At 35.3% G+C, this 72089-nt stretch overlaps 7 protein-coding genes across 7 annotated transcripts in view; 3 read left to right on the forward strand and 4 right to left on the reverse strand.

The window, feature by feature from the left end:
* LOC148554818 (uncharacterized) overlaps positions 1-358 on the forward strand; it is a 1940-nt gene extending 1582 nt beyond the window's left edge. The window contains exon 3 of the mRNA XM_088490512.1: positions 1-358. This exon is cut by the window's left edge and continues 212 nt beyond it. Coding sequence (XP_088346638.1) covers positions 1-358 — 358 coding nt within the window.
* A 3546-nt stretch (positions 359-3904) lies between these two features.
* On the reverse strand, positions 3905-5675 carry LOC148554819 (uncharacterized). The gene is made up of 3 exons (XM_088489764.1): positions 4916-5675; positions 4434-4843; positions 3905-4366 (listed from the first exon to the last, which is right to left on the reverse strand). The coding sequence occupies exons 1-3, from the start codon at positions 5673-5675 to the stop codon at positions 3905-3907; spliced, it is 1632 nt and encodes a 543-aa protein (XP_088345890.1).
* A 20950-nt stretch (positions 5676-26625) lies between these two features.
* Positions 26626-28005, reverse strand: LOC107646621 (uncharacterized). Its single transcript, XM_016350797.1, has one exon. It carries the CDS (start codon positions 28003-28005, stop codon positions 26626-26628), a length of 1380 nt encoding a protein of 459 aa, XP_016206283.1.
* A 45-nt stretch (positions 28006-28050) lies between these two features.
* Positions 28051-29382, reverse strand: LOC148554820 (uncharacterized). The gene is made up of 2 exons (XM_088490513.1): positions 28540-29382; positions 28051-28374 (listed from the first exon to the last, which is right to left on the reverse strand). The coding sequence occupies exons 1-2, from the start codon at positions 29380-29382 to the stop codon at positions 28051-28053; spliced, it is 1167 nt and encodes a 388-aa protein (XP_088346639.1).
* A 28891-nt stretch (positions 29383-58273) lies between these two features.
* On the forward strand, positions 58274-60366 carry LOC107646104 (uncharacterized). Its single transcript, XM_016350299.3, has 2 exons — positions 58274-59040; positions 60055-60366. Exons 1-2 carry the CDS (start codon positions 58413-58415, stop codon positions 60231-60233), a joined length of 807 nt encoding a protein of 268 aa, XP_016205785.1. The 5' UTR covers positions 58274-58412; the 3' UTR covers positions 60234-60366.
* Positions 60367-61760: 1394 nt separating this feature from the next.
* LOC107646623 (serine/arginine repetitive matrix protein) lies at positions 61761-63771 on the forward strand. The gene is made up of 2 exons (XM_021104197.2): positions 61761-61961; positions 62001-63771. The coding sequence occupies exon 2, from the start codon at positions 62336-62338 to the stop codon at positions 63491-63493; it is 1158 nt and encodes a 385-aa protein (XP_020959856.2). The 5' UTR covers positions 61761-61961; positions 62001-62335; the 3' UTR covers positions 63494-63771.
* Positions 63772-66527: 2756 nt separating this feature from the next.
* On the reverse strand, positions 66528-67398 carry LOC148554821 (uncharacterized). The gene is made up of 2 exons (XM_088489904.1): positions 66820-67398; positions 66528-66725 (listed from the first exon to the last, which is right to left on the reverse strand). The coding sequence occupies exons 1-2, from the start codon at positions 67396-67398 to the stop codon at positions 66528-66530; spliced, it is 777 nt and encodes a 258-aa protein (XP_088346030.1).
* Positions 67399-72089: the final 4691 nt, after the last annotated feature.

Consider the following 72089-nt stretch of genomic DNA (forward strand, 5'->3'; position numbering starts at 1 on the left):
TGATATTCAATATTTAGTAGTGGATTGTTTCAGCCCATATAACCTTATTCTTGGCCGACCTTTTTTGAATAAATTCGGCGCCATTGTATCTACAGTTCATCTCTGTGTGAAGTTCCCAGTGCAGGGCGATCAGGTCGCAACAATCCATGGAGACCATAAGGAGGCGCGACACTGTTACAACATCAGTTTAAAATTCCAAAACCGTGCAACACAACAAGTCAACAATGTCGACCTCAACCAGAAGGAAGGCATACTGGCCGACCTCGACCCAAGAGCTGATTTCCTCGAGCGTCGAAACCATCGGACGACTTACAAAAAGTATATTTCAACAATGACCCTAACAAATTTACATATGTAGGTACATCAATCAACACGGCTGAGTTACAGGCCATAACATCCTTCCTACAAGAAAACGCCGAGCTTTTTGCCTGGAAACCTGCTGACATGCCCGGCATTGACCCACAAGTCATCAGTCATAAACTAGCAATAAACTCCTCAGTCCGACCAATCCAACAGAGGAAACAAAAACTCGGCGAAGAAAAAAGGAAAGCATCACTGGAGGAAACACAAAAGCTCATCAACGCCGAATTTATCAAAGAAATCAGATTCACTACCTGGCTAGCCAATGTGGTAATGGTAAGGAAACAAAACGGTAAGTGGCGCATGTGCGTCGATTTCACTGATTTAAACAAAGCATGTCCAAAGGATTCTTACCCTCTACCGTCCATAGACTCTTTAGTAGACAACGCATCGGGCTACGCTACTTTAAGTTTTATGGACACGTATTCGGGGTATAATCAAATACTCATGCACCCCTCCGACCAAGATAAAACGGCTTTCATCACTGATTTCGGCAATTATTGTTATAAAGTTATGCCATTTGGATTGAAGAACGCAGGTGCAACTTACCAACGTCTTATGGATAAAGTGTTCGCCAAACAAATCGGCAGGAATATCGAAGTTTATGTCGACGACATGGTCGCCAAGACAAAAATCGGAGATAACCACATCTCAGACCTAACAGAAATATTCGGCCAAATCCGCAGATACAACATGCGCCTCAACCCCGAGAAATGTGCCTTCGCCGTCCAAGGGGGTAAGTTCTTAGGCTTCATGCTGACGAGCAGGGGAATAGAGGCAAACCCAGACAAATGCCGAGCAGTGCTAGACATGGCCAGCCCCAAAACAGTAAAAGAAGTTCAGCGCCTCACAGGACGCCTTGCCGCATTTTCCAGATTTGTTCCCTGTTTAGCTTCAACTTCTGTTCCTTTTTTCCAAACAATAAAAAAGAAAAGTAAATTCGAGTGGAACGACGATTGTGAGAGGGCCTTTTCAAAATTAAAAACAACACTCTCACAACCGCCGATTCTACAAAAACCCCTACAAGGGGAGGATTTATTTCTATATTTATCGGTAACTGATTGGGCAATAAGCTCAGCCCTTGTTACAGAAAGAAGCAAAGTTCAGCATCCAGTGTACTTTGTTAGCAAAACTCTACAGCATGCCGAACTTAATTATCCAAGGATTGAAAAGCTCGCGTTGGCACTCATATTCTCGGCGCGACGTCTCCGACCTTATTTCCAGAGCCACATTATCCATGTCAGAACAGATCACCCACTAAGACAAGTGCTGTACAAACCAGAAGTTGCAGGACGACTAATTAAATGGGCAGTCGAACTGTCTGAATTCGACATCAGATACCAATCCAGAGGACCAATCAAGTCACAATTCCTGGCAGATTTCATTGCCGAACTTACCATACCATCCGAAGAAGATCATGCAAAACAATGGATTTTATTTGTCGACGGCTCATCAAATCAAGAAGGTTGTGGTGCAGGAATTCGTCTTGAAGCCGACGACGGATTCATATTGGAACACTCAATACACTTAGCCTTCAAAGCAAGCAACAACCAATCCGAGTATGAAGCACTACTCGCCGGACTCAGACTTTGCTCAGATCTTCAAATATCGACGATCAAGGTATATTGTGACTCTTTGTTAGTCGTACAGCAGGTAAATGACCTCTTCCAGGTAAAGGACCCTCTACTTTCTAAATACCTACTACTAGTAAAGAAACTTTCAAAGAAATTTATCAAATTTGAAATAGAACATATTCCTCGAGAACAAAACCAGAGAGCAGATCTCTTATCTAAGCTCGGCAGTACTCAGTCTACGCTAACCACACTACACCAGTTCACAATAACATCACCCACTGTTACTCTGATAAACGTATTAAGTGTTTCACAGGAAACAGATTGGAGGACGGACTTTATACACTATTTAGAAACAGGTGTTATGCCAGAAGGGGTCGAAAACAGTAAAAAATTTCGGCGGCAAGCATCCTTCTTCACAATCCTAAATGGAGAACTGTATCGACGAGGTTATACCCGGCCACTATTCAAATGTCTCAACAAGTCCGAAGCAGAAACAGCTTTAGCCGAGGCACACGAGGGAATCTGCGGGACACACACAGGAGCTCGGAGCCTAGCATCAAAGGTCCTCCGGGCTGGGTTTTTCTGGCCGACTTTAACACACGACAGCAAACAGAAAATAAGGACATGCAACAATTGCCAAAGACATGCACCCCTGATACACATACCTGCCGAACAGTTACATCACGCAGACATCAGTTGGCCATTCAACCAATGGGGTCTAGATATACTCCGGCCGTTCCCTACGGCACCGGGCCAGGTAAAATATCTTATTGTCGGAATTGATTATTTCTCCAAATGGGTGGAGGCCCAACCTTTAGCAAGAATAACATCACAACAAACAATCACATTTGTTTGGAAGCACATTATTTGCCGTTTCGGCATACCTCAGCATATTACAACTGACAATGGTCGCCAGTTTGCCGATCAAAAATTTCAAGCTTTTTTGCAGAATCTAAAAATAAAACAACACTTCGCCTCTGTGGAACATCCCCAAACGAACGGCCAAGCTGAAGCAGCAAATAAAGTCATCTTACATGCACTAAAGAAGAAACTAGACGAGGCCAAAGGACTCTGGGCCGAATTAATACCTGAAGTACTTTGGGGATACAACACCACCCCACAAACATCAACAAAAGAGACACCATTCAGATTGGTATATGGCTCAGAGGCCATGATACCCCTGGAGATCTCCCAGAACTCTATCCGAACTTACATCAACAATCAGGACGAGACTCGGAAATCCGAGCTCGACGTGATCGAAGAAATAAGAGACATAGCCACATTGAGGCAACGCGTAGCGCAGCAAGCCATAGCTCGACAATACAACAAAGCGGTGAGAAACAAAAACTTCGTCACAGAAGATCTAGTTCTCCGCAAAACCGAAACTGCTCGGAAACCACCAACACATGGAAAGCTCGCAGCCAATTGGGATGGTCCATACCGAGTATCCCAAGCACTCGGCCAAGGAGCATACAAATTAGAAACACTAGATGGTAACCTCTTACCTAGTACATGGAATGTATCCTCTTTAAAGAAATTTTATAGTTAAAAAGACAGGGACAGGCTTGTACTCTTTTTCCTACTGCCAAGATTTTATCCCAAAGGGTTTTGCTTGAAGAGGTTTTAACGAGGCTAGCCTACCTACACCTTTGTATGAAACAATTCCGAATATACAAGGGACGAACATATGTCCTATCCTTTCTATCAAATCGATCTTATCAAACTATCAATCCAGCTCGGACAAATGCCAATACTCGTCCAAGCTCCAAACGGCAATTATCAAATTAAACGCCAATAAACTCGGAGATATATCCGAACAAATGCAAACAGCTTTTTACAAAAAGCACCAAATTTTCAAACAAGTCAATTTTAAAAGGCTCAAAAATAGGAGCCATACTATTATCCGCTTACAAAAAACAGTCAGATTAAATGAACAAAAAACAAATTCACAAAGGTCTTTTCATAACAACCTAAACATTATCGGCCCCATCTTCCGCATCCCCATCATCCTCAATCAACTGACCATCTCGAACTATCTTCCCAGGGTCCATGCCAGAAAGATCGGCATCCGGAACCAAAAACTTCACTTGCAACCTTGCCCTTTCAAAACCTTCAACAAACGAGTCCAAAATCTCATCCACCTTTTTCTCCTCCATATCCTTAAGCTGAGCAGTCACCTCAATCAACCGACTTTGCACGTTCACCAGATCGCTTTCCTTCTTCTTCAAATCCTCAACATCCTTAGCATAACTTTCCTTAGTCTCCTTCAGCAACTTCTCGGTCTCAGTCAAACGAGCTTGAAGCTCAGCAGCAAGACTCTTACACTTAACCAACTCTTCCTTCAAAACAGATACCTCACCTTTCTCAGCAGCCACTCCCTTATGTTTCAATTCCTGACTTCGACCCAGACTTGCAAGGCGCAACCCAACAACCTGGAGGGCAAAACAAACTCATAAGAAAACAAAAGGAAAAATAAGGAAAACATCAGTAACTTGTTACCTGCATATATTGCCCAACAGCCACATCCCCGACCTCCTTGGCAAGAGTTACATCGGCCGACGATTGGCAATACTCATCCACAAGAGCCATGTAAGGATATTCCTTTCCCCACACCGAAAACGCCTCACTTTCCTCAGAAATCTCGTGCAGCCTTTTTTGATTCCCCATAAAAGCCTGTAACTCTTCAAGAGGAACCCCAAACTCTTTCTCATCAGAATCATCTGATAATTCCACAAGCTCGGACTTCTTCCTTTTCTTCGCGATAACTTTCCTCCGCCCTTGTCGAGGCTGCGAAACCTCGCCAGTACCAACAACCTTCTCAGCATTAGATGACGACACCTCTTTCTCCAAATTTTTATTCTTAAACCGCGTCCTTAGCGATGCAGCAGAAACGCCAGGATACTTCCCACCTGGAGAAAACATATCGTGTTAAAATTTTTCAATAAGAAACACAAACACTAACATAAACCCTAGAAACTCACCTAGATACTCTACAACAGCAACCTTATCCTCTTCCCACTTCAGCAACTTATACATCGATATCAAATTTTTTCGATCAACATTCTCCACCAAAAATTCTATCAGACACTCATTCCTCAGCGATATAACCTCCGGACCGAGTATATTTTGCGGCTCCGAGCACCAAAAGAGGGGAAATTTCTCAGCAAGGTTTTCATCAATAAAAAACGGAAAATCCTCTTCTGAACTCTTAACTTTAAAATACATCTCCTTGAAGTCTTTAAAAGAAGATTTGTACAGTTTAAAAATCCCAAATCCCGGAGTGCTATTGAAATTTACCCAACCTCCTTTCCAAACACCTTTAGCTTGAAATAAGGAAAAGAACAAATCCACAGACGGCACTTCCTCCAGAAACTCCATCAAAACCTCAAAAGATCGAAGGAAAGCCCATCCATTTGGATGAAGCTGTGAGGGAGCACAGTTGAGTTGCTTCAGAACTTGACACTCAAACTCCGTAAAAAGAAGCCTAACCCGCAACTCTTCAAGCACACAGCTATGCATGTAAAAGAACTCAAACCCCCACTCTCGGTGATAAACCCTATCATCCACACTACATGGTAACAACTCCACCTTGACTCCGGAACCTACCCTCACTATTTTATTCACATCCACCTCCCTCACCGCCGCTTCATCAGAAAAAAGTGAAACCCGTGATTTAACATCTTCCCCTACCCAATCATACGACCAATCCACCCTATCCTTCTTCTCTTTCCCAAACCCCATTAGATCGAAAAGCAGTAGAAGAAGAAATGAAAAAAGGAAAAACACAGGAGAAAGCACAGAAATGGATCAGAAATAGAAAAAGAGACTCATACCTCTCTTACTCATTCTTCAAAAGAAAGCAAGCATATAACAAACAGCCAACAAAACACCCAGGAAAATCTGAAGAGATTCGAAGAATTAAAGGAACAAAACGTTCCAAATAATCACCCCCCCACTCCCAAAGCCACATCAAACAGTGAGCCAAACATTGGGAAACCGCAAAAATTAAATGCAACCATTATTCCTTCTCTTTCATCAGGAAATAACGGACACGACTCCCCACGTACCCACATTTCAAACCACTAAAACCATCTTTTAATGAAGTAAGTTGATCTGGGGGCTCATCCACTAACCCACACAAACCGAGTTATAACTCATCAAAAAAGTAAAGCTCAACCTGCTTCATTAAAATCCTCTTCAGGCTAAGCTTGGGGGCTGTGATATGGTCACCATTAATACAAATCATCATAACTCGCCTTTACCGTTATTATTCGGCCCTTATGAATTATAACTCGGCAAAATTAATGACATTATAACTGACGTCTCAAACGGCATGAATAAAGTCGGTTACAAAACCAATTATCAAGAACGGTCAAATAATCATCTAGAATATAACAGACGATTAAATATCTATAAAAGCAAGGTAAAGTATCTTTTCTCAGACACTCTAAATTAACACCATAACTGACTTAAGCATTGGAGTGCCTTTGCAGGTACACTCCACCCCTTTTTGTATTACTCACACCCTCACATCTACAAGGAGAAAGGAGAATTCGGACTCTGAGGAGTGGACGTCCAATCTTGCAGCGTATAGCTCGGCTGACCTTGAGGAGTTGAAGCCGACCTATTTCCCAGGCAAGATCAGTAGACATTAAAGTCTCCCAATAACTATAATCGAATTTTTCATCTAATTTGGGACCGGATCATACAACATTGAAAGTGTTTGTCATATTGACTCTATGAATAAACAACTATGTGAGAATTCTTCCATACTTCACAAACTCTCAAACACTTGGCACTAGATTAAACTAGTTCTGATACCAAATTTAAGTATAATACCCACAATTAATGGCTCCAAAATCACTAACTCACATATAAATGACACTGCTATATCTTTCATCACTAAAACTCATTAACAATCATAAAAATATAAGAGAAAATTTTTTAAACAAACAATAAGCATTTTGATTCATGACAAAATTATTAAAGTACATGGGTTTTAAGCCTTTATACAGACAAAATATGATAACATACTTAATTACTAAAAAAGGTTATTATTGGCTATTAACAACTAAGTATGAGTTGTAATAAAAATGATAAATTTTGTAAAAAGTTTAAGCCACTGTTATTGACTACTTTTAGCATGTAATCAAATTTTTCAACTCATATTTACCTTTATATTCTAAATACTTCGAGCATGTTGTAAGTAATTTGTAGCATTTTTGAAATTTTTCGAATTTTTTAGAAAATATCATATGAGCTGTAAAATTTTAAATCTTTTAACAACTTGGCAATATATGAAATCTTCTAGTTTCTTGTACTTTTATCCAATTTAATCGGTTTAATTACTCTGTTGGTCCCTATAGTTTCACAAAGTTTTTAATTAGGTCTCTGTACTTTTTTTTCTTTTAATTAAATTCTTGCACCAAAATTTTTTTTAATTGGGTCTCTACACTTTTTTTTATTTGGATCCCTGTACCAATTTTTTTTATTTTTAGTTTGGCCCCTATAAAATTAAGCCAATTACTATCAAAAGGGACCTAATTGAAAAAAAAAATTTGGTGCAGAGACTCAATTAAAAGAAAAAAAAGTATAAAGACCTAATTGAAAATTTCGCGAAACTGTAGGAACCCACATAATAATTAAACCAATTTAATAATTTGTTTATCTCATAATTATTCATGATGATTCTAATATAAAGATAGATATAAGTTAATTTATTTTATCCGATATTTATATAAATTAGAGGGTAAATTGAACCACTCTAGTTATCTTCAAAGTTCAAACTCTTCTCATGCATGACACCGAGCCATCAATTAACTAATCAATAATTCTACTTGCAATGTACGTTATGACCAAGTTGATTTGAGCTCGCATCATCAACTTTTCATCTTCTTGCTAACCATGATGACGTTTCTTAATTTGAATATCTCTTTCGTTTGCCTTTCCGAGTGATGATTCCAAACCCCATTAAAGCTTGGTGCTTGACTTTCAAAATCCACTTTTACGTTTCTTTTTTTCCCCTAAAAGACATGATAAGAAGGAAACGATAGCTGTTGCATATTCTTTTACATTGTTAGATGATCCTATCATTATATTATAATTTAGTTGTAATTTGTAAATGAGGAACAGTTCGGAGAAATGACTATTTAAAACAACAATGGCTTACTTGGTAAATCACCATAAAAATAATTCGAAATGCTGAAAGAAAGTATGTTTTTAATTCCATAATATTATACCTGAAAAATACATTTATATCGACTTGTCGGTTAATCTTTTACAAGTACTCACAGGTGTTCTTGTTATTCAAGTATCCTCATCCACTAAAAAAAGCAAGTTCGACCTCGATTAGGACGTGTTATACAATAAAAAAAAAAATTCATCCAAACAAGAACATTTGAATTTAGGAGACATTTTGTAAAATAATATCCATTTTATTTTCTAATTTTGTTTAAAAAGTGTCAAGATGAAGCTTAAGCGCTAAGAATATAATGACGACAAACAATTGAAAATATGATATATGGTCTAATTGACTGGTGGACTCGTGGCACATGTTCTAAGAATACTATATTTACTAGATAGAATAGAAAAGTAATCTGCGTTTTAAAATATAAATGACATTACTTAATGAATTGGTGGCCATGAAGAATTGATCATGCCCTGCTTTTGTGATGAGAAGGAAGCAAGTGTTGAGAAAAGCAGATAACAATACATCAACAACTGCTAAAACTAGTCAGTTATATACTCAGAATTAAAGCAAATAACATCTAGTTATTAGTTATTATTCATTATGTACAATAAAAATGAGTTGTTGTTAGGGGTTTGCATGGTCCGGCCCGGTTCAAAGATTTGGTCCGGCTCCGAATATTTTAAAGGCTAATTTGGTGTAATTTCATCGGGTTTAGGGTCGGGTAAGGGTCTCAAAAATAGACCCTGTCATTATTTCGGGTCGGGTCTGGGCCATGGCTCGGGTCACCCGAATTCGGTCCGGTGGCCCGGTCACCATATACAATTAATATTTTGTGTTATTAGTAATAGATGATGGCTATTCTTATGTGGAATTTAAGTATTGTAAACCTTAATATTTTGTGTTATTAGTCATTATAAGACTATAAGTTAGTGTTTTATGTTTAAAATATATAAAATTAACTAGACTAATGCATAATATTGTGTTATTTGTATTGATTTAAATATTTGGTGTTATTAGAGAATATTAGTATTGATTGTGGTTATGTTTTAATTTTAGAGAAGTGTTGGTTCTTGTTATATTTTTCTAAGTGAATTTTACCATGTCAAATAATGGTTGGAGTCTTGAAAATTTGGATATTTTCACATGCTAGCTTACAAGAAGGTAATATTAACGGCCTGGTTTTCACCCAATTTTTGTTCGGTATAATCGTGGCCCGAAAGTGTGTAGGTTTCATCAAGTGTAGAATTGGGTTCGGATCTAACAAATAGGCTCAGTATATATTTCTGGTTGGATTTGGATTACATCAAACCTGGTTATACCTGTCCCATAAACACCTCTAATTGTTGTAGTTCATCTTGAGTAACGGATCTTATATTAAAAATAATTAATAAAAAAAATATATATATAAAAAAATACAAATATAATTCCTCCATAAAATAAGAAGCTAATGTGAGGAAGGGAACACCATCTTAATTTTGTTGCTTCTCTACCTCCACGACTTGCAATTGCTTGCTGGAATTGAACCAAATAATTGGCTGTTATCTGCTCAACAGAGATCCTTTTATTTGTCCTTCATCTCTCTCTCTCTCTTTAACAACTGTTTTTTGGAAGTGCTTGTTTGTCAGATACCATGTCACATGTTTCATGCTTCTACTTTTTATAATCGTGTGTGTATATTTATCTTACATAATATTCCGGACGAGAAATCGGATCTGCTACTTACTTTAATATTTATTATTCTTTGACTGTTGCCTTCGTATTCTTGAATACATTATTGATGGACTTGAAGGAGTGTGACACAATCATATATATATGAGAATTACTCAGGTGATGTCATCTTTACATAAATATAATATTGTAAATCGTTAAATAATTTTATATGTTTGATTAAATATATTTAATTAAATCATCTAACTATTTACAATACTATTTTTATGTAAAGATGTCATTGTAGAAATATCCACCTATAAATATATATAGTGTGTAGTGTAGTGCTGGTTCTAATAACTAAAGTTTTCCAATTATTAGCGGGAAACACAAGTTTATCATGAAAATGCAACATTGAGCACATTATAAATTTATAATTATATTATGGTTAATTAACATATAATAATAATTAGGGGTCAGATAAATTTGAACTTGTTAGGAGGGCAGGCAGCTAAGAAAATTGCAACCCAACTGACAGCAGAGCGTACTATGTATGTTGCAACAGCCAATAGCCTGCCCATCTAATAAGGTTCGTCGTATCTCAGTTTTGTTCAGATATAATCTGACCCACGTTCATGTATGGATGCGTTGCTTTCTCTTTTGTTACAAGATGTGGAAATTCAATTATTCAACAAGGTTATCCAACCTGCCAGTAAATTAGGGGCAAATTCTTCAACCCGCCTTTGTTATAGGAAAGAACGACGTCATCATATTTTATGAATTTTATTCTCTGTGATACTAATACTAGGATTATCACTTTATTTGCTGGACAATATACTAATGAGGACTCTGAATTGAGGACATTTGTAAATTGTAATAGCACAATGAATTATATAAACAGAAAAATTGAAGGGCAACCATTTTAATTTATATTGGTAAATTTTTATCTTTATTTTTATCTTTATAGTAATACAAATGAGGAGCATGACGTTCATTTGAGTTTAAAAATTTATTTACTTAAGTGTCAAGAAACTTTGAGAATTATATTTATAAATTATAAATTATTATTTGCTTAGATTGTTACTTTTTAATTTTAAATTATTTGTTTAGGTTATTTTATTTAGGTTGTTATTTTTTAAATTTTAGGTTGTTTTGTTTAGGTAGTTATTTTTTAAATTTTAAGTTATTTGTTTAGGTTGTTATTTTTAAAATTTTAAATTATTTACATATTGAATCCCGCTAGGAAGCCAATGGAGTATTTGTACAATGTGTACAATGGGTTATTTATTTGACCTAATATGAGTTAAAAAATGAACATCCAGAGTAAAATACTACTAATTTCTCAAACACAATACACTCGTACTATTCAGAATAACCATCCAGGTACTAGGAATAATAAACATCTGATATCCTACTGAATCGAACATCTATATACCCCATTATACACATTGTATAAATACTCTATTGGCTCCCTATACTTCCTCTTACAGATTACTATTTTAAATCATAAATTATTATTTATTTAAATTACTTTTTAATTTTAAGTTATTTGTTCATAAATTAAAATTTTTGAAAAAATTCATTTAAATTTATTAAACTAAATAAAGATAGTATTTAATTATTTAAATTTTGCTAAGAGATATTTTTAAATTTTAGGTTGTTTTGCTTAAATAGTTATTTTTAAATTTTAAGTTATTTGTTTAAATTACTCTTTTAAATCATAAATTATTATTTACTTAAATTATTATTTTTTTAATTTTAAGTTATTTGCTCACAAATTAAAATTTTTAAAAAAATTAATTTAAATTTATTAAATTAAATAAAAATATTATTTAATTATTTAAATTTTGCTAAGAGAAATTTTATTTATAAATTAAGTAATAACTTTTGTCGAATAAGATCTCTACTATGTTAATACGCCTTAGTTATAGTTAAGAAGGTACCTTTTTTAAAAATTTGTTGATTCTTTTTATTTGAATGTTATGTTTAAGACTTTGAATATTTGTGTTTCTTAGAATTTGTATTTTAAATATATTTATATATTTATTTTATCTGCAATTTTAATTTAAATTTAAATTAAACTCAATCAAGTTTAGAGAATTCTAACTATGGTCAACTATAAAAGTATAAGTTATGAGACATGTATAGCACAACAATTTAAAGTACATCAATACTTTTCTTTACATATATCCAAAATCTAAAATTTTCTACTTTTTTTAATGGCTGGTATTTACAAAATTAAAGAAACCAATCCTACAATACAGTTGATAATTTGTGTGTACGTATAGGAGTGATAATGTTATGAACACTACTAAACTACAAAAATTCTCCATTACCATACTCACTTGAGATGGTTTGGCTCGCTAAAGACGTGAGTTTCCTACCAATTTCTTAAATAATATTAAGCTTCTATTATTCATATTTTAAATTTGTTTGTTTATCCCCATTTAATTATTCTTTGAATTTTGTTTATCAATTTTTGGGAATAAAAATACACGCCTCAATTAAGAAGGCTCTTGTGTCTCAATTCGTAAATTTGTTAAGAGACGAAATATTTTATCAAATAAGATATTTTGGTGTTGGACTCAATGTAGGTAACTTCATGACTACACATCATGAGTATGTGGTTAATTTAAACCAACGTACCGATATGCACATACTTCTAGAAATCGTCAAGTATTCCACGATATGGATTTAATTTTGTGAGTTTTGATACTCTCAATGCTCTTGGGTTCGATTACACCTATTTGGTTGGTAAGTTTATTGTTTTAGAAAAATATAATTCATTGATAAATTTATTTATTTTATTGATAATTTCGATTGTATTTTTTTTTAACAAACTTATTAACAATAAATTTTTTTTATTTTAATTCATTCTAGATGTTATTGGATATTTTAGTGGAATTAGGAGCAAGAAGACTCTTGAAAAGAATGACAAGTTTACCAAATACAATGTTATTGGGGTAATCATATATTTATTTGTTTTTATAAATCTAAAAATTTTGATATTGATTTCATTGTAAATTTATATATTTAAATTTATTTCAAAAATTTATTCTCATCTTTTTAAATTATTATTTCAACTTATTTTGTTATGAATATTTTTATAATATTAAACTTTTTTTTTGTTTGAAAGATTTTAATTTGTTATCGGTGAACAGATTTTTTTTCTATATTTTTATGTAAAATATTATCATTGGCATGTTAATATTAAAATATAAATAACAATCATAATTTATAATTTTTTTATAATTTTTAGAAACTCTTAATATTTTTTAAATAAAGATTTCTATTATTATGTTAAAATTTTTTTTACTAGAATTGGACATGAGAACTTATTTATCTAATAAAATAAAATATTTTGTGATTAAAATATATTTATAACTAAACTTTTCAACTAAAAATATTTAAAAAAATAATTTAGAGTATTATGACAATTCTCTCGGTAAAATGCTTAACAGATTTTTTAAATAAATAAAATAAATAAAATATTTTCTTATTTTTAAAAAATATATATTTTTATATTATATTAGACATTTTATATGCGTATTTTTATCTTTATCTTTATAATAATACAAATGGAGAGCTCTTATTTGTTTAAGGGTCATCACTAGAAATTTTTAAAATTTTATTTATAAATTATAACTTATTATTTGCTTAAGTTGTTACCTTTTAAATTTTTAAATACACTTTCTCTTTATCTTTATCTTTATAGTAGCACAAATGGGGAGCTCATATGCTGACATGGTGCTCATACGTTGAATTTGGGAATTTATTTATTTAGGTGTCGTGTAACACCCTACCACACAGAGCCTTATGCTTAAGTCATAAAATAGAGGTGGCGAGGTATTACGACCTCTAAAAACAAAATTTAGTACATATAGTATTGCAAGAATTTTTGTAACTAGGAGCCTTTGAAGAAAAAGGAGTAAATCAAAACCGTTAAATCAAAACGCGCAACACTCCGATCGAGAACGTAAACGAAACAGATAAAGAGTAAGCTGACGCTAGGAGACATACAAAAGAGTGCCAAAATACATATACCAAGACTCGGGATTTGGCCTGCGAAGATAACCGGCCCGAGCATGTAAGTAAATATATACATATATAGGAGGTAATCCCAAAAGAACCCAAAAGGAAAAATACAAAACTTGTTTCTCCAAAATAACCTCTAAGAGGAGTTAATATAAAATACATATACAGTGTAGAATATAAGTATCTAAACAAGTATATAATGTCCAAAATAAAATCCCAAGATACAAGGATCTCCGCCAAAAGGAAGTCTCCAGCATGCCTCAGCGAGGAGCCTCACGTCCTGCATCTGAAAACCACAAAATCCGCATGGGTGAGAACTGGAGGTTCTCAGCATGGTAACAGTGCCCAAATATCTAACATGTAATGTCCTGAAAAAGGCGAAGGCAATCCTAGAGCTCCCACTTGCATAATCAAGGCATATAAACAATTCTAATCCATAAGAATCAAAAACAGGTAACTAACTAAGAGTCTCCATTCTAACTACAAATCCCATTCCAATTCCTGCAAACATCCCAACCGCTAGGGGTGTTCAAATCCAAACCGATCCAAATTAAACCGCTCATATAATCCAATCCAAACCAAAAACCGATTAAAAATCGCACTAATTTGGATTTGATTGGATTCTATTTTTTGCAAACCGCTGAATCGGATCGGATTTCGGATCTACTTTTTATAACCGATCCAATCCAATCTAAACCGCACAATGTGTTATAATATTATTATTTTATTATTATATTTACAATTATACTTATAACATGTTCAATTGTTTATACATTTTTATATTATTCATGTATTATTATTATTTAATAAATATTTTATGTTCAAAATATTATTTATTTATTTATTTTAACTAACCTATAATTTTATTTCTATTGTTATGTTATCGTTGGCTTTTTAATATATTGTTGAGACTTGTTATGACATTGTTGATTATTTAAAATTTGATGTTGAGACTTGTTATATGTATTAAATTTTTTTAATTTATAAAACCGCAAATCCAATCCAATCCAAACCGCTTGAAATTGGATCAGATCGGATCGGATTTTTTTTAAAGCATCCAATCCAAACCGCACCGCAAGTAAAAGTAGTGTTCGGATCGGATGAGTTTTTTACTCAAAATCGATCCAAACCGCACCGCGAACACCCCTACCAACCGCCAACAGTAATTGAGATGCAAACACAAGTATATCAAACAAAGAAATGCATAAGTAGAAAGCAGACAAGACAATTAGGCAATTAGCAAGTAATGATGTAGTCAATTAGGCAATCCATACAAGTCACATATAATGCATATGATGCATGCCTGTCCTAGTGGCTGATGAGTCTCATCTGTCGGTTATAAAGTCAACCCGACAAGTCCTGATAGCTAGCCATTGGACTGTCCCTTTGTCGTGCATCCCCAACTCGAGTTATACTCAACATAAATCATAATTTCATATATATACAACACCCTCACTGGTGTATATTTACGGGGGCAAGCTCATCTGAAACTTTCACAGTGTCCGACTACACTTACGACATAGGGTCAGCAGAGGAGTATCGAGTCTCCACCTGCAGCACGTGGTGGCTAGCCACTGCTTTCACACAGAAAAACTCGTATCTCAGATAGGTAGAGTGCAAACAATCACAATAATCAACCATTCATCATATATGCATTTAATCACAGCCATACATTAATATTCATCTCAGCCATCTGGCTTACAAATCATAGTTCATAATCAGCCTTAATCATTACCACACACAGCCATTCGACTCATTTCATACTCAGCCATTCGGCTCATCTTATATACAATACTCCACCATCCTCCTCAAAAACTTATATCATCATCTTTCATCATAACTCATCATAACATCCACAAGTTACCATCTCCCCTAGCTTACTCTCATTTGCTAGGCATTTTACATCAATTTAAGATTTAGGGGATAAAATTGTGGGTTTATAAGTGTGAAATAACATCTCAGAAGGTTACAAGCTCGTTGGGAATATGAAAGACTTAAAAAATAGCTTTAGAAAAGAATTAAGTCGCGTGCGTACGCACAGGGATGTGCATGCGCACGCCCAGAAGCATTTTTAAACGTGTGCGTACGCACAGGCTTGTGCGTACGCAGAGAAAGCGAAATCTCCAGGGTTGTGTGCACGCACAAGGTGTGCCAGCGCCACCAACAGCAAGCCATTCACAACGTGTACATGCGCACAGATCTGTGCGTACGCACAGCTCGGAAGACTTCCTTGGACATGCGCACGCATAGAGCGCGCTAGCGCTCCCAGCAGCATCCCCGTTCCTGCGTGTGCGTACGTACAGGGCTGCGCTGTGCGTGCGCACAGGCTCAACATTTCGCGGGTTGTGCGTGCGCATAGGGCTGTGCGTGTGCACACAAACCAGAAATCACAAATTCTGCAAAAGTTACAGAATTTAGATTTTTGGCCCAAATTTCGAACGATCATATCTCCTTCCAAAAAATTCAGATTTCAACCAAATATGAACCACTTTAAAGCTTATGAAATTATCTTTCTTTTGATATAAAAATCATCAAATTCCGAAAACAATTGCTCAAGATATGATCCGTTGAAGTTCATCAAAATTTCATTTTTTACCAAAACTTATAAACTCTCCATTTTTAAAACATACACTTACCAATCCATACCAAATCAACCCAAAACTCAACCATTCCAATCATCAATGATTTCCAAACCGCTTTCAATCATTAACCCACCAATTCCACCATATTTAGCCAATTCTCAATTTAACAAGTCTCATATCATAATCAACATTTCACATCTCAACCTCCAAACAAACATTCAATTTATCCATCACCATATACATACACATATATACTCACAAATCAATTTCATACATCAAATTATGTTCATCAACAAGAGTCTCAACTCCATCATCCATCCAACATATTAATCCATATCACATACAACATTACGTGATTCACCAACCAATACAACCACTCATAATCATTTTCACCATCATTCATACATTTATAACTCAATCCAAATTAGCCAACAAACACATCAACAATTCCAAAGCCCTATCCTAGGGTCACTAGCCTACGTTTTCACACCACATTACATTTTAGATATAGAAAATCGAAACCATACCTTGGTCGATTCCCGTTCCACCCGGAACACTTCAATTTTCACTTTTTTCTCAACTCTCAAGGTCCCAAGTCTTCACCAACAGATTTTTCAAGTACAAAGCTCCTACCCAAGCTTCTCAAAATCACCAATCAATCTCCAATATATATATATATATATATATATATATATATATATATATCATGCCTAAGTCACAATATCACACCAAAACATAAAAACTCAATACCCAACACCTCAAATTCAATATTTTCACTAGGGTTTGAGATTCCTTACCTTACCCAAGAATCAAAGAAGCAAGAACAAGCCTTATCTTCAAGTTAATTTGATCCTACAACACAAGGAGCTCACAAATTTCAACATTTTTGTCCATGAAACTCGAAACTAAGGGCTGAAATTCGAAGAAAAAACGTGGCTTACCTCAAGATTGATTGTGTAAGTTTTGTAGAGCTTGACACCACAGTCGCGTGGCCGTAAACGATGCGTCAATCGGAACTTTGGATCAAAAGTTATGATCACTTGAAGTTGGAGCAAAGGTTTGGAACATCTCCTCCTTCCCCTTCCTTTGTTTCAGCGTGTGTTTTTGTTTTTGGGAAGAAAGAGAGCTGAGCTCTCTTAATTAAGGGAGGCTTGCCTGGGCCATTGGGCTCAACTTGGGTCCGGTTGGTCCAGTTTGGCCCGTTCAACCCAATCTTGGGCCGTTTTCTTTAAAATTAGTGTCAAAATTCTCGTTTTAAAATTCTCTATCATATTAAACCATAAAAATCTCATTTCTCACTTTCTAGAATAAATTCTAATTTAGAGATTAATTAGTCATTAATTAACTGGGTTTTACATGTCGTCACTAGAAATTTTTAGAATTATATTTATAAATTATAAATTATTATTTGCTTAGGTTGTTACTTTTTAATTTTAAATTATTTGCTTAGGTTATTTTACTTAAGTTGTTATTTTTTAAATTTTAGGTTATTTTGATTAGGTAGTTATTTTTAAAATTTTAAGTTATTTATTTAGGTTGTTATTTTTTAAATTTTAAGTTATTTACATATTACTCTTTTAAATCATAAATTATTATTTACTTAAGTTAAATTAGGAGACATGTATAGCACAACAATTCAAAGTACACCAATTCCTTCTTTTACATATATCCAAAATCTAAAATTTTTCTTCTTTTTTAAATGGCTGGTACTCACAAAATTACAGAGAGGAGTGCTAGGGGATCAGCAAGTTTTGTGATTTGTAGCCATTAATTAGCCATCATTGATGTTTTTAATGTTGTGATATTTTATCCAATTGTGTGGAATTACTCATTTTTCTTTTGCTGTGGCTAGATTTTAATAAAAATACTGGCCTCCTAGACTTTCTTAATTATAGAAATCAATCCTATAGTTGACAATTTGTGTGTACGTATATGAGTGATAAGGTTCTGGACACTACCATGATACGGAAACTCTCCATTACCATACCTAATTAAGATAGTTTGACTCGATGAAGACATGAGTTTTCTATCAATTTCTTAAATAATATTAAATTTATATTATTTATTTTTTAAATTTGTATGTTTATCCCAATTTAATTGTTCTTTAATTTTTGTTTATCAATTCTAGGGAGAAAAAATACACGTCTCAGTTAAAAAGGATCTTATGTCTCGATTCGTGAATTTGCTAAGAGACAACATATCTTATCAAATAAGATATTTTAGTGTTGGATTCAATGTGGGTAACTTCAAAATTACACATTATGAGTATGTGACTAATTTAAACCAACATAGTACCGATGTGCACATACTTCTAGAATCGTCAAGTATTTCACGATATGGATTTAATTTTGTGATTTTTGACATTCTCAATGCTCTTGGGTTCGATTAGATTTATTTGGTTGGTAAGTTTATTGTTTTAGGAAAAGTATGATTCATTGATAAATTTATTTATTTTATTGATAATTTTGGTTGTATTTTTTCTTAACAAATTTATTGACAACAAACTTTTTTTTTAATCCATTCTGGATGTTATTGGATATCTTGCTGGAATTAGGAGTGAGAGGATTATTGAAAAGGATGAAAATCTACCAAGTACAATGTTATTGAATTAGAAATTAATGATGGGTAATCATATATTTATTTTTATAAATCTAAAAATTTTGATATTGACTTCATTGTAAATTTATGTATTTGAATTTATTTTAAAAGTTTATTCTCATCTTTTTAAATTGTTATTTCAACTTATTTTATTATGAATATTCTTGTAATATCAAACCTTTTTTTCTCTTGAAAGATTTTAATTTATTAAAAAAAATTTGTTATCGATGAACATATCTTTTTTCTATCTTTTTATGTAAAATGTTATCATTGGCATGTTAATATTAAAATATAAATAACAATCATAACTTACAAAAAAAAGTTTATACTTTTTATAAATTCTTGATTTTTTTAAATAAAGATTGATATTAATTTGTTAAAAGTTTTTACTAGAATTTAACATTAGAACGTATTTATCTAATAAAATAAAATATTTTGTGATTAAAATATATTTATAACTAAAATTTTCAACCAAAAATATTTAAAAAACTAATTTGGAGTATTATGACAATTCTCTCGATGAAATGTTTAACAGATTTTTTAAATAAATAAAATAAATCAACTATTTTTTTATTTTAAAAAATATATTTTTTATATTATATTACACATTTTATAAGCGTATCTTTATCTTTATCTTTACCTTTATACCAATACAAATAGGGAGCTCTTATACTTACGTGGCTCTCATACATTGAGTTTGAAAATTTATTTGTTTAAGTGTCGTCACTAGAAAATTTTTAAATTTTATTTATAAATTATAACTTATTATTTAATTTACTTAGGTTGTTGCCTTTTGAATTTTTAAATATTCTTTCCTAGGTTGTTGGCTATTTAGTTTTTAATATTGTTGAACTATTAATTTGCTTAGGTGTCATCACTAAAAATTTTTAAAATATTATTTATAAATTATAATTTATTATTTGCTTAAGTTATTAATTTTTAAATTTGAAACAATCCTTCTTCTAGACCAAATATAAATGGGGAGACTTTTTGCTGACGTGGCGCTCATATGTTGAGTTTCAAGATTATTTGCTTAAATGTAGTTATTAGAATTTTTTTAAATTTTATTTTTAAATTAATGATTATTTTGTTAGATTGTTAGATGATAATAAGGATTTAGTTTTTGAATTTATTAGTAAGGAAGTTAGATATTTAAATTTTAATATTATTGAACTAATTTAAAAAAATTAATAAATTATTTGGTTAGGTTGTTAGATATTAATAAGAATTTAGTTTTTGAGTTTATTTAACAAGGTAGTTAGATATTTAAATCTTAATATTATTGAACTAATTTAAACAGAGTTATTTATAAATTTTTTATAAATTATTTTAAAATTAGAATTGTTGTTTAATAATGAAATCAACAATTTAAAAGTAATAACAAAAGAATAAGAAGCAAGTAGTAGTAAGAAACAAATTCGAAAACAAAATAATAAGAGCTTAAATTTGAAAATAGAAACAAAATGTCATTTTAAAACAAAATAATAAGAAACCGAATTTAAAAGAGGTTGTTACTTTTTAAATTGCTTAAGTTATTTTGCTTAGGTTGTTATTTTTTAAATTTTAAGTTATTTTGTTTAAGTAGTTATTTTTAAATTTTAAGTTATTTAGTTAGTTTGTTATTTTTAAATTTTAAATTATTTACATATTACTCTTTTAAATCATAAATTATTATCATTTGTTTAAATTGTTACTTTTTAATTTTAAGTTATTTGCTCATAAATTAAATTTTTCAAAAGATACATGCTTCAGTTAAGAGGGCTCTTGCGTCTCGATTCATGAATTTGTTAAGAGAAGTCGATGATAGATAATCAATTATTATTTTTTAAATATAAACCCTTACACATAATAAATGAGTAAAACGAAATCTAGGAATTTTAATACTAACTTCAATGTAAGTTTATTTATTTAGATTTATTTCAAGATTTCATTCTATATATTCAAATTTATTTGTTTTAGTATTTTGTATTTAAATTGTTATTTTAATTTTATTTTGTTATAAAAAAATTTATAATATTAATTTTTTTTTGTACTTGAAGAATTTCAATTTGTTAAAAAAAATTGTTTTTGCTGAAATAAATATTTTTTGTATCTTTTTATATAAAATATTATTATTGATATGTTAATATTAAAATATAAAAAATAAATATATTTTTAAAAAATACTTTACGTGGTTTGATCTTTATAAAATTAAAATAATTAATTAATTAATAATTTTTAAATTGTAACAATTCCCTTAATAAAAAATAATTTATAAATTGTGTTTAAAAATTTTATGAATTTGTTATTTTTTGAATTGTAAAATATAAAATATATATGTATATAATTTGGTGCAATTTTTTTGTTGTTGTTACTTTTTAAATTGTAATTTTTTTTTTAATATAAACATTTACACATATTAGATGAGTAAAACAAAATGTAAGAGTTTTAATATTGACTTCAATGTAAATTTATTTATTTAGATTTAATTTAATTTTATAAATTTAAATTTATTTATTTTAGTATTTTTTATTTAGATTGTTATTTACCTTTATTTTGTTATAATTTGTAATATTAAACTTTTTTGTGCTTGAAGAATTTTAATTTGTTGAGAAAAATTATTTTCGATGAATAAATATTTTTCTATCTTTTTATTTAAAATATTAGTATTGGTATGTTGGTATTGAAAATATAAAAGATAAAGCATATTTAAAAAAATGTATTATGAGATCAAATAATTTTATGATTATGGTATTTGTTTACACGGAATGCTGTGTAGAGAACTTTAACTTATGATATTCATCGGAGATGGCCTTCAGTGATGAGATTAACTTTTTATTTACCTGAAAAGCAAAATATCATCTTTAAAAACGATGACAATCTTGAGAAAATCATGGATCAAGAGAAAGGAAAAGGTACAATGTTCTTAGCATGGATGGAGGCCAACAAAAAATTTGAAGCAAGTCAAATTTTAACGTATGCTGAATTTCCAAATCAATTTGTTTATGATGGAGAAGAAAGGGAATGATATCCACGTAAGAGAGAGTATTCTATCGGAAGGTTAAACTATGTTCCACCGGGTACATGTGATATCTACTATATGAGAATTTTGTTAATTATTCAAAAGGTTGTATAACATATGATTCTATTAGGACAGTTAATGGAATTACATATCCTAGCTTCTAAGATGTTTTCTATTTTATGGAACTATTGTGTGACAATTGAAAATTTATTGCAGCTATTAATGAGGTCTGGTTATCAATTGAGAAAACTATTTGTGATTCTATTGATATATAATAGTTGTACGGTAGCTCGGGTACCGGACGGTTTGGGGAGGTCCTTCCGTAGGTAAGGTGGGGTGTCGCCTGGTTCTGGGTTGCGGAGTTGGAGCAGGAGCAGACGACGTCCCGAGATTTTGGTGTGGAGAGGGAGATACCACCTGAAAAGACACTCCGACGCTCTAGTCAGTCAGGTGTGCAGGCAAAAAATGGGTAAGGTGATATGTGTGACGTACCTTGGGGGAGGGGTAGGACCCTCCCCATATATGCCTTGTCAGGAGTGGGTCCCACGAAGGTAGACCCACCTTCCTCGAAGCTTCCCAATACAGCTGTAGCAGCGAGCTGTAGAGGACGCGTGTCCGGATCGACGTCCGGGTGTCTCACGCCCATGCGTTCGGGTCGGGTGACCCGTGGATCGGGTCAGTCAGCACGTCGTTTGGGCCGGGCCGTAACAGTGCCCCCAACGCGCCAGCAATGGCCGTGAGTGCCGTTGGTGACGCGTCATATTCTCCCCTGCGCGTTGTCGCTTGGTCGGCCGCTCGTGGAGGGGACGCGCCTCCTGTGCGAGTGAGTCTGCTCCTTGTCGTTGGGATAACCTTTGTCGCCTCATTCCTCGTGCTAGGCATTTAATGCTCATAATGAGTTATTTCAAACCCTGCGAGTAAAGACTATTTTGTCCTTGCCTTTCGCGCTTCTTGAGTTAGTTTTCTAACTCGCCCTCCCCCCCCCCCCCCAAAAAAATTTTGCGTTCCATTTTCTCTTCAATGTTTGGTTCTTTTCTACTTCCATCTTCCCCCCTCTCGAATTTCCTACTGCGATTTTTGTATCCTTGTGCATTCGCTCTTTCTTACTTCCTTTCGAATCCCTGCAATTGTCCTGGTAAGCACTCATCCCTCGCTCTCTGTTTCATGTTTATTTTATCTTCATTGTCTATGCTCCTGTATGCATGCTGCTCTTCTGATTTGACTTGTATGTTGGATGACATTAACGTTAGGTAGGTGCATTAGGGGGTTACCATTCCAGGGTATTAGTTTTTAGGCTTTTACTTAGGATTTGCTTCGGCCATGCTTGGTTGCAGTTATTGAATAGGCTAAATGTAGTTTCTGAACCTTTTTCGAACTCCCGACCTCGTAGACTAACTGAGTGGTGCCCCCACTGTAGGTATGGCCCCACGTCACATTACACGAGGTTCTGCCTCAAGCGCGGCTTACGACCAGTACGCCTAGGTGACTTCCGACGTGAAGGATTCCTCAAACCAAATGGGTGAGGAGGAGCTGACCGAGTTCCGCCAAGCCGAGTACTTGTGCGGCGGGACCGACGAGGAATCTAATTACGATATTTTCGTTCCCACCCCTCACGAATGGATATACGAACTCAACCCCTACTCCCGCCGAGTTGCCGACTGGATCTGGTTCTACAAGGCAATGTTTACCCAATTGAGGGTTCGCCTTCCTTTTTCTCCTTTCCAAATGGCGCTCCTTAACCGGTGTTCCGTGGCGCCATCGCAGTTGCATCTGAACAGTTGGGCTTCCATCTACTGTTTAAAGATGGTGTGTGAATATTTAGAGTTGCCGGTGTCCGTCAACATTTTTCTTTATCTCTTTAACCTTACGAATCCTTCCAAAGAAGGGAAAGCAAGGAAAGGGTTCATGTCCTTCCGATCTGCCCAAGGTCGGAGGATTTTTGGCTTGTTTGAAGACTCTTACCACGGGTTCAAGGACAAGTATTTCAAGGCGCGCCCAGTTAAAGGTCGCCATCCCTTCCGGCTGTCGTTGGAGGGCAGCGCCTCATCCCGACATATTGGAGTTTCGGGGCGGGGTCCAATACCTTTATCAAGGTAACATACAAAGGAATGTTTTCTGTGGACAAAAAGATTGCCGACGTATTGTTGGCTATTTTTGGGAAAAATCATGTGAACCCTCATCTCCTTATGGGTGACCGGGAGGTCGCTAGAAATTATATTTGTGAGTAGCTTTAACTTGCATTCCTTGCGCTACTGTTGCTTCGATTTGTTATGCCGATTTCACGACTAACCTGTTTCACTATTTTACTGCAGTGGGAATATCTACCAAAGTGACCGGTCTTGAAAATTTATTCAATACATTCCTTGCTGATGACAGCGACGAGGTGCAGGCCAACGAGAACCAGGAAGCTCCACCTGAGAATAACGAGAATCAGGTGGTGCCTCCCCCCAATGCCGCCAAGGTGCCGGCCCGGAATGCTGACAGAGCGCGTGTCTCTCCCGTCCGAGACGAGGCGGTGGGCACTGGCGAGGACTCAACCTCCAGTCCACAACTCGAGGAGGATGATGTGAAGGTCATAAGCAACCCGAAGAGGAGGAGGTCATCCTCCAGTCCTGAAGGAGTCCTCACTGTGATGGAGAGAAACTTCGATGCCGGGAACTTTATAGATTCCCAGTTGCTTCCTGGCACGGAAGAATATTTCCATGGCTCCGACCTCCCTGGGCAGGCGAGGTGGATGTACCGTTCTCTCCTTTGAGGTGCCGCCATCGCAAGGAAGGCCGAGTTTGAGTTGTCGGGAATGCAGTCGGTGCAGAGGAAACTCGAGGCTTCTGTTCAAGCTAATAATATATTCAAGGTTGAAGTGGAAACACTTCGGGAGCAGCTGTCCAGCGCCGATAAGAAACTCAAAGCTGCCAAGGAGAAGGCCACAGTTGCTGAGGAAAAATTGAAGGTTTCAGATGCGGCCGTTTCCCGGTTAACCGAGCGGGAGCTGACTTTGGAGAGCCAGCTTAATGCAGCTCAGGGTCGGGTGGCTGCTTTGGAAAAGGAATGCAACGAGGCCGCCTCATTGGCTAAGACTGCTCAAACCGAAGCTGAAGAATTTAAGAAGAAGTACAAAGAGACCGTGAAACAGGGGAAGAGCACCATCTTGATGACTGAAGAGGCCCTTAAAGCCCAAGTGAAGCTCGTGGCTCCTGACTTCGACACGTCGGCAATCGGGGTCTTTAAGACCATCAAGGACGACAAAATTGTCGATATGCCGAAGAAGTGATCTCCGTACTCTTGTATGTGTTGTAATTTTTTGTTCTTGTGGACCTTGTCGTGTAGTTTGATGAACTTTGTTGTTGTGCATGTTGGATCTTGTAATTTTGAACTGCTTTAGTAGTCGCCTGGTCGGCTTATGATTACTGTTTTTCCCCGTTCACTCGGTAGTGCATTTTTGTTCTATTTTATTACCGTTTTGTTAGTATTGGCTTGTCGCTTGCATTTGTTTACCGTTGCGTTGGTAATTTGACGAAGCCAAGTCGTGGCTTCATTATTGCTACAGCCGTTTGTTACGGTGTTAACTTAGTTGGTTTCCGGGGTGATCAGTCCCGGGATACCGTGTCATTGCCTCGTTTAGCATGTATCATAAGTTTGTTGTCATGGGATGTATAAAAGGGAAAAAGTAAATTTAACCACAAGTGAACATTAATCGGCAGTTGAACAAGTCTATTGCAATGATAAGTATTTAACAAAAGTAAATTATTTGATGATAAAACGAAACCCGGGTCTTACTGAGCTGGTCAGGTCGCCTACTCGGCGTGTTTGGACTAAGAATAAAACCTTCTTAAGTTACCCGCGTTTCACGTTCTCGGGACTTCCTTGTCGTCGAGTCTTTCCAACTTATAGGCGCCCTTACCAATCACCTCTTTGACCCTGTAAAGGCCTTCCCAGTTAGCCGTCAGCTTACCTTCCCCCTGAGTCGGCATCCCAATATCGTTGCGCCGCAAGACCAGGTCATTTTGTTCAAATTCTCTCCTGAGTACTTTGGCGTTGTAGCGCAGGGCCATTCTTTGCTTCAGCGCTGCTTCTGACAAATGGGCCTTTTCTCTAGCCTCGTCTACTAGGTCTTTCTCTACAGCTTCCTCTACTCCTCCCAGAAGTAACTGTGGGCTTGGCTCGTCGACCTCTACAGGTATCATAGCAGCCACCCCGTATGTCAGGCGGAATGGGAAAGGCCTAGCAAGATGACCTTATTCGCGGCCTCAACTTGGCCGTTTGTCTGGGGGTGTTCCACAGATGAGAACTTTTACTTTATGCCCAAACCGGCAAGGAACTCTACGAGCTTCTTATCAGTGAACTGCATCCCATTATCAGAGATAACGACCTCAGGAATGCCGAATCGAGTTACCACTTGTCTCCACAAAAACTTCCAACAGTTGGATGAGGATATGCTGGCCAGTGGCTCAGCCTCTATCCACTTGGTATAGTAGTCAATAGCAACTATGAGGTACTTGACTTGCCCTGGATCGACCGGGAAGGGTCCCAGGAGGTCGATTCCCTAATGTGAGAAAGGTCGGAAAGACGTCAATAGGCTTAGCTCGGTTGCCGGCGCCTTGTGGAAATTGGCGTTCTCCTGGCACTTGATGCATTTTCTTACGAATTCTTTGGAGTCCTCATCATCAATGGGCAGTAATACCCTGCTCTGATGAGCTTTCTTGCTAAAGCTTTGCCCCCGATATGGTGATCACAGCACCCCTCATGGACCTCTCTGAGCACATAGTCTGTTTGGTCGGGATGCAGGCATTTCAACAAGGGTTGGCTGATTTCTTTTTTAAACAACTGGCCCTGTATGATTGCATACTTGGCCGCTTCCCACCTTATCGTTTTGGCCAGCTTGTCGTCACTGGGGAGCCTTGCCTTCTCCAGAAAATCAATGATCGGGTTCATCCAAGAGGGTTCTGATTGAGTCAATTGCAGGACCACAGATTGTTCCTTTACCAAACCTTGAATGAGAGACCGGTTGCCGGCCCCTGGTTTTGTGCTTGCTAGCTTGGACAGGAGGTCTGCCCGTGTGTTCCTTTCCCTCGGAACGTGTTGGATCGTGACCTCCTCGAATTGATTGCTCAACTCTTTGACCTTCTCCAGATACTTCTGTAACAGTGAATATCTAGCCTGGTAGGTCCTATTGACCTGAGAGGTAACAACCTGCGAGTCACTGCACACCTCTAGCCTTGTGGCTCCGACCTCCCTGGCCAGGATTAAGCCGCCCAGAAGGGCCTCGTACTCCGCTTGATTGTTTGACACCGGAAACTCGAACTTGATCGACTGTTCATATATGACTCTGGCTGGGCTTTCCAGGATGATCCCGGCACCTCCGAACGTTTGGTTTGAGGCCCCGTCCACGTGGAGCTTCCACCGTATGTTCGTTGCCTCGGTTGGGTCCCCCGTTACTTCTACCAAGAAATCGGCCATGGCCTGCGCCTTAATCGCATGCCTGGATTCATACTGCAAGTCATACTGGGATAGCTCGATAGCCCAAGTCATCATTCTTCCCGCTAAGTCGGGTTTCTGGAGTACCTGGCGGATTCCCTGGTCTGTCCTTACGACCACTTGATGACCCTTGAAGTATTGTCGTAATCTACGGGAAGAGGTCAGGAGCGCAAGTGCCAACTTCTCTAATTTGCTGTATCTCAATTCTGCTCCTTGCAGCGCTTTGATCATAAAGTAAATTGGTTGTTGGATCTTCCCTTGTTCTCGCACTAAAATCGCCGCCATCGCTTCATCCGTTATGGCTAAGTACAGGTATAGTGGTTCTCCGACCTTAGGCTTCCCAAGAATGGGTGGTGTTGCAAGAATCTCTTTGAAATGCTTGAATGCTTCTTCGCACGCCGGGGTCCATTCAAATGCTATCCCTTTTTTCATTAGGTTAAAGAATGGTAGCGCCCTGGCAGCCGACGCCCCGAGGAACCGTGATAGCGCGGTGAGCCTCCCTGTCAACCTTTGAACGTCTTTGATGCACCCCGGGCTCTTCATCTGGAGTACTGCTTCACACTTTTCTGGGTTGGCCTCTACCTCTCTCTAGGCTATCATAAACCCCAAGAATTTCCCCGCTTCCATGGCAAAGGCACATTTAAGTGGGTTGAGCCTCATGCCGTGTTTTCGGAGGCAGGCAAATACGTTTTCCAGATCACCTATGAGATCATCAGGTCGGGTGGTCTTTAGTAAGATATCGTCTACATATACTTCCACCGTTTTGCCTATAAGGTTGCTGAATATCTTATTCATCAACCTTTGGTAGGTGACCCCTGCATTCTTTAGCCCGAACGACATTACATTGTAGCAATATGTTCCTCCTGGCGTTATGAACGCCGTCTTCTCCTTGCCTGGCCGGTGCATCGGTATCTGATTGTAGCCAGAATAAGCATCCATGAAGCTCAGATACCGATATCTCGTCGCCGCGTCGACGAGCGCATCTATATTGGGGAAGGGGTAGGAGTCTTTGGGACATGCTTTGTTAAGATCGGAGTAATCTACGCACATCCTCCATTTCCCATTGTGCTTTCTAACCAGAACTACATTCGACAGCCAAGTCAAGTAGTCGAGTTCCTGGATAAATCCCGCTTCAAGAAGGCTGGCCGTCTGCCTGGCCACCTCCTCTGCCCTTTCTTGTGACATTTTCCTTCTCCTCTGAGCGACCGCCTTGGCCCCCGCTCTGACGGCCAAACGATGCGACATGAGCTGGGGGTCTATCCCCGGCATGTCGGCTGCCGTCCAGGAAAATAGGTCGCCGTTAGCCCTGATCATTTCCATTAAAGGTTCCTTCAGGTCATGTGGGAGATTCCTATTCACAAAACTAAACTTTTCCTCTGTGTCGTCAACCCTGAACCTTTCTAAGTTCCCTTCCGGTTCGGGTTTGGGTTTGTCGTCGACTCTAGGGTCCAGGTCGGCGAGGAATACTCCCAATGCTTCTTTGGATTTCTTCCTTAAGGAGAGACTGGCATTGTCACAAGCGACTGCCGTTTCCAAGTCTCCCTTTATGGATCCGACGGATCCGTCATCAGCGATGAACTTCATTACCAACATCTTTGTACTAATCACTGCCCCGAGATCATTGATAGTCTTTCTCCCTAGGATGACGTTGTAAGCCGTGGAGTCTCGCAGAACCACAAATTCTGCCATTACCGACCTTCCTCCCTGTCCTAGTCCTACGGATACCGGTAGGGAGATTATCCCGTCGGGCTTGATGAAGTGGTCCCCCAAGCCTACTACCCCATGCTGGTGAGTTCTTAAATTGGCATCCCGGAGACCAAAGGCATCGAACACGTTGCGGAACATGATATTCGAGTCAGCCCCGGTGTTTACGAGGATCCGCTTAATCAGGCCAGTTCCCACTCTGGCTGTGATTACCATAGGGGGTTTTTTGCGACCTCATCGAACCATTTGTCCTCTTGATTGAACGAGATAGGTGGAACCCTCTTGAAGCTTCGTGCGAGGGACGAAGAGACCGCCAGGACTTTGGCATCCTTCTTGTGTGCCGACCTCGATCTTGGAGCCGCGTCTCTTGCTGTTACCACGTTTACTACGGTAAGGTCGTGTTCGTTGTCCTCTGGCTCTTGTCGTCGCTTCACTGCGCGGGTCTTGTCCTCTCCCTCGCGATCGCGATCTCGTCTCCTCGGCTCCATCCCTGATAAGGTGGGAGAACTCGGCTAGCTTTCCGTCGCGGATCGCTTGTTCTAGCGCGTCCTTCAGGTCAAAGCAATCTTGTGTCTTGTGTCCATAGCCCTTATGATAATCATAATAAAGGCTCTTGTTCCCCCCGGTCCTGTCCTTTAGAGGTCGGGGCTTCGATAGAATTCGTGGGTTCGATCCCCACAGACGATGCCAATGTACGATAGCTCGGGTACCGGACGGTTTGGAGAGGTCCTTCCGTAGGTAAGGTGGGGTATCGCCTGGTTTCGGGTTGTGTGGTTGGAGCAGGAGTAGACGACATCCCGAGATCTTGGTGTGGAGAGGAGGGTGCCACCTACAAAGACACTCCGACGCTCTAGTGAGTCAGGTGTGCAGGCAAAAAATGGGTAAGGTGATATGTGTGACATACCTTGGGGGAGGGGTAGGACACTCCCATATATACCTTGTCAGGAATGGGTCCCACGAAGGTAAACCCACCTTCCTCGAAGCTTCCCAATATAGCTGTAGTAGTGAGCTATAGAGAACGCGTGTCCGGATCGACTTCCGGGTGTCTCACGCCCATGCGTTCGGGTCGGGTGACCCGTGGATCGGGTCAGTTAGCACGTTGTATGGGCCGGGCCGTAACAATAATGTTAACAAACTAAATCGTATTTGGAATGCAACTTAGACATTATTGGCTAACGGGATACTATATATGATGAGAAAAATATTGAAAAACCAAGGTATTTCACTATGTAGTAAATCATTATCATATGTAGGACTTTACTTGCCAAAATCAGTGTTCATTAATGGACAACTTTACGTTGCTTTGTCAAAAATTAAGAGTCACAATGGCCTGAACATTCTAATTATAGATGAAGACAGTAATTCAAACTCATCAACAATAAATGTCGTGTTCAACGAAATTTTTAATAATATTTAGGTAAAAAAATAGTATTTCCATTTTAGTAACATGTTATGATTTACACTTTTGTACAAATATTTGTCGTAGATATAACTAATTTATCAACTATACTTTCAGACTTGAAATAAAATGTGTAACATGAAGCACAACATCATATGTCAATTGCTTTTCTAATGAGATTAGTAAAATACTAGGTTGTCGATAGATTTTCATTAGCCTTATAAAATAAAGTTTAGTGTAAAATTAACATGTTACAATTACGGTTATATATGTTCTTATTTTTTCAGGTCTCTTTCCTTATAACTCAAGAATATTATAGACTTCAAACTATTCCATTTGCATTTTACTTTGAATAAAGATAAAATAACATATTAAGTACGTTTATTATATAATGACGATGATAGTGTTATACTAAATTTGAAAATTTTATGATTATACAATATTATTTTCAATTTACCATGTTAAATTAAAATTTAAATCCGTGCATTAACACTAGTAGTAATACAAATGGGGAGCTCTTATGCTGACGTGGCGCTCATACGTTGAGTTTGAGAATTTATTTGCTTAGGTGTCATCACTAAAAATTTTTAGAATTTTATTTATAAATTATAAATTATTATTTGCTTAGGATGTAACTTTTTAAATTTTAAATTACTCTTTCTTAAGTTGTTAGGTATTTAGTTTTTAATATTATTGAACTAATTATTTACTTAGGTGTCGTCACTAAAATTTTTTAAAAATTATAAATTATTATTTGCTTAGGTTATTATTTTTTAAATTTTAATTTATTTGTTTAGGTTGTTACTCTTTAATTTGAAGTTATTTGCATATTACTCTCTTGAATTTTTAAATTTTATTTATAAATTATAAATTATTATTTGTTTAGGTTGTTACTTTTTAAATTTAAGTTATTTATTTAGGTTGTTATTTTTTAAATTTTAATCTGTTTTGCTTAGGTGATTATTTTTTTTAAATTATTTATTTAGGTTGTTACTTTTTAAATTTTAAGTTATTTGCATATTACTGTTTTAAATTATAAATTATTATTATTTGTTTAAGTTGTTATTTTTTAATTTTAAGTTATTTGTTCATAAATTAAAATTTTAGAAAAACTAATTTAAATTTATTATAATTCAAATTTATTCCTAAGCTAATAAGTTTACCTAATTATTGTATGAGTTAACTCGAATTAATTCAAATATATTCTTAAGCTAATAACAATAATAATTACAAATTATTCAATTAGTTTTCATGTAATAATAATAATTTTGTTTACGTCATATCATCTTTTAATTAGTTGTTAGGATTTTATTTTAAATTCAAATCAAAGTCAATTAGGTTTCAGAAAATCTTAGTTATGAGTCAACTATAAAGTACGAATTAGAGATGCATAGCACCACACTTTCCTTGCTTAGTACAATTAATTTTTCCTTTTAAAATTTTGTGTGTACGTACGAGCGATAAGGTTATGGAGACTACTAAGTTATGAAAATTCTCCATTACCATACTCAATTGAGATGGTTTGGTTCGATGAAGACGTGAGTTTCCTACCACTTTTTTAAATAATATTAAATTTATATTATTAATATTTCAAATGTGTTTATTTACCTCAATTTTAAAATATTCTTTGATTTTTGTTTGTCAATTTTTGGAAGAAAAAATACATGCTTCAATTAAGAAAACTCTTGTGTCTCGATTCGTGAATTTGATAACAGAAGAAATGGCGTATCAAATTACATATTTTGGTGTTGGACGTAATTTAGGTTGTAAAACCCTGATTTAACAAAAAATTAAATAAATAATTAATTAAATATGGACAGTAATGAGTGAAAATTTTAGAATCATAATTTGACAATTTAAATATGATATTTGGACTCAGTGAATTTTTCTGAGTCGGAAAACTTAGTTTTCTACGTAAAAAATGCACACTGAAAATTTGACCGGCAGTACTAGCTGAGATTTGTCTGGTACTGCAGCTAAAGAAATTAATTATAAGTGAATAAGATTAAGAATTTATAATTTATAATTTGAGAAGATAGAAATATTTAAAATATGATTTAAAACTCTAATCTTAAAGATTTTGGTCAAAAAATTCAATAAACGCGCTAAACCAGTTGAACTGGGCCCATATTGGACCCAAGTCCAACATATATACTCATCATTAATGACCTTTCAGCTTATTTTCTTTAAAGAAAGAGAGAGAGCTCGGGTAGAAGTGAAGAGAGGGGAAGAAACCCCAAACACTATTCATATTCAACTTGAAAATACCATAACTTTTGATTCGGAGTTCTGATTGACAAGCCGTTTGCTGCCACGCGTAGCTCTTATCATTCTTTTAGATTCTATCTAAGCCTTGTAGTAAGAAACTCTCAGGGTTTTGCCCAGTTTTTCTTTCCCTATATTTTTACATTTTTTGTTTTGGGGTTGTTGAATTTTTGTGATTTTGGTTGTTTAGGGGTACTCTAGTATAGAATATAAGTGAGTTTCACCCCAATTTCGTATAGGTTAAGATAAAAAATGTTATCCCATTTTGATTTGCTAATTTTATAAATTCTAGGTTGAAATTTATTGAAATAATGAATTTAGATGAATTAGAGCTTGTTGGATTTGATTGTGGGCGTGAGGTGGAGTTTGCTTGGCAGGTTATTTGATGCGGATCTCTTGGATTGGTGATTATAAGGTTTCAAGTATTTAGACTACCGACATTCAAGGTACGGGTTTGAGTTTTGAATAGGCATTATGTAAAGTTATGTGAATGCCTAGGTTAGTTGACTTTAGGATAGGTGTGGATTGAATTTGGTTGTTGTTATGGATAGTGAATGGCTATATGCATATGTGTATTGATTGAGAATTGTTGTGACATTATAAAGTGAATAGTATTTATTGATTTTATTGTTAATTGATTTGGATGTTGGGCTGGAGGCCGTGATAGGGTGAGAAAATTTCCTAAGAAGTAAGTGAAGGTAATCGGTGTGATAATCGGTGTGAATTATTGAATGAGATGATTGATGACAATTTGGTTGTGATTAATAATTGGGAATTTGATTGTGTTGAGTTTGGATATGAATTATGATGAGAATATGGTATGTTGAATGAGATGTAGTGAGTATGATCACTATGATGTATGTTGATGATGATGAAGATTTATGAATGATTATGGGTGAGTCGTATGTTGGTGTTGATATAGATTGAGGACAAGGTGATTAGTTGCATGAAATATTGGATATATGAAGTAATGATGATTGTTTAAAATTTGAATGGTAATATTGATGTTGATGCAAATTTATGGAACTTGAAGAGTATTGATGTCGTTTGTGTTGAGTTTAGAGTTGTTGGATGAGTTGAATTACTTGATTAGGTGTGAAAATAGTTAGAAACGGTAGTGAATTGATGGATATATAATGAGTATATTTGGAAAAGATTTTGATATTGTTTTTACTTGAATTTGGATTGAGAAATGGTAAACAATTGAGTTATGCAGAATTTTGGTAAAAAGTAGTTTTTAACCAACTTCAGCGGGTTATAACTTAGCCCTCAAAGCTTGAATTCGAATGAACTTTAGCTTAAATTAAAGATAATTAAGAGAGCTTTAAAACTGTATAAAGATTATTGATTTTGAAATTTTGTAGAGAAAGTTATGAATATTGGAAGTTAGGGTCAAAAGTCTGATTTTTGTGATGTTGCAGAAAATTTGAAAATTTGTCATGTGTGCCACGCGCACCTCTGTGCATACGTACAAAACAGAGCAGGTGTTTCAAGTTGTGCATACGCACAACATCATGCGTAGGCACAGGTCGGAAAAGCCTTCTGGTGCGTGCATATGCACACAACCTGTGCATATGCACAAACCCTGTTTTTAATAAAAATTCTGTTTTTACTCGTTTTACCTTTCTGGCAAGTTTGTAACTTCCATGCCACTTGTTTAAAACCTTTTTAATAGTGTTTAGACTTTGAATCAAGGGAGAACACAGTAAGTGAATTAAAAAGGGGTATTTTGGTTATGAGTTTAGAGCCGGTGACCTAGGCTTGAGAAATTCTGTGGATAAGTTAACTTGTATAAACATGGTGAAGTGTTATGTTGATGATGAATAAGAAGTGAATATGAATTGAGAAATGAATGAGGTTGAGTAATGTCTCATTTAAAAGGTTTATGTGCTTGAAAGAACTTGAGGATGAGAGTAATTATGATGAGGTTAAAAGTGAGTCGGACACTATATCCCAAGAACTTGGTTGAATAAAGAGTTTTGTCCCGGCAAGGACGGTGGTTTGATCCCACTTATCGTGGTTATTATGCGTATGCAGGAATGGTGGTTTTATCCCACCTGCAGTGAGGATGGAGGTTTTATCCCACTCACATACCAATGAATTGGGTTGTAAGGATGGTGGTTTAATCCCACTTACAGATTGATTTGTGGAGTAAGGACGGAGGTGTGATCCCACTTGCATATTGTTTTGTATTGGGTAAGAACGGTGGTTTAATCCCGCTTGCAGATTGATTAGTGAATGCAACCCGAGAAAGGATGGTGGTGTAATCCCGCTTGTTCGAGGTGCCCATTAAGGATGGTGGTTTAATCCTGCTTGCGTGTTTCGAGCAAGAATGGTGGTTTAATCCCACTTGTTTATGGAACCTACAGATAAGGATGGTAGTTTAATCCCATTTATCCGAGTCGGGTCTGTCAACATAACCGACGCGTGAACTCATGGCCAGTAGGACAGGCATGCATCATTTGCATTTATGTGACATTTTTTGGGTATGGTTAATGTATATGTGGTTTTCCTATGTGATTATTATTGTTTAACTACTATTTGCTATACTTGCTGTAATTGAATCTGGTTGTGCTTGAATTTCATTACTTGTGTTTGCTGTTACTATTCTATTATAAGATCTTGTATAAATGGAGGTTGAGATGAATAGGGAGGACTTGAGACTGAAAGAAACATGATACGTGAAAGGTGAGAGAACTAATAAGAGATAGTTTGAGAAGGACTTGAGGTTTATTGAAGAGATAAAGGTCGAATGAAAACAAATATGCATGAGTGCATTTAGTTGGTCTAGCATACCTTACTATTTTTCTGGTTTAGTATATTTCTAAGCTTGAATTTCTGTTTGGTGAAGTATTAGGATTGCCTAGAGAATTCATGTAGTCTTTACATCATCTCTGCTTTGGAACTGTTACCCCTGCTGAGAACCCCGAAAGGGATGATGTTCTAACCCGTTTTGGAAATTTTTATCTTACAGGTATTGGACGTGATGCACCTTATTGAGTACGCAGAATCTGCTTTTGGGGATTTTACTTTTGCTTATATATATATATATATATATGTTCTCCACTGTTGTATATTATAAATTGTATATCCCTCTTAGAGGTTGATTATGGAGAAACAGGATTTATGTTTATGATTTCTGTCATATTTTTGGGTTGTATTATATTAACTAGTCGGCCTTACCTTCGCAAGTCAAGACTAGTGTTGTTATGTATAACTTTTCAATAATATATATATACTTATGTCGTTTCTGCTTATGTATATCGTCGGTTTTTAAGTGTGATGTGATTTTGCTTGTCTTTTCTTCACGTGCTCCTAGTATATCATATTCCTTCCATTATATATGTATGTATTTTGTTTTTAGAAGTTGTGATACCTCACCACCGTTGATTTACGACCTAGGCGTAAAGTTCTGTGTGGTAGGGTGTTACATGGGTAATTTCAAGACTACACATCATGAGTATGTCGTGAATTTAAACCAACGTACTGATATGCATAGACTTCTAGAATCATCAAGTATCCCACAATATGGATTTAGTTTTGTGAGTTTTGACACTCTCAATGTTTCTGGATTTGATTACATTTATTTAGTTGGTAAGTTTATTGTTCTACAAAAAAAATAAACTCATTGATAAATTTATTTATTTTATCGATTTTTTTCTTAGCATAGTTATTAACAACAAACCCTTTTTATCTTGATCTATTTTAGATATTATTGAATATCATGCTAGAATTAGAAGTGAGAAGACTCTTGAAATTGAAAAGGATCATAAGTCTATCAAATATAATGTTATTGAATTGAAAATCAATGATGGGTAATCAATTCTTTTTAGATTTTTTAGCTATATGTTTAAACCTTTTATTTTCCATAAATATAATTTTTGACAAATCAGTTCAATTCCTTCAAAAAAAAATTGTAAATCGAGTTCCTAAAAATATAATTCGTTTATAAGTCGTTCATTTTGAATAAATCCGGATATAAAATACGTATAACTTGAATGCATACAAATTAGTTTGTTTGGAATAGTTTTTAAGAAAAAAAATTTTAATATTGTATATTAACTTTTTAACTGAATTTTTAAATTTTATTTTATAATAAATTGCAATAGTATTGTTTATATTTCGGATGAAAACATTTTTTAATATGAATGATCATCTTTGTATAGTTGGTATTTGATAACCATTATTGCTCATGTAGAATATCTTTTTTGATAGCTGATGAGCGGATAATTTATACGCTTTTTGGCATTGTTTTTAGTATGTTTTTAGTAGGATCTAGTTACTTATAGGGATGTTTTCATTAGTTTTTATATTAAATTCACATTTCTGGACTTTACTATGAGTTTGTGTGTTTTTCTGTGATTTCAGGTATTTTCTGGCTGAAATTGAGGGATTTGAGCAAAAATCAGATTCAGAGGTTGAAGAAGGACTGCTGATGCTGTTGGATTCTGACCTCCCTGCACTCAAAGTGGATTTTATAGAGCAGCAGAACTCAAAATGGCGCGCTTTCAATTGCGTTGGAAAGTAGACATCCAGGGCTTTCCAGAAATATATAATAGTTTATACTTTGGCCAAGTTTAGACGACGTAAAAGGGTGTTGAACGCCAGTTCTATGTTGCTGTCTAGAGTTAAACGCCAGAAACACGTCACAAGCCAGAGTTGAATGCCAGAAATACGTTACAAACTGGCGTTCAACTCCAAGATTGACCTCTACACGTGTAACATTCAAGCTCAGCCCAAGCACACACCAAGTGGGCCCCGGAAGTATATTTATGCATCAATTACTTACTTCTGTAAATCCTAGTAACTAGTTTAGTATAAATAGGACTTTTTACTATTGTATTAGACATCTTTGATCAGTTTTATGCTATCTTAGACTTTCATGGGGGCTGGCCATTCGTCCATGCCTGAACTATTATCACTTATGTATTTTCATACGGTAGAGTTTCTGCACTCCATGGATTAAGGTGTGGAGCTCTGCTGTTCCTCAAAGATTAATACAAAGTACTATTGTTTTTCTATTCAATTCAACTTATTCCGCTTCTAAGATATTCATTCGCACTTCAACCTGAATGTGATGAACGTGACAATCATCATCATTCCCTATGAACGCGTGCCTGATAACCACTTCCGTTCTACCTTAGATTGAATGAGTATCTCTTGGATCTCTTAATCAGAATCTTCGTGGTATAAGCTAGATTGATGGCAGCATTCATGAGAGTCCGAAAAGTCTAAACCTTGTCTGTGGTATTCCGAGTAGGACTCTGGGATTGAATGACTGTGACGAACTTCAAACTCGCGAGTGCTGGGCGTAGTGACAGACGCAAAAGGAGGGTGAATCCTATTCCAGTATGATCGAGAACCTCATATGATTAGCCGTGCTGTGACAGAGCATTTGGACCATTTTCAAAAGAGGATGGGATGCAGCCATTGACAAGGGTGATGCCTCCAGACGATTAGCCATGCAGTGACAGCGCATCGAACCATTTTCCAGAGAGGATAAAAAGTAGCCATTGACAACGGTGATGTCCTTACATAAAGCCAGCCATGGAAAGGAGTAAGACTGATTGGATGAAGACAACAGGAAAGCAGAGGTTCAGAGGAACGAAAGCATCTCTATACACTTATCTGAAATTCTCACCAATGATATACATAAGTGTTTCTATCCTTATTTTCTATCTATTTATTATTTATGTTCGAAAACTCCATAACTATTTTATATCCGCCTGACTGAGATTTACAAGGTGACCATAGCTTGCTTCATACCAACAATCTCCGTGGGATTGACCCTTACTCACGTAAGGTTTATTACTTGGACGATCCAGTACACTTGCTGGTTAGTTGTATCGAAGTTGTGAATGAAAAACGATTTATTAAGACGTGCGTACAGAGTTTCTGGCGCCGTTGCCTGATATCACAATTTTGTGCACCAATAGCATGGCTGAAATTGAGAAGCAAAAAAAAATTGGCCACTAAAGTTTCAACATGAAAACAAAGAATTGAGCATGATAACAATTTAAACATAATAACAATTTAGCAACTTTTTAAATAATATAACAATTCAAAAATATTCTGCATTTAAAAATTTTTGTTAGTTAGGATGTATAAAATTTCAGAGAAAACTAAACTTCGAAATGTTTTAACAAATAGAAGATTGATATAGGAGTTTTATATTTTGAAACAAATATTTGTTTTATATTTTATCGACAAATAATAGTTATTTTCAAATTCTAATTCTAATTTCTATTTGATATAATCAGGAACTCTATTTAAAATTTTAAAATTTTAAATTCTAACACGAATCCTAATTAAGTAACTTCTTAAAAATTTTAATTTTTAAATTTAAATTTTTTTATTTATTATATTTATAAAATTTTTAACTCCGCCTATATTACACTTGCGGTACATAGCCGGTCCCAAGCCCGGATAAAGGAGGAGGGTTGTGTTAGGTCTTCGGCAACCAACACAAAAATATAGCCGAACCCCATGACATGAATCAAAGACATTATTGCGCTAAAGCTAGGTCGTTGCCCGGAAGCAACGCACCGTATGGCTCGAGTACGGTGTCAAAGCAAGAGCCGCTGCATCGGTGCCCGAATGTAGTGTTAAATGAGCAAGGGTTCTCGCGTTTTCATGAACGGACGAGGGTAAATAAGCTAGTTCACAAAGTAAAAGGTAAAGGTCGAAGCGACAGAAGGTTGAGATTTGGGACATGGAACATAGGCACTCTAACAGGAAAGTCCATGGAGGTGGTGGACACCATGACAAGGAGGAAGATTAACATTATGTGCCTACAAGAAACGAAATGGGTTGATGCAAAGGCTAGGAAGTTGGATACTTCTGGTTTCAAAATTTGGTATACAGGAAAGGTGAAGAATAGGAATGGGGTTGGAATAATTGTGGATAAGCAGTGGAAGAAGGACGTAGTGGATGTCAAGAGGGTGGGAGATCGGGTCATCTCTATCAAACTTGTGGTGGAGGGAGGTGCTTTCCATGTGATTAGCGCCTATGCACCGCAAGTGGGTTCGGACGAACAACACAAGATAAGGTTTTGGGAGGATCTAGAGAGTTTGGTTCAAGGCATACCTTTGGGAGATAAGATTTTCTTAGGAGGAGATTTAAAAGGCCATGTTGGGAGAGAAGTGACTGGATATGGGAGTATTCACGGAGGCCATGGTTTCGGGGTGATCAATGCCGAGGGTAAAACTATTTTGGACTTTTCCTCAACCTTTGATCTTCTCATCGCAAATACATGTTTTAAAAAGAGAGACGAACATCTTATAACCTATATGAGTGGCATGACAAGCTCTCACATCGACTTCTTCTTGTTGAGGAGAGTCGACCAGAAATTTTGCATTAACTGTAAAATTATCCCGGGAGAGAGTTTGACAACACAACATAGGGTGCTCGTCATGGATTTTCGCATTGAGCAAAAGTTGAGAAAAAGACATCATACGAAGAACCCAAGGACGAGGTGGTGGCGGATGAAAGGTGAGGAACAAAGAAGCTTCCTAAGACGGGTAGGAGAAGAGGCAAAGTGGGATGGGAATGGAAGCGCGGAAGAGATGTGGAGGGAGATGGCAGAAGTTATTAGAAGAACAGCAAAAGAGAGTTTTGGTGAATCTAAAGGAATAGGACCAAGAGACAACGAGTCCTGGTGGTGGAATGCGAGTATACAAGAAAAGATAAAGATAAAAAGGGAATGCTTTAAAGAGTGGTCTTTATGCCGCAATGCAGATAATTGGGAAAAATATAAAGCGGCTAAGAAAGAGACAAAAGTGGCTGTAAGTGAAGCAAGAACAAGAGCATATGAGGGTCTCTACCAGTCTTTGGACACGAAAGAAGGAGAAAAAGGTATATATAGAATCGCAAAGAGCCGGGAAAGAAGAACGAGAGATTTGGATCAGGTTAAGTGCATAAAGGATAAGGATGGAGAGGTATTGGCTCAAGAGGAGAAGATTAATGAAAGGTGGAAGAGCTACTTCTACGAGTTTTTAATGAGGGACAGAAGACTCTTCCGAGCCTTGGTCGATTATGCACAAGGGAAGAAGATCAAAACTTTGACTACTATCGAATGATTCGAGACTTCGAGGTAAAAGAGGCTCTAAAGCAAATGAAAAATGGCAGGGCAGTAGGACCTGATAATATTCCGATTGAGGTTTGGAAGGGTCTTGGAGAAAAAGGCATCAACTGGTTAACCATGTTTTTTAATGAGATTTTAAGGTCAAAGAAGATGCCTGATGAGTGGAAAAAGAGCACCTTGGTACCTATCTACAAGAATAAGGGGGATATACAAAGTTGCGGAAACTATAGAGGGATTAAGCTTATGAGTCATACTATGAAGTTATGGGAAAGGGTGATAGAACGGAGGTTGAGAAAAGAGACACAAGTAATAGAGAACCAATTTGGATTTATGCCAGGCAGATCTACCACTGAAGCGATATACCTATTAAGAAGGATGATGGAAAGGTATCGTAGTAATAAAAGGGATCTACATATGGTGTTTATTGATTTGGAAAAAGCGTATGATAGGATACCAAGGGAGGTCTTATAGAAGGTTTTAGAAAAGAGGAGAGTAAGGATCACATATATTCGGGCAATTAAAGACATGTATGATGGGGCCACAACTAGTGTGAAGACTCAAGGTGGTGTGACAGAGGAATTTTCTATTGGTATAGGATTACACCAAGGATCATCCTTAAGTCCATACCTTTTTCACATTAGTCTTGGAAGTACTCACAGAGCACATCCAAGAGCCTGTGCCATGGTGCATGCTATTTGTCGATGATATCGTCCTTATGGAAGAGTTAAGGGAAGGCCTAAATAAGAAGTTGGAGTTATGGAGAGAAGCTCTAGAAGTGTATGGTCTGCGCATAAGTCGTAGAAAGACGGAATATATGGAATGTAAGTTCAGTCTGAGAAGGGAAAACCCCAATATAGAGGTGAAGATTGGAGAAAACATCCTACGAAAAGTTAAAAGTTTTAAGTATCTTGGGTGCATCATACAGGATAATGGAGAGATTGAACAGGATGTAAATCATAGGATCCAAGCAGGTTGGTCAAAATGACGGAGTGCATATGGTTTTATATGTAGCCGACCCCACTTAGTGGGACAAGGCTTTGTTGTTGTTGTTGTTGTATTTATAAAATTTTTCTTTACTCAATTCACATTGTTATTTTTTATATTGTCTCTGCACAATAAAAATACTCTTTCTCTCTCTTTTTAACTATATAAGCTAATCTCTTTATTTAAAGATATATAAATTTTGTTTTATTATGTGTTTTTCTATACTTAATCTTAGTAAAAATATCTAGATTTTTATTTGTTCATAGATTATTTTTATTTGTTTATTTTATTTATTTATACATTTTTTATATTTAAAAACTCATCCAATCAAAAAATTTAGTTTTATATTCAAATCAAACTTAAATTTATTTTTTTATATTCGAATTATCAGATTACATTTTAATAATTTGTCATAGATCGAAGCGTTTTAAACTAGTATTTTTGTGCACAGCCCAAATTCGGCAAATGCCATTGTTGATGGCCAAACAGCCCTTAAGCATATTTAAATGCTCTCTCTTATGTTTATCTAATTAATAAGCACAAATAACACGTCAACGTATATAATAAGGTGAAAACACTCCATTCATCTTAAAATAATAAACTATTCTACGTGAGACATGAAAAAGACATATAAGTTATTATTATTATTATTATTATTATATGTGAGAAGCGTGCAAGATAAAATTTATTTTAAAATTTTACTAATTTTTATTTATTAATTAAAAAATTCTATTTAAAATTTTAAAATTTAAAATTTTAATATTAATTTCTAATTAAATGAGTTCTTAAAAATTTTAATTTTTAAATTTAAATTTTTTTTATTTATTACATGTATAAATTTTTTTTTTTTACTCAATTCACATTGTTATCTCTTAGGTTGTTTATGTATAATAGAGGTATTCTTTCTCTCTCTGTTTAACTATAAACTATTCATTTTCAGTCTCTTTATTTAAAGACGTATTAATATAACTTTCATTAAAAATTAATTTTGTTTATTTCATAAAAAAATTCAATAGACATTTCTTAATTTTGTTTATATTATCGTTCCTAAAAATTGAGCTAATTTGATAGTTTGAAAAAATATTTAAAAAATGAATTAATTTGATCAATAAACAAATTTAATTAAAATATTTAATATTAAAAAATTTGTGTAGCTAATAAAATAGTATGAAATAAAATTACTATAAGTGAATATTATTAATAAAAAATAACAAATGATGGATTAGGTAGTTCATATTTATATAATATTATTTTTACTTAGATTAACTAAATTTTAATATAATATATTTTATTTCATTTTTTCTTGGTTAATTAATATATTTTTTGCCTTTATAAATTCTCCTTTGTTTTTTCCTTTTATGAAAGGAAGGAAGAAGTTCGAATTCAATGAGTAAGGATGCAACTAATACCATACAAAAAATCTAAACCAAAGTAAGATTGAAGAAAAAATTAATATTAAAAGATAAAGAAAATAGAAAGCTGAACACTATTTAAGGTACCTTCCATAAAGAAACAAATTAATTATTTATATTTTTCTTTATCAAGTTAGAATAATATACTTTTTTATTTAATATTTTTAGTTATATCAGTATTATATATTTAGATGTTATTGAGTATAAAAAATAGCTAACATAATATTTTCTGTACACTATTTAATTAGCTATATATTCACAAATAATAAATTAATAATTTATGTTATCTTCATAATATGTCTTTTATTATATTTGTTTACAAAAAAATTATAAAAAATCTGAATGATAGTTCAAATGATGTGCATTTAGAATTGGTATATGTTGTCTGACATTACAAATAGAAGCACTACCAATACAGATGGATTTCTCAATGAAGTTTTTAGAACTTGATTTTGTGAATATATATGCGTTTTATGTATTTTAATTTTTTTACTATTTATAATATTATAAACTTTAACATGAAATATATTTAAAACTAATGTGTCAAATTATCTTACTAAGTAATAACTCCACGCTACATCAATTAAGGTCTACAACCATTAATTCACCTTCTGTATATGTAAAGAGAAAATAATATTTCAATATTAGCATTGTTAGTAATTTGGCTATTACAAGCGGAGCATATAATAGCTCATGTCATCACACAAGTCAATAACAACTTTAACAAACATCAAATTAAACAATATGCACCAATTACAAAGCCAACGCGTGATGCTAATATGCTTAGATTTCTTTTAATGTTCTATAATTCAAGTTCAATCATTTAGTTTTTCTATTAGTCTACTCAAATAATTATTTTTATATACTATATATAATGATTATAGATGCACTAGAATATACAAACCGATCTAAGTTGTAAAATGACGCAAGAATGAAGAGAAAGACTATACTATTTTAAAAGAGGCATGGTAAAATAACTATGATAGATTGTAATTTTCAAGAGTTAAGAGTCGAAGTGGCTTCAAGGTTCTAATTCTGGATGAAGACGACAATCCAAAATCATCAACAACAAATGTCATGTTCAAAGAATTTTTTTATAATATTTTTATTTTAAAAACATGTTATGATTACACTTTTGTACAAATATTTACTATAGATATAACTAATTTATCTATAACTCTACTTTTAGACTTAAAATCAAATGTGTAACAAGAAGCACAACATACATCATATGCCAATTATTGCTTTTCTAATGAGGTTAATAAAATACTAAATTGTCGATAAATTTTTATTAGCCTTTTGATATAAAATTTAGTGTAAAACTGATATGATACTATTACAGTTATATATGTTCTTATTTTTTCAAGTCTCTTTTTTTATGATTCAAGAATATTATAGACTTCAAATTGTTTCATTTACATTTTATTTTGAATAAAGATAAAACAGCATATTTAGTACGTTTATTATATAATGACAATGATAGAGTCATACTAAACTCGAGAAATTTATGATTATAAAATATTATTTTCGATTTAACATGTCAAATTAAAATTTAAGCTTGTGCATAGCATGTGTTTAATACTAGTAGTAATATAAATGGGAAGCTCATATGTTGACGTGGCACTTATACATTAAGTGTGGGAAGAATTTATTTAGGTGTCGTCACTAGAAAGTTTTTTAAAATTTTATTTATAAATTATAACTTATTATTTGTTTAGGTGGTTACTTTTTAAATTTTTAAAAACGCTTTTTTTAGATGGTTAGGTATTTCCTTTTTAATATTGTTAAATTAATTATTTGCTTAGGTTGTTGAACTAATTATCTATAAATTATAAATTATTTACTTAAATTATTATTTTTTAAATTTTTAAACTATAGTTATATTTTATTTTTAATATTACTCTTTTATTTTAAAAAAAAATGACTAATAAGTTTATATTTATTTTATCTGCAAATTTAATTCAAATTTTTTTTTATCATCTTTTGAATTAAATACGAATTAATTTTATCACTTAAGATTTACAACTATAAGTGCGAATTAATTTTCACGTAATAACAATAATAACTAATAACTATTCAATTAGTTTTTGTGTAACAACCAATTATTATTAGGTATTTAATTTTTAATACAATTGAACTAATTATTTACTTAGATATTATTACTATAAATTTTTTAAATTTTATTTTTAATTTTAAATTATTTCCTTAGATTATTTACTTAGATTGTTATTTTTTATTTTTAAATACGTTTTTTAAGTTGTTAAATATCTAATTTTTAATATTATTGAACTAATTTAAAAAAATTATTTATAAGTTATTTACTTAAGTTCTTATTTTTTAAATATTTAAATTATAATTACATTTAAACTGCATACGCAAAAAAATTGTGGTTATAATTTTTTCAAAAGTTAGAAACTAATTTCATATTTTTAAAATTTTCATCATGAAAATTAAAAATCAGTGTTTTAAATAGTTTGTATTTTGTATTCGTTCACATGTCAAAATATTTTAAATAGTGTATAGTTTATAGTTTATATTTTAAAACATCCATATGTCAAATTGTTAGAAATTAACCTCATTCTTTTAAATTGTGGTTATAATTTTTTGAAAAGTTAAAAACTAACACCATTTACTTGGCAGAGAGGTAGTATTCGAAGGAGATTAGACAGGTACGTTGCGAACACTTCTTGGGTTCAAAGATTTAATCATGCAGTAGTAAAGCACCTTCCAAAACTGAAATCTGATCATGCCCCGTTATTACTTGATTTGAGATCTTCTAAATATCCTGACTCCTCTACTCGCCCATTTCGGTTTATTGCGGCATGGATGACGCACAATGATTTTAATAACCTGCTAAGGAGTAGTTGGGATGTTGATAATCAGCTGGAGGTAAATATCTCCACTTTCATGGAGGCTGCTAAAATTTGGAATCGAGAGGTGTTTGGTGATCTAATTAAAAGGAAAAATCGGCTACTGGCGAGATTAAATGGTATTTCTGCTCATCTCAGTTTCACGCCGAATCCTTTTCTTGATAATCTTCAAATCCAATTGTGGAAGGAATTGGAAACTTTGCTTATTCAGGAAGAAGTCTACTGGAAGCAATGTTCTAGGTGCAATTGGATTAATTATGGTGATAAAAATACTGCTTATTTCCATAACACTGCATCTGCCAGGAGGAGAAGAAACAGAGTAACCATGATTAAAAATGCAGAAGGACAGTGGATTGATGATGTGCAACAAATTCAAAATATTGGAGCACAACACTTTCTTACTCTGTATACTGATGATGGGAATTGTGAGAAACTAAATGCTCCAGGCTTGTTTCCGACTCTATCATATGAGGAGCAAAATCAGCTAGAAAGATTGGTGACTGTTGAAGAAATCCAATCTGCTATGTTCTCTATGGGAGCCTGGAAGGCACCGGGGCCTGACGGCTTGCCTCCGATGTTTTATCAAAGCAACTGGGAATCTGTTAAAACCTCGGTGGTAAATTGGGTTTTTCGGGTTTTCAACAATCATGAAGAAATTAAAGTGGCAAATAGCACTTATATATCGCTTATCCCGAAGATTGATACTCCAGAAACTTGTAGCCACTTTCGGCCTATTGGGCTTTGTAATGTTTCGTATAAACTCATTACAAAGATTATCTCTCATCGGCTGAAGCAGGTCATGCCCAAATTAATTGGCCCCTCCCAGTCAAGTTTTGTCCCTGGCAGGCAGAGTGCTGATAATATTATCATAGCCCAAGAGGCCATCCATTCCATGAGGATCAAGAAAGGTGCTTGCGGTTATATGGCTATTAAGATAGATTTGGAGAAAGCCTATGATCTTTTGAACTGGAAGTTTATCAGGGATACTTTAATTGAAGCTAGATTGCCAGAGAATCTAGTTGACCTGATCTCTCATTGCTATTCGTCTGCGGAGATGAAAGTCCTGTGGAATGGTATCCCGTCCAATTCTTTCACTCCTTCCAGAGGTATTCGACAGGGTGATCCTATGTCACCATATCTCTTTGTTTTATGTATAGAAAGACTGTCGCAGATTATCTCCTTTGCTGTTAATCAGAATTTTTGGGAGCCAATGGTCTTGAATAGAGGTGGGCCAAAACTCTCCCATCTTTGCTTTGCGGACGATATTGTTCTATTCGGGAAAGCTTCCATGGAGCAGGTTGAAGTTGTACGGGGCATTCTGGATTTGTTTTGTAAATGTTCGGGTCAAAAGGTAAATTATTTTAAATTCTGTGTTTACTTCTCTGATAATATGTGCTTCGCTAGGAAAAAAGAACTAAGTGATGCTTTGGGAATGAGGTTAACAAACAATATGGGTAAGTACCTTGGAGTCCCTCTCCTTCATGGTCGTTCGAAGAAGGAAGACTTTCAATTCATATTAGATAGAATGGCTAATAGACTTAGTTCGTGGAAGGCTACAAATCTTTCTCTTGCGGGCAGAGTTACTCTCACTCAATCAGCACTGGCGTCTATTCCTTCCTATGTCATGCAGACCATGAAACTTCCTCTAAGCATTTGTGATAGCATTGATAAAATCTGCAGAAATTTTTTGTGGGGAAGTGTTAGCTCGGGGAGGAAACCTCATCTCATGAGTTGGGAGAAAGTTTGCCTTCCCAAAAGCCAAGGCGGTTTGGGCCTCAGACCGGCTAGAGTGTTGAATAATGCAAATCTTATGAAGCTGGCCTGGAAGCTAATCCATAATAAGGATACGCTATGGGTAAAGATAGTCCGCAGCAAGTATGGATGTGGAGATGACTCCCTTCCACTTATCACAAAACATCTATCTTCGTCTAATGCTTGGAAAGGTATCTTTCATGTTTGGAAAAAGTTTGCTGACAATCTTGTTTGGAGACTTGGGTCCGGTGAAAATGTTAACTTCTGGAATGATCATTGGATGCCAGGGGTACACCACCTGATTGATTTTGTTCAACCCGAGGTGTTTCCTAATATGTTGGAGGAACGGGTGTGTGACTATGTATCAGACCGGAGGTGGGATCTCAATCGAATTGCAGTAGTCCTAGGTGACGATTGGATTCCCGTTTTCAGGTCAACGAAAACACCTGAACCAGAGATCGGAGAAGATATTCTAGCCTGGCTGTTGACATCAGACGGTGCGTTTTCTATCAAGTCAGCTTGCTCTCTCTATCTAAGCCCTTCAGATAATTCTAAAGCTGAGTTGTTTTCGAAGATCTGGAAGCTTGAAGCTCCCCAAAGGCTGCGTACTTTTTGCTGGCTTGTTGCAAATGAAGTGCTTTTAACAAATGAGATTAGAGTCAAAAGAAATATGACCCAGGATGGATCTTGTGTTAGTTGTGGTGAGGCAATCGAATCGATGCTCCATGTGATCCGAGACTGCAGAGTTGCAAGACAAACATGGATGAGCATTGATGCCAGATTGAGATTTGGTAACTTTTTCAACACCCCCCTTCTCCCTTGGTTGTTGGAGAATTTATCATCCCAATCCCTCTTCAAAGGGGTTCAATGGCCCCTCCTTTTTGTATGCATAATGAATGCACTCTGGCTTCGTCGAAATAAGGTGATCTTTGATAGCGATGAGGCCGTAGCAGAGAATAGCATTCATTTTTTGGCCTTCCGTTTAGCGAAGGACTACTCTATGGCACACCTCGAGCTTGCTCAGAGCAGGAAAAAGGTTTGCAACTTCATTGAAAGACAGATCAAATGGAAGCCACCAGATCACCCGTTTATTAAGCTCAACTCAGATGGCTCTGTGTTAGATGGAGGAAGAGCAGCTTGTGGTGGGATCCTAAGGGACTCTGATGGAAGATTTATAGCTTGCTTTAGTGCGAATTTGAACGGTGGAACAGTGACGACAACGGAGCTTTTGGGAATTTTACTAGGCCTGGAGCTAGCTTTGAATATTGGTTGCTCTCATCTGATTATTGAAGCAGACTCCCTTGTTGCAGTGAAGCTTTGTCTCCAGAAGGAAATTGACTTACATGCTACTAGATCTTTAGTCTTGGCTATCAGAAACAGATGCAGCAGGCTTACTAGCTGGAATATTCATCACCAATTTCGGGAAGCAAATACTTGTGCTGATAGGTTGGCTCACTTTGGTCATAGTCTTCCATCTGGCTGCCATATTTTCTTCAATCTGTCCTCTTGTATTTCCTTAGCTTTTCATGCTGATTCTATAGGTATTGCTCTCCCTAGAGTAGTCTCTATTTAGTTTTCTTGTTTTTGGGCGTTTCTGCCCCGATGTTCATAAAAAAAAATTGTTTTACCGTAAAAACTAAATTTCAACAGTGTTTTAAATAGTTAGTTATTTAAATCAAAATCAATTAGATTTCAAAAAACCTTAATTATAAGTCTACTTTAAAAGTACGGATTAGAGATATACAGTACAACTCCTTCTTTGCTTAGTACAATTAATTATTGAAAATTTTTCTATTTTTTTTCAATAAAATTGCTGAGATTAATATTACAGTTAAAAATTTGTGTGTATGTATACGAGAGATAAGAATATAGACACTATCAAACTATGAAAATTTTCCATTGCCATGCTCAATTGAGATGATTTGGCTCGATGAAAACGTGAGTTTTCTACCACTTTTTTAAATAATATTAAATTTATATTATTCATATTTTAAATGTGTTTATTTATTTCTATTTAATTGTTCTTTAATTTTTGTTTATCAATTCTAGGGAGAACAAAAAATACATGCCTCAATTAAGAAGGTTCTTCTATCTCGATTTGTGAATTTGTTAAGAGAAAAAATATTTTATTAAATCAGATATTTTGGTGTTGGGCTTATGGGCTCAATGTGGGTAGCACTTCAAGACTACATATAATGAGTATGTGGTTAATTTAAACCAACGTACTGATGTGCACATACTTCCAGAATCGTCAAGTATCCATGATATGGATTTAGCTTTGTGAGGTTTGACACTCTCAATGCTCCTGGGTTCGATTACACTTATTTAGTTGGTAAGTTTATTGTTTTTAAAAAAATATAATTTATTGATAAATTTATTTATTTCATTGATAACTTCGGTTATATTTTTTTTAACAAACTTATTGACAATAATTTTTTTTTATTTTAATCTATTTTAAATGTTATTGGATATCTTGCTGGAATTGAGAATGAGAAAACTTTTAAAAAGGATGACAAGTCCACCAAGTATAATATTAAATGGGAGGTGAATGCTGGATAATCATATATTTTTTTTAAATATAAACACTTAGACATAATATATAAATAAAATGAAATCTAAGAATTTTGATATTGACTTCATTTATTTGTTTTAGTATTTTTCATTTAAATTGTTATTTCAACTTATTTTGTTATGAATATTTTTTTTAATATTAAACCTTTTTTTCGCTTGATGAATTTTAATTTGTTGAAAAAATTTTGTCATTGGTGAAGAGATATTTTTTCTATCATTTTTGTAAAATCCGAAAGATTAGTAAATAATTAGCAAATAAATTAATTATTAATCAAAAAAATTAAAAATATGATTTTTATGGTTTAATATGATAAAAAAATTAAAATAAAATTTTTGACACTAATTTTAAAGAATTTAACCCAAAATTGAGTCAAACGGGTCAAACCGAATAAACCGAGTCCGTAATGGGCCCAAGGCCCAACTAATTCTCATTTAATGAAGAGGGCTGGGCTCTTCTTCCTCTTCCTCAAAACAAAAACACGCTGAACTCCAAGAAAGGGAAGGGGCAAGAGATCAAAAACCTAACCTTATCTTCAATCTCACATATCTTTTGATCCAGAACTCTGATTGACGAGCCGTCGGCGTATACGCGTTCGTCTCGGAATCCTCTACAAAATTCACCCAATAATTTGGTAAGAAATTTAATTTTTTTCACCCATATTTTTCCTTTTTAGTTTCGAAATTCATGAGTTTTAGAATTGAGAATTATGATATTTTGATGTTTTAGGATCGAATTAGCTTGCGAGAAATTTTGGATGTTGTTCTATTAGTCTGTGGGTAAGGTAAGAAACTCTTAAATCTTGGTGAATTTTTAATTTAGTAAACCCTATGTTGAATTATGATGAAATTGTATATTATTAGTAGGGGTGTGCAAAAAAACTGGTTTCACTGAACTGAATTGAAACTGAATTGAAACTGTTTTAAATAAACCAGTTTTTTCAAATAAAACACTAAACTGAAACCATAGTTTTTATGAAAACCAATTTATTAAAAAACCAGTTTTTATGGTTCAGTTTAGTTTTAAACCAAATTAAAATTGGTTTTATTCAAACTCCAAAATTAATTTTTTTATACTCTTTCTCTCTCTCTCTCTCCCCCTTCCCCTCTCTCTCTCTCTCTCTCTCTCTCTCTCCCTTCTCTCTCTTCTTCTCTCTCTCCTCTTTCTCCCCCTCCTCTCTCTCTCTCTCTCTCTCTCTCTCTCTCCCCCTCTTCTCTCTCTCCTTTCCCTCTTTCTCCCCGTCCTCTCTCTCTCTTTCTCTCTCCTCTCTCTCTCTCTTTCTCTCTCCTCTCTCCCTCATTTCTCTCTCCTTCCCCTCTTTCTCCCCCTTATCTCTCTCTCTCTCCCTTTCCTCTCCCCCTTCTCTCTCTCTCTCTCCCTTTCCTTTCTTTCTTTCTCTCTCCTTTCTCCCTCTCTTTCTCTCCCATTTCCCTCTCTCTCCTTTCCTTCTCTCCCCTTCTCTCTCCTTCCCCCTCTCTTTCTCTCCCATCTCTCTCTCTCTCTCTCTCTCCTTCTCTCTCTCTCACCTCTCCCACTCTCTCTCCCTCCATTCCATCCTCTCTCTCCCTCTTCCTCCCTTCCATTCTCTCTCTCTCTCTCTCTCTCTCTCTCTCTCTCTCTCTCTCTCTCTCTCTTTCTCCTCTCTCTCCCCTCTTCCTTCTATGTCTCTCTCTCTCTCTCCTATCCCTCCTCTCTCTCCTCCTTCCTTCTTTCTCTCTCTCTCTCTCTCTCCCTTCTCCTCTCTCTCCCTCTTCTCTTTCCCCATCTCTCTTTATCTCTCCTCCTCCCTTTCTCTCTCTTCATCTCTTCTTTTTTTCACTCTCCCCTCCTCTATCTCCTCCTTCTCTCTCTCTCTTTTTGCCTCTTCACTCTAAAAAAAGAGAAAGGAAGAGGAGAGAGAGAGGAAAGAAAGAGATGATGAGATAGAGGAGGGAAGAGAGGGAAAGGAGAGAGAGAGGGGAGAGAAGGGCAAAAGGAGAGAGAGAACAGAGAGTGTATTTGTGTTTGTGACAGAGCGTGGCGGTGGTATATGTGACAAAGGTTTTGAGAATAAAGGGGTTTATAGTAGAAGCAAAGACTTTGGGAGAAAAGGAGAGAGATGGAAAGGGGAGAGATGAGGAGAAAAAGGAGAGAGAGGAAGAGAGATGAGGGGGAGAGAAGGAGAGAAAGACAAATAGAGAGAAGGAGAGAGAGAGAGAGAGAGAGAGAGAGAGAGGAAGGAAGAGGGGAAGGAGAGAGAGCATGTGGAGAGGAAAGGAGAGAAAAGGAGAGAGAGAGGAAGAAGAGAAGGAGAGAGAGAGAGGAAGAAGGGAAGGAGAGAAAGAAAGAGGAAGAAGGGAAGGAGAGAGAGAGAGAGAGCATGGGGAAAGAGAGGGAGAGAAGGATAGAGAGAAATAAAGAGGAAGGGGAGAAAGAAGGGAAGGAAAGTGAGAGAAAAAAGGGAGAGATGGGAGAGAGAGAGAGAGAGAGAGAGACAAAGAGAGGAGAGAGAGAGAGAGAGGGGGGAGAGAAGAGAGAGAGGAATAGGAGAAGGAGAGAGAGAAGCGGAGAGGGAAAATGGAGAGAAGGAGAAAGAGAGAGAGCATGGGGAGAGAGAGAGAGAGAGAGAGAGAGAGAGAGAGAAGGATAGAGAGAAAAGGGAGAGAGAAAAAGAGAGAAAGAGAGGGGAGCAGGAGAGAGAGGATGAGGGGAAGGAGAGAGAGAGCATGTGGAGAGAGAAGGAGAGAAGGATAGAGAGAGAAGAGAGAGAGAAATAAAGTGGAGGGGGAGAAAGAAGGGAAGGGGAGAGAGAGAAAAGGGAGAGAGAGAGAGGATGGGAGAGAGAAGGAGAAAGAGAGAGAGAGAGAGAGGAAGGAGAGAGAGGGAGAGAAGAGAGAGAGGAATAGGGGAATGAGAGGGAAAAGCGAAGAAGGAAAAGGGAGAGAGAGAGAGAGAGAGAGAGAGAGAGAGGAGGAGGAGGAGGAGGAGGAGGAGATAGGAGAGAGGGAGAGAAGGAGAGAGAGAGAGAGAGAGGGAGGGAGACATAATGTAAAAACTATTTTTTTTATATATTAAAACTAGTTTTACCTTATGAACCAGTTTAAACTGGTTTTTTTTAATTAAAACTGGTTTATTTTTATGAACTGGTTTAAACTGGTGCACTGTATTGTAAACTGGTTTAAAACCAGTTTCTTATGTGACAAAGCAGTTTGGTTCAGTTTCTAAATCATTTAAAATGGTTTAGTACAGTTTCAGTTCAGTTTATGGAAAAACTGAACCATGCACACCCCTAATTATTAGATTAGATGTTTGAAGTTTGAAGTAATTGGTGGTGTCGGTAAGCTGAATTTGGGCTGCGGTAACTAAATTCTGTCTGGCGCACTATTTGGAGCTTTGGGTATTTGCGGAATGGCAATAATTGTGGTGTTCTGAGCAATAGAGAGAAATCGGCTAAGGTATGGTTTTAGTTTCTCGTATATAATATGTAATGTGTCGTGAAAACTTAGGCTAGACGACCATAAGATAAGTTTGGATTGGAGTTGGTTGTTGATTGGATTAATGAATATAAGAGTACTTGTTGTTAGTGTTGTTGAGTTGGGTGGTTGAATTGTAATTCACAGGGTTGAACAATTTGAATTTTTGGATTTCGTTGATTTCATTAAGTTGAGTTTGGTGTGGTTGTGATAATAATTTATTGAAAACGATTGGAATTGATTTTGCTGATTTATCGAAAATGATTTGACTTTGGAAGCGATTTGACATTGCAAATGAATTGATAGTTGGAAACCTGAATTTTATGTTTATTTGGAAAAATGATTTGGTTTTGAACCTGTTGGAAAGGAATTGAGAAAATGGTTTAGATGGGACCCGAAAAGGGTGGCAAAGTCCAAGTTTTAGGGGAGGTGCTGCCGAAATTTCTATAAAATCTCAGACCTTGTTTAAAATGTTATTTAGAAAATTATGAATTTAAGAATCATGTCATTTTACTTGAATTATTTAAGAAAATAATGAATTATGTTTTGAGTTTTGATTTATTAAGAAAAGCTTTATGTTTTGAGTTTGTTTACAGAACTATATTTTAAGAAATTATGATTCAAGGAGTTTAATAATTTTAAAGAAAGAGATTGGTTGTTGTCCTCCCTAAAGTCTTGAGACTCTGCCGTGCGGTTTAGTTAATAAACGATTCGCTTAGTCTTTTGAAAGATGTTTAAATATGAAATGATTTTGAAGTTGTATTAGAGGAAAATCTTAGCTAAGTAAGAACTGGGTTTTGTGTGTAAGGAGAACTTGTTTTAAGTAAAGTGGTTTTGAAGGTTTTAGAAAAGGTTATAAGGAGTGGTGTTGGTTTTAATTAAAAATGAAATGAGCAGAATGTGATATGTATATGATGAATCTGGCCTTAATGAAGAATTTTGAATGATTATGAATGGATATGAATGAATAATTTATAATGAATTTGAAAATAAAATTGTTTTGAGCTTGACCCGGCAAGGTTCGTGGTGGTTTACCGCTTGCCCAGTGTCGAGACGTATTTAGGGTTCGTGGTAGTGTACCGCCCACATGTTTTTAAAAGAGAATGTTGTGTGGGGTTCATGGTCGTTTACCGCCCACATGTGTATGTTGTTTTTCCAATTGAAGATCTTGCGAGGTTCGTGGTGGTGTACCGCTCGCAATGGTGGGATTTGTGGTGGTGTATCACCCACCGATTTTCAAGAGGACGATATCCGGATTAGCTAACGGATGTGTCGGGCTCTGGCAAAGTAACTGACACGTGAGCTCATGGCCAGTAGAAAAAGTATGCATCATATGCATTTGTCTGTATGCTTTGGTTTGCTTTCTTGGGATTGCCTACTTGTTATTTTCATGCTTTACTGTTATATGTTTTGTTTGCTGTATCTATATTCTACTTGTGTTTGCTTTATTTGCTTTGTTTGTCTGTGTGATGATCTTCTGGTGTTTTGGAGGATGGTAAAAGAAGGGGAATAGTTGAGGGTTTTAGTACGGTTTGGGTTAAGTTTAGAACCTTAGAGGACCACCCTTTTTATGGTTTTAGTTTTAGTTCGTTAAGTTTTATAATCAAGAACGTTGGAATTCTAGGATTGCCTCTGGCTTTTTTGAGACCTTATTTATTATATATGTGGGCACCTTAACCATATTGAGAACCCCCGGTTCTCATCCCATACGATATTGTTATTTTTCAAATGTAGGTTGAGAAGCACCACTCTGTATTCTAGAGATGCTGATGAAGCGAAGAACTCTTGGGACTCAAGGTCGTATTTTTGTTTATGTTTATGTATGTATATAAATTATCCACCTTGTATTTTATGTTTGTCCCTCTTAGAGGTTGACTCGGAGAAACGGGCTGTCATTTTTCTGCTTTGGGTCATTTTGGGATTCTCTTATATATATGTATATATATACTTGCATGTTCTGGCCGGGTTATCTTCGCGAACCGAGTCAGAAGCTTTGTTAATTATATCTTTGACACTCCTTTTATATTATTCATACACATATATCTTACGTCTTCGTACGCAAGTTTCCGTTTATGTGAGTGTTACGGCTTTTGTTTTAAATTTTTCTTCAAAGGTTCCTAGTTATAAACCTTTTTTTAATTATATTATATGTATATTTTTAATTTTAGAGGTCGTAATACCTCACCACCTCAGTTTTATGGCTTAAGCATAAGATTCTGTGTAGTAGAGTGTTACATTTTTATGTAAAATGTTATTATTGGTATGTTAATATCTTTATCTTTATTTTTATAGTAATACAAATGGAAAGCTTATATACTGCCATGACACTTATTCATTGATTTTGGAAAGAATTTGCTTAGATGTCCTAACTAAAAAAATTTTAAAATATTATTTATAAATTATAACTTATTATTTATTGTTACCTTTTAAATTTTTTAAAATGCTTTTTTAGGTGGTTAGGTATTTACTTTTTGATATGGTTAGTCTAACAATTTAATTCTATGTCGAGTAAACCACAAAAAATAAAGGTTTAATTATTCTATTGGTCCCTATAGTTTTGCAAAATTTTTAATTAGGTTCATGTACTTTTTCTTTTCCGTTTAATTGGGTTCCTTCATTTTTTTTATTTGGGTTCCTGCACCAATTTTTTTAGTTAAGTACCTATAAAATTAAACCAATTACTGCTAAGAGGAACCTAATTAAAAAAAATTTAGCACAGGAACCTAGTTAAAAAAAGAAAGTATAAAGACCTAATTAAAAATTTTATAAAACTATAAAAGTAATTAAACCAAAAATAAAATATACTTGAGTTATTTTAACACCAACAAAAGTATCTTTAAATTTAGTTGTTAACAAAAAAATACTCTCAAACAATTTAAAAATGTGCCAAAAGTACTCAGTGATTAGAGATATATTACTCTCATAAAAAAACGTGACGTAACTTACTTGCCAATATTAAAGTTTTACTTGTGATATAGAAAATTTCATTTGTCCAATTACTATTTTTCGGTAAAATAAAACATCCTAAAAATTTTTGTCACATTTTAAAATAATTTAAGAATACTTTTATTAATTATAAAATTTGAATATATTTTTGTTAAAAAAAAATAATTTAAATATATATTTAATAATTTACTCTTTTATATTTTTAAATATTATTAACTAACTATTTATAAAAAAATAAATACATATTATATTAAACGGTTATAAATATCCAAGAATTTTTAATATTCTTTTCTTCGTAAGCTCATTTAGCATATAATAATTTACAAAACAAAAAGTAATTCGAGTTCTCCAAATTTTAATATTTCCTAAACGAAGTATTCCCTGTTTTGGTCAAATTGGTTTTATAAATTAGTTTGGTTTTTAACTTTTAAAATGGTTTAAAAATATACGCATATAGAGGTGAAAAAAAAAATCTATTTTAGACTAAATATTTTTTATACTATTTATTGGAAACAAATTATATATAGTACATAAAATGAAATCATTTAAATATAAAAAACAAATCATTCTTCCATGAATGAGTTAAACTAGGAAAGTTTAGAGAAGAAGAAATTTAAAGAACAAATATTTTGAGTTGTGTGAAACTGTAGGGATATGATAACAAAAGATTTTAATAGAAGACAAATACCATTTCATTGAGGGCAAAAAACACATTTGTTAGAGGTGAAAAGTCTATTTTAGACTAAATATTTTTTACACTATTCATTGGAAGCAAATTATATACAGTACATAAAATGAAATAATTTAAATAAAGAAAAACAAATCATTCTTCCATGAATGAGTTCAACGAAAAAAGTTTTGAGAAGAAAAAATTTAAAGAAGAAGAAAACATGCCATGAGGTTGTTATTTTTGTAATGAAGGTATTATTGTATTTGTTATTTAAGGTACAAATATTTTTTCTTTTTAGTCATAATATTTTGACTTGATTTATTTTACATTTGGGTTGAGAAGAATTAGAAGAAAAATGTGTGTTTCCAAACTTTCTTTTTTGTAAGAATGAAATTTTGCTTATACCAACGTTTTTTTGCGCTTGTAAAATGTGTGTACCACAAATTATGAATAAGAATTGGATTTACATGACTACTTCCACCGCTATTTAATAATCAGCCGCACTACTACAAATCATTTTTTTTATAGAATGCTTGTTTTAATAACCAGGGCCTGGAGGCCCAAGTCACAGTACTCTATCATATTTTAGAGTGGTTTGGTCTTTGGTTGATGTATGGATCAGTTGAATGATTTTATATTAGGGGAGAGTAGCAGACAACTCCTTAATTATAGACGTCATTGAGGTTGAGAAATCCCAAAAAGTTACAATGTGTGGCACAAATTGCTTATCTTCTTATGTATCTCGTGTGCAAATCTCAACCATGTACTTCTCTACATGTTTTCCTTTGTTATTCTGAGTCCGAAGAAGCCAAGAAGTCGCGTGCATTGCTGAGAAACAGAGAATATGGCCGCCACGTTGACACTTGTGAGGCTTCCAACTGTTGGTTATCATTGTCATTGCAGCAGCAGGGGACGCCAGAGTGCACGTGCTCCCATCTCCGCAACATTGGATGCCCCAAGATTAAAAGACTCTTATTCCACTATTGTCCATCGTGCCTCTGTTTCCCTCGGCACAATCACGTTACCATTCTTGCTGCAACCACAGGATGCGCTTGCTGTCGGAGGAGAATTCGGAATATTGGAGGGAAGAACCTTTGCTCTCATACACCCCATTGTGTTGGGTGGATTGTTCTTTTATACATTGTGGGCAGGCTACTTAGGGTGGCAATGGCGGCGCGTAAGGACAATCCAGAATGAGATTAACGAGCTCAAGAAAGAAGTCAAACCTGCTCCTGTCACCCCTGACGGCAACCCCGTGGAGGTGGAGGCAGCTCCGTCCCCGGTTCAAGTGAAAATTCAGCAACTCACTGACGAGAGGAAGGAGCTGCTGAAAGGGTCTTACAGGGAAAGACACTTCAACGCAGGATCCATATTGCTGGGTTTTGGGGTGCTTGAGGCGGTTGGAGGAGGAGTCAACACGTGGCTTAGGACAGGAAAACTCTTCCCTGGTCCACATTTGTTTGCAGGAGCAGGTAACAGATAACACATGTTATCTACATCATTCTTTTTATTAATTTAAAATTGATAATAATTAATTATAGTAAAGTATATAAAAAAGACATAAAATTAATCACAAAATATTTTTTAGTTTTTTTTTATTTGTTTTAAAATTTTTATAAATATAGTGTTTAATTGGATATACAAGATATTTTGTTTACTGACGCTTAATATTTTACATCATCAATTATTATTAAAAATATTAATGGAATGATGGAATGATAAACATAATTAATTTATAATTTTTAGAGGATTAATTTAATTAATAACATGTTTGAAAGACAAATTTAAAAAATAATTTATCTTTCAAGAATTAATTTGATCATTATTCCGATCATTATACCTACTTTGTTTTCCATTTGATTATAGTATGACTTACAGGGAATGAATTTTAATTATATAACTAATTTTTTTTATTTAAAATTATTCTTTTTCACCTCTTATTTTTTAAGGATTTAGAATTTAGAAAATTTAGATTCATGACTTAAAATTTAAATTTTAAAAAATTTTAAATTTAAAAGAATTGATTAAACCTCCTAGTATCCATTTCCATTGTTCATCCCATTGTACTCTAAACTAAAAGTAATTTATATCATTTCTCTACACTCTTAGTACTCTTCTAATGGGTAAGATTCACTTTCCTAATTACCTTACTGTTTTTTTTTCTCGCTGGATCTTCCTAATTATTTAATCAAGCATTAGAATTGGTAGTATTCCCAATGTGTTACAGAAGAAAACAATATTGTGGTATTTTTTTTTTTGGTGACTATATTGTGGTACTTTATTCTAGCCACATTTGTTACTTAAATTTTTTTTATTAATTTAATATTAATAGTAATTAATTATAATAAAATTATATAAGTACATAAAATTAACACAATATTTTTTAATCTACAGTAACAATGTTAATGAAAAAATAATGATACAAAACTTGCAAAGATAATCAACATTAGGCTATAAATGTGTGACTATTGATTTATATGCACCAGGTATTACGGTGCTATGGGCACTGGCAGCAGCTTTAGTACCACCAATGCAGAGAGGAAGTGAAACTGCTAGAAATCTTCACATAGCATTGAATACATTAAATGTTCTCCTCTTTGTGTGGCAGATTCCCACTGGAATTGAAATTGTATTCAAAGTGTTTGAGTTCACCAAATGGCCTTGATTATTTCCTCTCATAAATCGTAATGCCAAAAAATGTAAATTATTTTGCAATTCCCATTCTCGTTACTATTTCTTACCATAATAATTTGTGTGCCGATCAACAATTTCATAATTGTATTACATTGTTGTCCTCATTTTGTTACAGTGTTACACCACTTAGCATTCTTTGCTAATATATTTTGCATGTAACTAATATTGCATTTAGATCATTTGAAATGATTGCTCCAAAGTGGAATCATATCTTGATGATACTTGGTAAATAACCAACTACTATGGTAGATCTTAGGTGTTAAGATGTTTGCTTCTCAAAATATTTTTTAAACCATGACAAAATAATAAATAAATAAAGAATAAAGTATAATATCTAAATCATTTATAAGAAAATTTACCTTCTTAAACACAAGACATAAGTACAAACAAAACTAGTTATATCATTTAATGTGAAACAGTTGCCTTTTTTGGTAGGAAAAATGATTGGTTGTCTCATCAATAATTTAGATGTATTTTAAAAAAAGAAGTATTTTAAGTGAAATTCCCACTACTATTGTCATTTTACATAAGTTACTATTGCTATTTAAAGTTATAAATATGATAGCAGTTTCCAATATTATTCCATGCATTGAACCATATGCAAATTGTTAATCATATGGCAGGAGACGGAACGAAAGAATATAGGATGTTTAAAATAAAAATATTAAACATAGGAGTGAAATGATGTCAAATGTTTGTAGAAATTTATGTTTGTTTGCTTGCTCTTCCCTTTTATTACTGGTTCTTACCCAAAGATAAAGCACAATATCTTCAATCTCTTTATCTAATTCATTATAGCCTTATGAAGCGTGGTATCAAAATAGTAAATGCGTATAAGTATATATGCAAGCACAATTTATGAACAAATTCTTAGGCATGGTAAATATTCTCTTGTCCTAATCTCCTCGAATAAGCAATTTTTTGCCACTGAATGGCAATATTACCTTAGAAAATATTAAGAGACTAATACTTTAAATAAAAAATAGATTTAATTAGTATTAATTTAATTACAAGATAAAAAATTAATTATCTAATTTTTATTATATTTTATTATTATATTATTATATTTAAAATTAGTTATTATATATTTGTATATAAATATATATTATTTAATTTATTTTTAATATATATTTTATATTAATAATTAATTTTGGTGATTGAATTTAATATTTAATTGTTCGTATACAGTATTAATAGGAGCCGTATAAATTAGCCTTAACTAAAATAAATAAGAACCGTGTTTTTATATGATTTGACATGAAGAGGCGGGTCCACATAAAAAGTAATATAAAATTGAAATTGGAAGACATTATGACCATCGTTTAAACTATATATATTGAGTCGGAAACAAAGAATCATTGTACGTGATAGTTTGGAACCTTAAGCCAGCATTCTTTAGTTAATTAATTAAATAGTAACCATCTTTAACCAAAGAAGGAACAAATAGAAAGCAATAACACAGTATAAAAAAGGACCCACTTGGCGGTTCTTTTCTTGTGAAACGCTGAGATAGGATAGGATATGATAGCCTGCATGTGAGTCGTTTACATTACACCACTCTATTGGCATTGGCAAGGAAGCTCCATGAACTGAAGCATCTTCCAAAGAAGGAAAAGTATGTAAAGGCAATGCAAGGCAAGAGGGTATCGCTACTTGGCTAACTAAACAAGCAAAGTCAGAAGCATGCCAAACACTGTCAGTATAGTGGTAAAGATAATATCAATGAGGTAGGAAGTAGGATACGAGAATTGAGACGTATGAATGATCCTATAAACTGCAAGGAGCTATGTAATAAGTAGTATGATTCTTGATTATTAGGTATAACATATTTCGGGTGAGACAGGAACACAACACAGTAAATTTCGAATGACTCAAACTGTGAATTGTGATTCGAACCTTGCTTTGTGAGGTATATGAGCTTGTGTCAGCTGGCCATATTGAATCCGATGCTTTCCCTATTTTAATTTTGCATTGGAGTGGTCTCACTCGGATACATAATTCGCGGCCTTTTTGTTTCAACCTCACACAAGTTATACGTTTATTTACTTTGGATTCTATAAATAACAATGCCTTATGCCATATCATTTTGCACCCATACTTACCATCTTCCATCTCAATACATTTTTCTCATTTCTTCTTTTTAAGGCTTCACAACTTCCCACCTCAACCCACCAAGCCATGGCTAACCCACCTCCGGTTCGTCCATGGTTTCGCCTAAGCTCCATTCGTGCCGCACCAGCCCCGGCCCCCGCCCCTGCCCCTGCCCCTGCCCCTGCTCCAGCTCCAGAGCCACGTCCGTTCGCGGCTCTTCCTACATTCAGGACTACTTCGGCACCATCCTCGCCTCAAACGCAGCCTCAAGAACCAACCCCGGCGCAAGAAGCCCCATCACGCTTCGCCGCCGGGGATGCCAGAACATCTGCCCCTTCATCACCGGCTCAGAAGCCCCCTGCTCCTTCTTCCTCACTGCCAAGTTCTCCAATCCCAAAGGCTACAGTTATAACCACCTCATCAGTTCCAACTTCACCGTCTCGCAAACCAAGCACTTCTTATTCTCCTCCTCATGAGTCTCCAAAAACAATCAAGCAACCTGTTCAGAGCCCAATGCAATCCCCAAAGTACAAACCATATGCTCCACCACCCTCTCCTCTTACCCTGCCACCTTCTCAGCTGAAGATAGAGCCTAAGATCCCCGTGGAGGCAGAGCCCAAAACCGTTCTCGTTCAGAGCACCGTTGAGAAGCCTCGCCAGTGGAACAACGGCAACAACGATTTCCACAGGGAAACAACCCACCATGGAAAACACGGCCATGAATCCAGAGAGAAAAGCATTCATAAGAAGGTTTCAGATTCAGAGGACTCTGGGATGAAGGTCATAACAATTGCAGGGGAAAACAGAGGAGCATACATGGAACTTGTCCAATCCCAGAAGAAGCATGAACCTAGCTATCTTCACAAGAAGGGCATTGTTACAGATCACGGCAGCGAATGGGAGAGCTCGAGCGGCGGAGAAGGTAGCTCAAAGCAGAAGCATAAGAATGGAAAAGGAAGAGGAACTTCTTCGTTCCCAATGGCTGCTTACATGAACAGCAATGTGCAGTGTGTCAACAACTCTCTTCTTTATAACACTTCTTGCTCCCACCATGACCCGGGTGTGCGCCTTTCACTCTCCAAGAAACCCTTTGGCGACGGTTACCATATCAAGGAACATCTTGAAGGCCCCTCCGTTTAATGCTTCTTAATAATATTAATAATCATAATCATAATAATAATTTCAGTGGTCAAAGGGATAGTATGCATTCAAGATTCTATAATAAAATGTTATGGGTAATATATAATTACAGATTGCATTCAAGGGGTAATTAAATTGGTTAGTTTTTGTATGATTATGGAAGAGGGCTATATCGGATTATGTAATGTTTGTGAGTCCATTGTTATTTGTTCACTGGGATGGTCATGTAATCTTCATAATGTTCTCATGTCAAAGGAAAAAAAAATGTGTTTTTCTTCGTCTAATGGAACTTTATTCTTGACCTTTCATTTGAGCAAACCTATCATTCCATAATCTCAGAAATTTTCCTATCTCCCCTTTAGCCAAACATTACGTAGGTAATGTAGAAGGATTTGGAGTTGACTATGTGAAAATCAAACTTGTATATAGGCATATATGTAAGGTGTTTATTTTGGTATGGTAATAAATTCATACGTATAAATATGTTGAAAATATAGATAAATAATAAAATTATAAGTGGAGAATATTTTTTATGTCAGTATTTAATTTTTTTAAAAAAAAATATATTATATCAATATAATTATTAAAATATTTTTATAATTTAATATAAATAAAAAATATCTTTTTATTTAATTTTATAAAAAAATAAAAAAATATTTTTCTTAGAGTAATTAGTAATTACTCAAATCAATCTTCAAAAATTTTAAAAACGGATATTTTAGTTTTTAAGAAAAATTAATACACAAATCAATCTCTAAGATTTTACTCCAACAAATAAATTAATTTTTAAAAAATTTAATATACAAATTAATTTCCAACATTTTTTTTGTTAGACATAGTCCTGTTCATAAGAAAAAATTCTTACTAATATACACAAAAATAATTGACTAATATTTTTGCTTTAATCTCATCATGCTTATTTGTTTCTTACTTTTTTGAAAAAGACAAACTCGAGAGAAGTAAAAGCAAAAAGTTTGTTTCTAATTTGAAAACTACACGAAGATTAAAGCAAATGGCAGAAAAGATCTACGACGAAAAGTAACATATCTCCTATTTAATGATTATCATGAAGAGAGTGATCATGATAAAACAACAATAGTAAAGTAAGAAGATAGTTCATATGACCAAGTTAATTTAGTTGGCGCACCTTCAAGAAAAAAAAATTGTAGTCTTATTTTGACTTTAGCTTGTCTTAATTCAATAGCTTGTCTTGCTGTTTTTTTTTTTTTTATTTAAATTTTGTATTGTAGTTATCCTAAACTATTCCAGTCTATATCTGGTGGTTCCATCGGCAACTTGTGTGAAGATTTTGAAGATTTTGCACATAAACATACATCGTTAGTCGTGCTTATAGATATAGCATGGTTGCTTAAGAACCCACCTCAGATAATTTTGAGAGAATGATGGCAGCTTCACAAATTCAAAGATACTATCACTTGTTGGACTTTCTTATATGCCCTGATTCAATACTCATTTAGAAAAAAATATCTCCAAAATTGGTAATATTGACAGAAGGCTTGAAATCAAATATTGTGATTAGTAGGACCATTGATGTTAACGTGAGACAACTATTATGAATCTTTCTAGAGATTTTGTTAATCAGAATCCTCAAAAAGGCAACGCCATAGTTGTGCATTCTGAAACAGAAGACTTTAGGATTGAAAAAACCTGCACCCAAGATAGCTTGCCATTAGTTTCGGGCTTTCGGGAATAAAAAGTCAGGTTAGGATGACCCTTCTTTCTCCCCCCTTGCTTCCTTATTCTCTGATTTTGAAACATATACCGTGTCTCTTACACTAAAATGCGACTAAAACCCCAAAGTGGTCCCTGAGATTGGGCGAGTTACCCATACTTGTCACTGACTTTTAAAATTCACTAAAAGCATCCCTGACATTTTGCTCCGGGACCCATAGTTGCCCTTCAACCCTTTCCGGCGCCAAGTCAGCAAACGGAGGGGTGATCTGGCACCACCAATGCCACGCTGGAGCCAGCAACGGCTAGCTGATGTGGCAAATCTGAATTTTGTACCCAATGTGGTCCCTGGTCCCAATAAAACCCTAAAACCTAAGAATCATTATTATAACTAGTATCTCTTCTTCTCTCCTTCGTAATATAATTCTGGACCACCATTGAAGCTCTGAAGCAATGTTTGGAGGTGAAAGGCAAGCCAGTGGGAGCTCGATACGGTCAACAAGCAATGGATACAGGGCGAAGACCCAAAATCGTAGTAGGGCTACGCGTGTACCAGAATGGTGTGGTTGCGGCTGCCGACCTGGGCTCCGGTGGTCTGGGACACATTCCAACCCAAATAAGCCCTTTTTTGGATGCCCAAATTATAATGTTAGCTGTAATTGTTAATTTTTCCTGATTTTTCATTCCTTCTCCAACTTCTAATTTGGTTATTGAAACATTCGTTGACTGCAGACAATTGGTAAAAGATGGTGTGGTTTGTTTGTTTGGGCAGATGTTGGGCAAGAGGCTGTCCCTGCAAAATCAGAAAGTCTTAACTATAATGAAGAGCAGAAGATGACAGAAGGTTGGAGGCTGGAAAAATTAGAATCGGATGTTAGGAGTCAAAAGTTTATGATCAAATTATTGTTTGTGGTTATTTCTGTAATGCTGTTGTTCTTACTAGTGGTATTTTGCAAACTTTGATCTCAATGTTGGGTAATGATGCGATTGAGTTCATATGTGTAATATTTGCATGAATGAAAAAAACTTATTCAACATGTAACTGTGTTAGCCAACCTGTTGGAGATACTAACTATTTTTGTACCACTAAAGAAAATCTGGATATATAGCAATAGCAAAATATAGCAATAGCAAAATATATTAATCATTTTAACATAACAAAGTCATGATTCATAAGTTTTGACTGCCTTACAAAGCCATAAGAAGGTGCTGGTAACAAAATAAACATAAGCATATGTCTGGTAACAAAGTAATCCTAACCAAACAAGCATGGCATTGCTATACAAAATTACTTTGAAATTGTCTTATACAAAATACATCCCAATACAACAAGCAAGAGTCTTCAATTTTTCTTCCTTGGTGCCTTGAATCCTGGAGTGGGAATGAACTTGAGGATACTGCCAAGTCTTGCAGCTGTTCCTGAGCTAGCACCTTGCATGGGATTCACTGGCTCATGGGCAGAAGTTGGTGAGACAGATGACTTTCTCTTTGGTGGGAGCTTATCCGGTCTTGACTTAGTGATGGTACAAACTTCAGTAGCCTACAAGAATTGTAGTATATCAGATGGTGCGGTTATAATTACATAACACTAAACAATTTACAAGTTGTCATTAGATGAAAAATAAGTTGATTACCTGCTGAGACTCCTCTGGTTCAGAGTAAATTGGTTGAGAAAGGTCAACTTCAACTGGTTGGACATTAGTGTCATCATCATCAGCCGGAGCATCTTTACCAACATTGGCATCATCAGTGGCATTCGGATCAGGTTCAGCATTGGGGTCAGGTTTAGCAGCATTCTGACCATCTTCAACAACATTAGTTTCAGCTCTAGTTGTATTCTTAGCGGCAGCTTTTGCTTGTGCAGCAGCAGCAGCTTTTGCTTGTGCAGCAGCAGCAGCTTTGGCTTTTGCAGCAGCATCTGCTAGTTTTTTCTTTTTACAACCTCTCTTTGTGTGTCCTTTTTCCCCACAGTAGCTGCATGTGAATGGTGCAAGCTGCCTCTTTAGGTTTGTGTTGTCCTTGGTGGAAGTGGGTTTGGATTTCTTCGAGCCACCCTTAGCTTCATCTGTGCCTATTCGCCTTTTTTGTTGTAACTTACCTGGCCCCCTCTTAATCTTTGGAGGTTGGGGCTTAAGAGATTCTGAAACCTCCCAGAAAGTCTGCTCAGGAATGGGATTAATATGATGCTGATATGTCTCCCTATATGAGTCCATAGTAACTAGTTTGTGGCAAAAATCCTCTGGATTCTTGTTCACCCTAGCTAGTGCAGCACATGCATGCACACAGGGTATTCCTACATCCGAAACAGGAATGAATCAATTTAGTACTTAGTGTTAGGTAGTAATATATGAATGAATGTTACATTGGACAAAATAAAATCCACCTGTCAGCATCCAAAATTGACATGTGCATAGGTGTTTTCCTAGATCAACAACATGGTTGGCTGGGTAACCGTGTACCTCAAATTTCTCATAACCAGTATCACCTGTCCATATTGGGTGCCAATGTTTTGACTCTTGTCTCACTTTCTCCAGACGACTGTGAATTACTGGCGGTAACTTACCCACATGATTAGCTAATTTTACCTTGTTCTTAGCTATTGTTCTCATGACAAACATTCTCACACCTTCAAGCAAAGTAATGATTGGCTTGGCCCTGGCCTCTTTAATTTTTGAGTTGAATACCTCGCACGCATTATTACATATGCTATCCAATTTAGACCTGTGACTGAATTGACTCCTGGTCCATTGTTCTCCTCCCCACTTTGATAGATACGCCCATGCATCCTCGTTGATAATCTTGATCTTGTTCATATTATCTCTGAACTCTTCATACGTGGTGGCTCGTGCACACTCCCACAGCAAGGATCTTAGTTGTAAATCCTTCCATTGCTTGTTAAAATTCTGCCACAAGTGCCAAACACAAAAGCGGTGATGAACACGGGGCATCACCTCTTCCATTGCCGGCAACAAACCCTGTGTACAAAACCACATACCATATCACCATAATAGAGCATGACTTTCATTGACGCTCACCATAACAGTCCCTGACTTATAACAATTTATACATAATAGTCCCTGACTTTTATCAATTTACACATAATAGTCCCTGTTTTTGAGAAACGATACTGATATAAGTCCATCATATCTATCGGGGCTCATCCTCATTATTAAAGTTCAGCATATAAACAGCAGACAGTTTTCATCTCTACTCATAACTAATAATATACACAATCCATACAATTCCCTGATATTTTCATATAACAAACCATGCAATTTTCTAGTAAACATATAACAAAGCATGCAATTTTCATATCCACTCATGACTAACATTCCACTATTTTCTAAGATACTCATGAATTAGAGAATACCTTCTGCATGTCAGAGATAAAGCACCACCCATTTTGCCTATAGTCTCCAAGGTCCTGATGTAACAACTCAAGAAACCACTTCCAATTCTCTTTGTTTTCTACTCCAACAATTGCCCACGCTATGATGTAGATATGGTGATTAGCATCCTGACCCACTGCCGATAGAATTTGTCCACCAAATTGAGTTTTCAAGAAAGCACCGTCCAGTCCAATCAACGGTCGGCATCCGGCTTTGAAACCACTCTTGCAACCACTCAAGCACACATACATTTTATCAAATACTGGATCAGACTCAGGTTGGGGAGTGCAACAAATTTCAACTGTTGATCCAGGGTTAGTCTTGAGAAGTGTAAGACCATAATCCCTCAGCTTTTTGTATTGTTCCTTTTCATCCCCAAACACAGCATTACGTGCATCAAAGAGGGCCCTTGATATTGAGTTCTTGTTCAAGGTCAAGTCAAACCTTGACTTGAAGTAAGTGGCTGCATCAAAATGCTTAAAATTGGGGTACTTCCTAACCTTCTTGACTAGTTTACTCGCCACCCAATTTCTGTTAGCTGCCCTGTTCTTATCTTCCCTTGAGCATGTGTGATCATTAAGGAATGTCTTTATTTGCCAACAAGTATCTTCATGATCCCTTGATGCATACACCACCCATAGACATCCTTTCACCTGACATGTAGCCCTCATCCTCACGTTGTCATTTTTCCTGAACCTAATCCGTCTACCCTCTTGGATTGTGAACTCCCTTACAGCCTCCTTAAAGTCCCATTTTGTGTTGAATTTCATGCCAACTTCCATTTGCAGTTCTCCAAACCTTATACCTTCTCTGAACACAGGACAAAAATCTTCGGACTCCTCATCTGCCCCCTCATCCTCTGAATTGGGGGGAGTTTTCATTTCTTCAGAATGCCATGAATTTGCCCCGTCTGAGTCAGCCCCTGGATCATATGCATTATATGCATCATCCCCTGTTCCACCCACAAAGCCTAGGTCCACATCCCCATCTGAGACCTCCTCAACAAATGCATCATCCTCACTCATAACTTGCTCTTTATCCTTAGCAAACGCAGCAGCAGGAGAATGTTTAAAATTGATGTCTTCCTTAATAGTCTTAGCCTTACAAACATCATTATCATAATCATCATCATCAGACGAAGAACTATCTTCGATCCTTGGCTCATACAAACTATCTTCGTCACTATCATATGAATCAGACCATAGTGCATCACCTCCCTCCTGTCCTGCTTGCAACACCGCCTTTCCCTTAGCAACACTCCTCGTACAAGGCCTAAAATTAGGGGTGGTTGTTGTCGTTTTCTTCTTCAAGGTGGATTTTAGTGTGGAGTTGGATGTTGCAGTTGGCACACTTTTGGGGAGAATTGGCTTGGTAGGAGGCTTCGACTTTGAAGTAGTAGGAGGCTTTGGCTTTTGATGTGTAGGAGGCTTCGGCTGTGGATTAGTAGGAGGCTTTGCAAATTGATTAGTAGGAGGCTTCGGCTGTGGATTAGTGGGAGGTTTTGGCTTTTGATAAGTAGCAGGCTTTGCCTGTGATTGATCATTTGGATTGGGAAGAGGCTTCTCCTGACTTGGAGGTTTTGGATTCGTGACAGATTCTGGCATAGTTAGAGGTGTTGGATTACTAGGAGGAGTTGGATTAATTTGAGGGTTCGGGATGTCAATGGTGTTGACAGGTGTTGCCTTGTCTTGGGGGGATTCACTGTTGGGGTTCCTCACTTTGTCATTAGGAGTGACCATGGCACCTTCTTCTTTTGCATCCATGCCAGCCTTTTCCTCCTCATCTTGTAAATAATCTGGAGATGACACCCCATGTTCAAAATACACATCCACCAATCCATTATTCTTGTGAGCAAGGAAACACATCTCTCTAAGCTCATTGTCACTGTTTAGATTCCTTAATCCAGTTTCTAACGTCCTCCCGGGAACTAGCCACCAACAATGAAGGATCTTGTCATAGCCTAACTCCTTGTAATAATTCCTTATGAAGAAAATGTCCAAGGTATCCTCATCCAGATCACCTAGGCAGGTTAAGTTATCAGGGGTATATCTCAGTTTTCCTTCATCATCTTTCTCAAAGTTTCCTCCATGATGAAACATTATATCCAACAACACATCCATCTGCACCAACAAATCAAAACCATTAAAACTCACACCATCATATCACACGACTTCAACATCGATTAAAATCCCTATACATTAATATCACAGTCACCACCATGCATTAACCCACTATTGAAAAAACCTCTGTTTTATTGCCAAAAAACAGAGCATATACACATCAAACCCTTTGCCCTAACAAAAATTCTTAAACACAATCCTTTAAGGTAATGCAGCCATGAAACTCTAGGACAACCCAACACAGTAACAAGACAATCATACACCTTCATCATAATTTGATTCATGAAATAAATTCAAAAATTATTTCAACCAACACATACCTTCAACAACGCAGAAGACAGAGAAACCACTTGACTAAGGAACACCAAACTCTTCAAACGACGTGTGTCAGTGGAGGAGATGGGGAAGACGAAGCTAGGTTGCTGCCATTGATGGGAGAATGAGAAGACGAAGACTGAGCGTGGAGGAGAGGAGAGGAAGTGTGAGAGTGTTCAAACAAATATGGGACTGAAGGCAAACCGTTTTCAAGGGATGGAGCTTATGAACGACGTCGTTTACTTCTTCATTGGGCGCCAAATCGATACTGTGTCATTTCGCTTGGCTCCAGCGTGGCATTGGTGGTGCCAGATCACCCCTCCGTTTGCTGACTTGGCACCGGAAAGGGTTGAAGGGCAACTATGGGTCCCGGAGCAAAATGTCAGGGATACTTTTAGTGAATTTTGAAAGTTAGGGACAAGTATGGGTAACTCGCCCAATCTCAGGGACCACTTTGGGGTTTTAGTCCTAAAATGCTTTATATGTAGTCATTTTCGTAATCTATATAAGTGAGTTGAAATACAATTGCGGAGTTTCCTGTTGGGATCAGCAATAAACTTTATTTATTTCGTGAATACTCACTGTTTTGTAGTTCTACTGCAAAAGATTAAGTGTATAATTTTTTTAATGTGCATCACCTCACATCACTTCACGCTTCTGTTGATGAATAATTGAACTTTAATAATAATTTACCTATCACTGCTTATTTAATACTTAATCACAATTTCTTCAATATTTACATCATTTCAAAAAAAAAAATTTAACGTAACCTCTCTAAAATTGGATATATATCTACTTTTATAGTTCTCACAAATCCAACAAATCTCAATCTACAGCATCACTCAAAATTTAATTAAATTCACAATATTTCTAGCAGAATATATTAACTTATTTATACATTGAAAAGACAATATTTTAATTAATTCATAGAAGTTATTATATATAAATAAAAGTATACAATAAACATTTTTCTCTTGTGAATGTACTATCACACTTAACCTTTGAAAAATTCAAAAATCACTATAACTAAACAACTTTAGAAAAGTGCATACTTTTTATATTTAAGTTTTTGTTTGAAAG

This window comes from Arachis ipaensis, chromosome B6, assembly GCF_059453495.1.
Source record: "Arachis ipaensis isolate K30076 ecotype BB chromosome B6, ASM5945349v1, whole genome shotgun sequence".
Classification (NCBI taxonomy): domain Eukaryota; kingdom Viridiplantae; phylum Streptophyta; class Magnoliopsida; order Fabales; family Fabaceae; genus Arachis; species Arachis ipaensis.

What these genes read in the sequence shown, in the direction of transcription:
- LOC148554819 (XM_088489764.1), bottom strand. Translation starts at nt 5,675, where the DNA reads ATGGGGTTTGGGAAAGAGAAGAAGGATAGGGTGGATTGGTCGTATGAT. An exon ending in TGCTGTTGTAGAGTATCTAG is followed by an intron (nt 4,844 to 4,915) that starts GTGAGTTTCTAG and finishes TGTTTTCTCCAG; the next exon opens with GTGGGAAGTATCCTGGCGTT. An exon ending in CTGTTGGGCAATATATGCAG is followed by an intron (nt 4,367 to 4,433) that starts GTAACAAGTTAC and finishes TTTGCCCTCCAG; the next exon opens with GTTGTTGGGTTGCGCCTTGC.
- LOC107646621 (XM_016350797.1), bottom strand. Translation starts at nt 28,005, where the DNA reads ATGAAGAGCCCGGGGTGCATCAAAGACGTTCAAAGGTTGACAGGGAGG.
- LOC148554820 (XM_088490513.1), bottom strand. Translation starts at nt 29,382, where the DNA reads ATGGTAATCACAGCCAGAGTGGGAACTGGCCTGATTAAGCGGATCCTC. An exon ending in GGCTGTCGAATGTAGTTCTG is followed by an intron (nt 28,375 to 28,539) that starts GTTAGAAAGCAC and finishes GGCTACAATCAG; the next exon opens with ATACCGATGCACCGGCCAGG.
- LOC107646104 (XM_016350299.3), top strand. Translation starts at nt 58,413, where the DNA reads ATGGCCGCCACGTTGACACTTGTGAGGCTTCCAACTGTTGGTTATCAT. An exon ending in ACATTTGTTTGCAGGAGCAG is followed by an intron (nt 59,041 to 60,054) that starts GTAACAGATAAC and finishes TATATGCACCAG; the next exon opens with GTATTACGGTGCTATGGGCA.
- LOC107646623 (XM_021104197.2), top strand. Translation starts at nt 62,336, where the DNA reads ATGCCATATCATTTTGCACCCATACTTACCATCTTCCATCTCAATACA.
- LOC148554821 (XM_088489904.1), bottom strand. Translation starts at nt 67,398, where the DNA reads ATGGACTCATATAGGGAGACATATCAGCATCATATTAATCCCATTCCT. An exon ending in AACCAGAGGAGTCTCAGCAG is followed by an intron (nt 66,726 to 66,819) that starts GTAATCAACTTA and finishes CAATTCTTGTAG; the next exon opens with GCTACTGAAGTTTGTACCAT.